Below are 72,089 nucleotides of genomic sequence, written 5' to 3'. Positions count from 1 at the left end.
ACATCTCTGCAAACCAGAGTTACAGGGGTCCAAAATTGGTAAAATCCCCCATAGGATTTCATTGCCTCCCTATTTCACTTTCCAAAATCTCACATCTTTTCAAAGGGCAATGGCTCAGCAGTACCAAATTTTCTAGCATTGTAGGGACTCTTAGGGGGGACATGACTGGTGAGTTTCGGGCCCCTAGGCCGAAGAGGTCATAGCCTAGGGTCACAAAAACCTGTTTATTTGGGCTATTTCAATGGTAGTGATGGTGGCGTACATAAATCTCAGCCATGGCCGTTAGCAACGTCTGAATCTCACGAAATGTCTCATGCAGGTAGAAGACATATTGTTAGACTTGGATTCCAAAGATGGGGTCCCTACATCTCTGCAAACCAGAGTTACAGGGGTCCAAAATTGGTAAAATCCCCCATAGGCTTTCATTGGGCCTCCTATTTACCGTTCCAAAATCTCACACCATTTCAAAGGGCAATGGCTCAGCAGTGGCAAAACTCACCAGTCATGATCCCCCTAAGGGTCCCTACAATGCTAGAAAATTTGGTACTGCTGAGCCATTGCCCTTTGAAAAGATGTGAGATTTTGGAAAGTGAAATAGGGAGGCAATGAAATCCTATGGGGGGTTTTACCAATTTTGGACCCCTGTAACTCTGTTTTGCAGAGATGTAGGGACCCCATCTTTGGAATCCAAGTCTAACAATATGTCTTCTACCTGCATGAGACATTTCGTGAGATTTAGACTTTGCTAACGGCCATTGCTGCGATTTATGTACGTCACCATCACTACCATTGAAATAGCCCAAATAAACAGGTTTTTGTGACCCTAGGCTATGACCTCTTTGGCCTAGGGGCCCGAAACTCACCAGTCATGTTCCCCCTAAGGGTCCCTACAATGCTAGAAAATTTGGTACTGCTGAGCCATTGCCCTTTGAAAAGATGTGAGATTTTGGAAAGTGAAATAGGGAGGCAATGAAATCCTATGGGGGATTTTACCAATTTTGGACCCCTGTAACTCTGTTTTGCAGAGATGTAGGGACCCCATCTTTGGAATCCAAGTCTAACAATATGTCTTCTACCTGCATGAGACATTTCGTGAGATTCAGACTTTGCTAACGGCCATGGCTGAGATTTATGTACGCCACCATCACTACCATTGAAATAGCCCAAATAAACAGGTTTTTGTGACCCTAGGCTATGACCTCTTCGGCCTAGGGGCCCGAAACTCACCAGTCATGTTCCCCCTAAGGGTCCCTACAATGCTAGAAAATTTGGTACTGCTGAGCCATTGCCCTTTGAAAAGATGTGAGATTTTGGAAAGTGAAATAGGGAGGCAATGAAATCCTATGGGGGATTTTACCAATTTTGGACCCCTGTAACTCTGGTTTGCAGAGATGTAGGGACCCCATCTTTGGAATCCAAGTCTAACAATATGTCTTCTACCTGCATGAGACATTTCGTGAGATTCAGACTTTGCTAACGGCCATTGCTGCGATTTATGTACGTCACCATCACTACCATATAAATAGCCCAAATAAACAGGTTTTTGTGACCCTAGGCTATGACCTCTTCGGCCTAGGGGCCCGAAACTCACCAGTCATGTTCCCCCTAAGGGTCCCTACAATGCTAGAAAATTTGGTACTGCTGAGCCATTGCCCTTTGAAAAGATGTGAGATTTTGGAAAGTGAAATAGGGAGGCAATGAAATCCTATGGGGGATTTTACCAATTTTGGACCCCTGTAACTCTGGTTTGCAGAGATGTAGGGACCCCATCTTTGGAATCCAAGTCTAACAATATGTCTTCTACCTGCATGAGACATTTCGTGAGATTCAGACTTTGCTAACGGCCATTGCTGCGATTTATGTACGTCACCATCACTACCATTGAAATAGCCCAAATAAACAGGTTTTTGTGACCCTAGGCTATGACCTCTTTGGCCTAGGGGCCCGAAACTCACCAGTCATGTTCCCCCTAAGGGTCCCTACAATGCTAGAAAATTTGCCACTGCTGAGTAATTGCCCTTTGAAAAGATGTGAGATTTTGGAACTGTAAATAGGAGGCCCAATGAAAGCCTATGGGGGATTTTACCAAATTTGGAGCCCTGTAACTCTGGTTTGCAGAGATGTGGGGAACCCATCTTTGGAGCCCAAGTCTAACAATATGTCTTCTACCTGCATGAGACATTTCGTGAGATTCAGACGTTGCTAACGGCCATTGCTGCGATTTATGTACGTCAGACTCGCCACCATTGAAATTACCCAAATAAACAGGTTTTGTGACCCTAGGCTATGACCTCTTCGGCCTAGGACTGCATTGAACGCGACCCACGCATTGTGCGCATTCTGGACAACACCAATTACTGGGTTTATACCCTTCTGGATCCACGGTACAAACACAATGTTCCAAAACTGCTTGAAGAAAGAGCCAGACAGGTCAAAATGGAAGAATACCAGCAGGCCCTTGTGGAGACTTTAGAGAGGAGATTGACATCCTCCCCCTCCTCTAGCCAGTTGTACGCCGACAGACTGACTTCCGCAAACCCAGGACGACCAGGAGGGCAGCAAACAACACAAGCCGCAGCTAGTGCCCAAAAGGGAATGGTATCGGCAGTGTCCTTGGAGTGGGAAAATTTTCTGACACCCATGCAGCAGCACACAGAACAGCAAGCGTGCAGATCCACCTCCAACACCGATCGCCTGGAGAAGATGGTCAAGGACTACATGTCAGATGGCGTAGCTGTGTTGAACAATCCATCTGCACCCTTCAACTATTGGGTATCGAAGCTAGACACCTGGCACAAACTGGCAATGTACGCAATAGAGGTGCTGGCTTGCCCGGCAGCCAGCGTTATGTCGGAACGCTGTTTCAGTGCTGCCGGAGGCATCGTCACAGATCGGCGGCGTATCCGCCTCTCCACAGAAAATGCAGACCGTCTGACTCAAATTAAAATGAATCAATCCTGGATTGGAAACGACTACGCAACACTCCCGGACCCCAACCAAGTAACATGAACAATGAACATCTGTGATGGGTTAGCGTTTCCGGTCCCTGTTTATTGAACCTCTCATCTGTATTACATTTATGACTGCATGGCGACAAAATGCAAATTGCTATCCGCACGCTTCTTGTCCTCATGCAAGGCCTGGGTTGTTGTGTCTCAAAGCGTGGCCTTCTCCTCCTGCGCCACCCTCCTCCTGTTCCATCACGTGTGCTGCTGCTGGGTTAGCGTTACCGGTCCCTTTTCCTGGAACCTCTTATATGTATTACATTTATGACTGCATGCCGACAAAAAGCATGTTACCTGTGCAAAGAAAACAGACATTTCCCGCATTTAAAAGACAGTTTTCCCTTTGAAACTTTAAAATCGATTTTCTCAAAAACTATAAGCTCTTTTTGCTAATTTTTTTTTCCTCTTGTACCCACTCCCAAGGTGCACATACCCTGTAAATTTGGGGTATGTAGCATGTAAGGAGGCTTTACAAAGCACAAAAGTTCGGGTCCCCATTGACTTCCATTATGTTCGGAGTTCGGGTCGAACACCCGAACATCGCGGCCATGTTCGGCCTGTTCGGCCCGAACCCAAACATCTAGATGTTCGCCCAACACTAGTGAACACATACTGCGAGACTGTATCATAATATTTTTAGAAGTACACACAATCCAATGTCTATTCTCCTAATATTCTACACCTCTGTGTGAGAAAACGCGGAAAAGCCGCCGCAAGTACTCAGAGAACAGGGCGGCAGATTCCGCGTCCGACGCGGCGGTTTGCACGCATAGGCCTACCCCTGTCAGTACTGCTGAATGCGGAGAACACGCCGCACGATCGGTCAGCGGTGCCGCGGATTCCGCATCCAAATCAGCAGAGGCATTAAAACACATGTCTGGTGTGGCTGGGACTGATAGTCCACACTGGTTTAGAAGGACGCATGCGCGCGCGGAGAGGCAGAGCATTTATGACAGCCAGAGGGGTGTCAGCTGACCAGGGCAGTCAGCTGACAATTCTTTCAGTTCTCATTGGTCCAGCACTTAGGGGAGGCGCAAGGTGTATATATACTGGGTGCTGGTCATTCCTCTGGTGTCTGGCGTTGCGATCACTACGTGGTAGCACTCAGACCCTGTCAGTATCTGTGTTATATTAGACCAGATTCCAAGGTGTTGATGACCACGGAACTCACACCTTAGTCTAGGAAATTCTGTTATCATCTGTATTATTATCTAGACCAGTTTCCAAGGTATTGATGATCACGGAGCTCACACCTCTAGGAATTGTTGATTATTTGTTATGACCTTCTGCTTTCCTGACCATTCTTCTGAACTCTGATTCTGTACTGTTGTCATTCTGTTACTCTGTTGCCAAACTCAGCTAGTCTTAGGATTCTGCATCTGTCTTCTGTCTCTGTACCTGATCTGTCAGTCTGTTGCCGACCTGGCCTGTCCGACCTCGAGAACTATTTCTCCTGTTGGGAAATAGTTCACAGTCCTGTCAGTGACACTTCACCTTTGGTGTCACTCACTCTCTGATCCTTCCTACTCTCAGCCTGGCTCCGCCCATTGGGGAGCCTCAGGCCTTGGAAGGAATCTGCTCTCAGGGCAGTATCTCCTACTGCCTCGCACCCACTGTAGGGTGCTCTCCTCTAAGTATTACTGTTGCACCAAACACTCATATTTCTCAGGTGTCCAGAGGTTAGAGATATATCTGATTATCGGTGATACTGCAGATCATCTATAATCGGGTATATATCTGCATTCTCGGTGATACTGCAGATCACCGGTAATCAGATCCTCTCTGTGTTACACCGATCGTCACACTCTGTTGTATAGTTCCCACAACCGTCTCTACCTCCCTGTTCCACCTCTCCCTTTCACGCCCAAATTATGGGAATGTCATGTCCATGCCGCTTTAGCCCATTATTTCTCTTAAGACTCCATGTTTGATCAATTCCAAACTGCTTTTCATTAAAACCTCCCCACAAAAATAGCTTTTAGCAAAGTAGCCTAAAACCAAGTGGGACGTTGGGGGTTAGCTCTGGGATTGCAGCGAGCACGCAGGACACAGGAAGTTATATGAAAGTCCAATTTATTAGGGACTCAGCCACAAACAAATGAACAAAACAGCGCTTTCTCCTCAGCAAACAGAACATCAAATGCACTTGGCTTACTTCAGCCTGTTGGCAGAGTCCATAGTCCATAGAAAATCCACTTTGTAAATCGTCTCTTTTGGTAAAGTCCAAACAATAGCAGTCCTGGTGTTAACCAAACATCCATCCAGCTAGCAGCTCACCTGCTGCATACTCTAGCACCACGCCCCCCTTCCCAGAGCACTCTTATCTCCTGACAAGGCTGCTTCCCAAAACCAGGAATGGACTGGTGGTGGAACAGGAAGGCCCACCCAATTCCTTCCCTCCTGTTCCAGAGCATCAGGACCCTGTAACCAACAAAACAATGGCAACCGATGGTCGCCAAAACTACCCTGAGCTCTTTCCCCAGTCCATACCTGTTTCCAAAAAGGACCCTTGCAGAAAATAAATGGAAACATACCTTCCATCCAGGACTTGTCCCTTGAGTCCTGTACATATCCCCCCCCCCCCTCTGCCTCAACCTCGGGGTGGTGGAGGCATTAGAGGAGCCCAAACAATGGACTCGGGAGAGGGCATCAGCATTTTGATGCTGTCTCCCAGGCCTGTGCTACACTATGTACTTAAATTCTTGCAGCGCAAGAAACCATCGTGTCACTTTGGCATTTGACCCCTTTTTCTGCTTCATCCATGTTAGAAAAGCATGATCAGACACCAGCCGGAATCTCCTACCCAGTAGATAGTAGCGAAGAGAATCCAAGGCCCACTTAATGGCCAAACATTCTCTCTCCACTACTTCATAATTCTTTTCAGCTGGGGTGAGTTTCCGGCTACGAAAAATCACTGGATGCTCCTCTCCATTGATAACCTGAGACAAAACAGCCCCTAGGCCTACATCTGAGGCATCCGTTTGTACTACAAATTCCCTGGAAAAATCAGGAGCCACCAATATAGGATGCTGACAAAGTGCTGACTTGAGTTCTCGGAAAGCCTTCTCAGCCTCTGAGTTCCACTTTATCATGACTGACTTTCAACCTTTTGTCAAGTCAGACAAAGGGGCTGCAAGTGAAGAAAAATTGGGTATAAACCTTCTGTAATATCCAACTATTCCTAGGAATGCACGCACTTGTTTTTTTGACAGTGGTCGGGGCCAATTTTGAATAGCTTCTATTTTTTTAAGCTGGGGTTTTACCAGGCCTTTTCCTACAACATAGCCCAGATACCGTGCCTAGAGATGAGCGTAATGACCTAATTACGATTTCGCGAAATTTCGCGTAATTAGTGTAATTACGATTATGGCCGTAAGTACATAATCGTAATGAAGAAGGATTTCGCGAAATTTCGCGTAAGCGTACTTTTCGCGTAATTTTCGCATTACAATGGGTATTTGTTCATGCCGTAATTTCGCATTAAACGCTACCGTAATTTCGCGTTAATCCGTAACGCTCCGTATAATATAAAAAAGCCGCCGACTTTAAGGGTTAATAGCAAAGCCCCCTTAAATGCTAAGAGCCTCAAATTTGGAGAATATATTAAGGAGATCAGGAGGAATAAGAGGAAATTTTTTTTTTTCAAAAAGACCTTATAGTTTTTGAGAAAATCGATGTTAAAGTTTCAAAGTAAAAATGTATACATTTAAAAACCCGCCGACTTTAACGGTTAATAGCAAAGCCTGCTTAAAGTTTAGGAACACCAAATTCCTAGGGTATATTAAGGGGATCAGTGGGAATAAGAGGAAAAAAAATTTCAAAAAGACCTTATAGTTTTTGAGAAAATCGATTTTTAAGTTTCAAGGGCAAAAATGTCTTTTAAATGCGGAAAATGTCAGGTTTTTTTGCACAGGTAACAATCTATATATATAATAGAGTAAGTGCCTCAACCTTCAAGCAAGAAGAAGAAGTAGCGCCCTGCCCCCAGGGCCGGTCCAAGCAAGAAGAAGGGGCTGGTCCAAGCAAGAAGAAGAAGTAGTGTCATATCAAACCAAGGGCAAAGAGGGATAATTTGCATATTCAGTAGCAGGGCATTGTGGGTAACCACAAATGTTCACTTATAGCTGAATTATTGCAGATTTGCTTCTGTTTTAAGAAGGAAAATTACACCAAGCTTTGCTTTTTTAGTAGGAGGGCTTTTTGGTCTCTTTTATCCTCCTATACATTCTTAGTAGCTTGGGTCACCCTGAGCTGCTTGGTTACTCTGTTGTACTGGTCCAAGCCCTATCTCATACAGGCTTATCAATCCCTGCTATGTACTGATGAGGATCAAATGTCTGAAATAGGCTGGCCCATTTGGGTTTGATATGACTGTGTAAAACTTAAAGCTATAGGCTTGCTTGACTTACCAAGAGTGAAAAGGAATAATTTGCATATATAGTAGTGGTGCATTGTGGGTAATCACAAATGTTCACTTATAGCTGAATTATGCAGACTTTCGTCTGTTTTAAAAAGACAAAGTACACCAAGCTTTGATTTTTTTAGTAGAAGGTCTTTTTGGTCCCTTTTATCCACCTATACATTCTGAGTGGTTTGGGTTACCCTGAGCTGCTTGGTTACTCTGTTGTACTGGTCCGAGCCCTATCTCATACAGCCATATCAATCCTTGCCATGTACAGATGAGGACCAAAAGTCTGAAACAGGCTGTCACATGTGGGTTTGATATGGCTGTGTAAAATTTAAAGCTATAGGCTTGCTATACACCAGTGGTTCTGGATGCTTGCTTGGCTTACTAAGGATGAAAATGAATTATTTGCATATTTAGTAGCAGTGCATTGTGGGTAACCACAAATGTTCACTTCTAGCTGAATTATTGCAGATTTCCTTTTGTTTTAGGAAAGCAAATTACACCAAGCTTTGCTTTTTTTAGTAGGAGGTCTTTTTGGTCCCTTTTATCCACCTATACATTCCGAGTGGTTTGGGTCACCCTGAGCTGCTTGGTTACTCTGTTGTACTGGTCCAAGCCCTATCTCATACAGTCTTATCGAAACTTGCCATGTACAGATGAGAACCAAAAGTCTGAAACAGGCTGCCACATGTGGGTTTGCTATGGCTGTGTAAAGTTTAAAGCTATAGGCTTGCTATACACCGGTGGTTCTGGATGCTTGCTTGGCTTACCAAAGGGGAAAAGGGGTGAATTGCATGTTTAGTAGCAGTGCATTGTAACCACAAATGTTCACTTATAGCTAAATTATTGCAGATTTCCTTCTGTTTTAAAAAGGCAAATTACACCAATACAGTGTGCGGCATTGCAGGAAGTGACGACAGTGTAACGCACGATGGAACACTGAAAAGGTGAGTCATCCCCGCCTGCTGCCTCCTACTAATAGTGGCGGCTGCTACTGTGCTTACGCAGGAGGGGGAGCGCACATGGAGGACCCAGGTGCGGGGGGGTCCCTGCTGAGCTTAAGCTGAAGGTAGAGCACACATGGGGACCCAGTTGAGGGGGGTCCAACCCCTCTCCCCGCCGCTGTGCCCAATACCCCCTTCCTGCCATCCACCCTCTTATGCGGCGTATGCTACGCCGCGGGTCGGCTAGTAGTGTATTATTTTCATAGATTCCCCCAAGTGGGAAGAGTTTTACTTACTTCGTTCTGAGTGTGGGAAATATAAAAAAAAAACGACGTGGGGTCCCCCCTCCCAGACCTCTTTAACCCCTTGTCCCCCATGCAGGCTGGGATAGCCAGAATGCGGAGCACCGGCCGCGTGGGGCTCCGCACCCTGACTATACCAGCCCGCATGGTCCATGGATTGGGGGGTCTCGGAAGGGGAGGGGCAGCCAAGCTTTCCCCTCCCCCTCCGAGCCCTTGTCCAATCCAAGGACAAGGGGCTCTTCTCCACCTCCGATGGGCGGTGGAGGTGGAGGCCGCGATTTCCTGGGTGGGGGGTTCATGGTGGAATCTAGGAGTCCCCTTTAAAAAGGGGTCCCCCAGATGCCCACCCCCCCTCCCAGGAGAAATGAGTATAGAGGTACTTGTACCCCTTACCCATTTCCTTTAAGAGTTAAAAGTAAATAAACACACAAACACATAGAAAAAGTATTTTAATTGAACAAAAAACATGCCCCTCCCCTTCCGAGACCCCCCAATCCATGGACCATGCGGGCTGGTATAGTCAGGGTGTGGAGCCCCACGCGGCCGGTGCTCCGCATTCTGGCTATCCCAGCCTGCATGGGGGACAAGGGGTTAAAGAGGTCTGGGAGGGGGGACCCCACGTCGTTTTTTTTTTTATATTTCCCACACTCAGAACGAAGTAAGTAAAACTCTTCCCACTTGGGGGAATCTATGAAAATAATACACTATTGTTACCTGTGCAAAAAAAACTGACATTTTCCACATTTAAAAGACATTTTTGCCCTTGAAACTTAAAAATCGATTTTCTCAAAAACTATAAGGTCTTTTTGAAAAAAAAATGTTCCCTCTTATTCCCACTGATCCCCTTAATATACCCTAGGAATTTGGTGTTCCTAAACTTTAAGCAGGCTTTGCTATTAACCGTTAAAGTCGGCGGGTTTTTAAATGTATACATTTTTACTTTGAAACTTTAACATCGATTTTCTCAAAAACTATAAGGTCTTTTTGAAAAAAAAAAATGTCCTCTTATTCCTCCTGATCTCCTTAATATATTCTCCAAATTTGAGGCTCTTAGCATTTAAGGGGGCTTTGCTATTAACCCTTAAAGTCGGCGGCTTTTTTATATTATACGGAGCGTTACGGTTTAATGCGAAATTACGGTAGCGTTTAATGCAAAATTACGGCATGAACGAAACGCGAAATTTCGCGTTGAAAATTACGCTTACGGTATTTTCAATTACGATTTTAATGGCAATTTCGCTACGCTAATTTTGCATCGTAATCGCAAATTTCGCATGCGTAATTATAGTAATGTGAAATTACGAAAATTTCGGCTCAACTCTAACCGTGCCTCTTCCATCCCAATTGCACATTTTTCAGGGTTCACAGTGAACCCACTAGAGATGTCGCGAACCACTTCCGCAGAAGGTTCGGTTCGCGGAAAAATTCGCGAACCGCAATAGACTTCAATGGGGAGGCGAACTTTGAAAAATAGAAAAAATTATGCTGGCCACAAAAGTGATGGAAAAGATGTTTCAAGGGGTCTAACACCTGGAGGGGGGCATGGCGGAGTGGGATACATGCCAAAAGTCCCGGTGAAAAATCTGGATATTACGCAAAGCAGCGTTTTAAGGGCAGAAATCACATTGAATGCTAAATTGCAGGCCTAACGTGCTTTCAAACATCTTGCATGTGTATGCATCAAACAGGGAGTGTAATTAGAGTACTGCTTCACACTGACACACCAAACTCACTGTGTAACGCACCGCAAACAGCTGTTTGTGTAGTGACGGCCATGCTGGACTACTGCGCAACATGGCGTGATTGCTCTTCCTCACTCAGTGATGTCAGGTAATGTGTGACTTCCTTCTCAACTTTCCATGGCATTGTTAAAAAGCTTACGTTTTGTTTTTAATTTACATTTTCTATTTGCTGTGTACTTGTTCAGTACCGCTACAATGAGAATCCTGTGGAGGCGGGCAAGTCTGCCATTGTGACCCCGGGTAATGGCCGGGGAATGAGAGGTTTGAATCCGGTGTGGAGCCTGAGCAACGGCTACCACTACACATCCAAGGAGGACAGCGGGCAGGCATGCACGCCCGCCCGCCCCGAGGTAGTGACCAAAAATAACAATGCAGGAGGAGGACTTTCGAGGCCCTGCTGTGTATTTGAAATGAATGTACTTTAAATCCTTTAACGAGAACCAGTTATGGCGGGCAAAGATGACACCACATTCCTTTCACGAGAATCATATGGAGGCGGGCAAGTCTGTCATTTGTGACCCCGGGTAATGGCCGGGGAATGAGGGATAGAATCCGGTGTGGAGCCTGAGAAACGGCTACCACTACACATCCAAGGAGGGCAGCAGGTAGGCATGCACGCCCGCCCCGAGGTAGTGACCAAAAATAACAATACAGGACTCAGGAGGACCTTTTGCGGCCCTAATTGAAATGAACTAACTTTAAATCCTTTAACGGGAATCCGTTATGGAGGGCAAGTCTGCCATTGTCACCGCGGGGAATGAAGGTTGGATTCTGGCCCGAAGTGGGAGCCTGCTGAGACCCATGCTGTAGCTGCCCTGACCGTGCTTTGCCGACCAGGCATCTGTGGTCAGATGGACCCTTGAGCCAGCGGAAGACAAACCAAGTCGAAAGCATTTGCCAAGAATGTTTTACGGAGGGCAAGTTTTTTTGGCCTTTTTTTAAATTTTTTGAAAATGATAGATGGTTGTATTTTTAAATTGTTTGAAAGTTTAGATGGTTGTATTTTTAAATTGTTTGAAAGTTTAGATGGTTGTATTTTTAAATTGTTTGAAAGTTTAGATGGTTGTATTTTTAAATTGTTTAAAAGTGTATCCATTCTTCCTCCCCCCAGCCACGAACGATACCATGGGAACGTGGAGCAGCAGAAGCCCCCTGTGAAGGCTGCCACGGTTGTTCTCCGCTGCTTGTCTTTTGAGGGGTGCTTCTTTTCCTCAGGTGTTCTTGCCATAGCTGTTTGTGCCTTCTCTCCAGGTGCCTTCGTAAAGCACTTGTCCCTACGTGACAGTTGGCCTTTCCACGGCTCAATTTTTGCTGGCAGAGACAACAGATGGCTTTGCTCCGATCTGAGACACACACGTGAAAAAATGTCCAAACCGCTGAGCCCCCCTGGGGTGATGGCGCTACGGTGGCATCAGCAGCAGCTGAGGTTGAAGGGCATGTGTGCTCCCTGGCCATAGCTGGCGATACATGGCACCGGACACTGCCCCCAGCTGTTTCTGAGGACGAGCTCCCTCTGCTTCTATCATGGAGTCGTCTCCTCCTACTCCTCTCTGACTCCTCCTCTGAACTGTCATCCTGGTCATCTCCTCTACCGGGAACATATGTGGTATCCGTATAATCGTCATCATAATCCTCCTGGCCAGCTGCGCTTTCCTCAGACACCTCCTCAAGTGCACCAACTTCAGGTGGTCCACCATCATCCCCATCCACACACGTTACGTCCATACTATCGCCACCTAACTCAGACGTATGAGGTGGTGTACCTGCGCCTTCTTGTTGTTGTTGCAGTAGTGGCTGGGAATCAGTGATTTCACCACCACCACCAAATAACTCCTGCGAAGTGTCAAATGCAGCGGATGTGGTGCTTGTTGTAGCGCTGGTGGCTGCGGGAGATGAGGTGTTCTGTGTTAAATACTCAATCACCTCCTCACGATTTTGGGAAGTGATGGCACGTGCCTTCTTCTGAGCACTGTATTTTGGGGCAGGTCCGCATGAAATCACAGCAACACCACCTCGCACAGCCACAGACCTGCCGGTGCCTGGTGGCCTTCCTCTGGGTCTGCCTCTACCTCTTCCTCTACCTGGTTTGTCCATTTTGTCCATCTCGGGGGTATGCTAGCTATATGCAGTGAGGTGGGTTCTCACTCAACACAACAGGTAGTTAGATGCAGTGAGGTGGCCAGGTGGGTTCACACTCAACACAACAGGTAGTTAGATGCAGTGAGCTGGGTTCACTCAACAGTAAAGGTACTTAAGATGCAGTGAGGTGGGTTCTCACTCAACACAACAGGTAGTTAGATGCAGTGAGGTGGCCAGGTGGGTTCACACTCAACACAACAGGTAGTTAGATGCAGTGAGCTGGGTTCACTCAACACAACGCTAGGTATATGCAGTGATGATGTGGGTTAAGTAAACACAACAGGTACTGGGTAGTTAGATGCAGTGAGCTGGGTTCACTGAACAGTATACAGTAAAGGTACTTAAGATGCAGTGAGGTGGGTTCTCACTCAACACAACAGGTAGTTAGACTTAGATGCAGTGAGCTGGGTTCACTCAACACAACGCTAGGTATATGCAGTGATGAGGTGGGTTAAGTAAACACAACAGGTACTGGGTAGTTAGATGCAGTGAGCTGGGTTCACTCAACACAAAGCTAGGTATTTGCAGTGATGAGGTGGGTTAAGTAAACACAACAGGTACTGGGTAGTTAGATGCAGTGAGCTGGGTTCACTCAACACAAAGCTAGGTATATGCAGTGATGAGGTGGGTTAAGTAAACACAACAGGTACTGGGGTATATGCAGTACTGGGTAGTACAATGTGCAGCTCCCTGTCACACACACAGGCAGTCAGTCACTGAATGTGCTGGGCTGCTGGCAGTGGCACACACACTATCAATTAGCAAGGCTGTGCATGCAACAAAAGTGTCAGAAAAAAAAATGTACAGGTTGAGCTCTGAAAAGAGCTGTTGCTGGGTGCTTTAAAAGCAATATTAATCAGTCAGGAACAAGCAAAGCAGCCTAGAACCTAACTAATCTGTCCCTAAGATAAAAAGTCTGCAGCAGCTGTCCCTTTCCTCTCTCTAGCAGGCACACGAGTGACTGTAATGGCCGCCGGAGGCTGCCTTATATAAGGGGGGGGTGGGGCTCCAGGGCTTACTGTAGCCTGAATGGCTACAATGTGCCTGCTGACTGTGATGCAGAGGGTCAAAGTTGACCCTCATAGTGCATTATGGGGCGAATCGAACTTCCGGAAAAGTTCGCCTGGCGCAGGCGAACGCGAACCCCCAATGTTCGCCTGGAACCGTTCGACGGCGAACCGTTCGGTACACCTCTAGAACCCACCTTCCCTTAGTGAGTCCAATACCGCCTGTACTTTTGGCAAGTGAGATTCCCAATCCCTGCTAAAAATGACGATGTCATCCAGATATACAGATGTATACCTCTGGTGGGGCCTAAGCAATTTGTCCATTGCCCTTTGGAAGGTGGCTGGAGCAGTTTGTAGCCCAAAAGGCATCCTACGGTAATGAAAATGGCCCTCAGGGGTAGAAAATGCAGTTTTCTCTTTGGCAGAATCTGCCGACGGTATCTGCCAATACCCTTTTGTGAGATCAAGGGTAGTGATAAAACGAGCGGGGCCTAGCCTCTCAATTAGTTAATCTACCCGAGGCATCGGATAGGCGTCAAACTTGGAGACTTCATTAAGTTTCCGGAAATCATTACAGAATCTCAGAGTACCGTTGGGTTTGGGTACCAACACGATTGGGCTTGACCACTCACTCTGGGATTCTATAATGATTCCTAATGCCAACATTTTTTTAATTTCCTCTGAGACTGCCTGTCTTCGTGCTTCGGGTATGCGATAGGGCCGCACACAGACTTTTACTCCAGGCTCTGTAATAATGTCATGCTTGATGACATTAGTGAGTCCAGGCAAATCTGAAAACAGATCTCTGTTCCTCTGTAATAGCTCTCTCACTTGCTGTGTCTGAGCTTTAGTCAGAGTGGTGGCTACCTGGATGCTGCTAGTGCTTCCCTGAGGCTCAAATCGTGCACCTGTCAAAGCAGCCACTGGCTCTCGATCTCTCCAGGGTTTCAACAGATTTATATGGTAAATCTGGTAGGGTCTTCTTTTACCCGGCTGGTGCACTTTATAATTAACCTCTCCAATTTTCTCAACAATTTCAAAGGGACCATGCCATCGAGCCAAAAACGTACTCTCCACTGTGGGGATAAGTACAGCGACTCTGTCTCCCACCTGAAATTGTCTTAATTTGGCCGATTGATTGTACACTCTGCGCTGGGCTTCTTGAGCATTCAGCAAATGTTCTTTGACTAATCGCAGGACCCCTGAAATCCTTTCCTGCATTTGTGCCACGTATTCCAACACACTTTTGTGAGGACTAGCCTCACTCTCCCAGGCCTCTTTTACTATATCCAACAAACCTCGAGGTCTGCGACCGTACACCAACTCAAACGGGGAAAATCCCGTAGATGCCTGTGGAACCTCTCGAACTGCAAACAGTAATGCAGGTAGTAACTGCTCCCAATTCTTACCATCTTTTTGAACCACTCGTTTCAGCATTTGCTTCAAAGTCTTATTGAAACGCTCCACAAGGCCATCCGTCTGTGGATGATAGACAGACGTACGCAACTGTTTAATCTGGAACAGCTTGCACACGTCTGCCATCACCCTTGACATGAAAGGTGTTCCCTGATCCGTGAGTATTTCCCTGGGAAAACCCGTCCTTGAGAACATCTGAAAAAGCTCTCGAGCAATTGCCTTAGACGTGGCCTTTCTCAAGGGAATAGCCTCGGGGTAACGGGTGGCATAATCAAGGATCACCAATATGTATTGATGACCCCGGGCAGATTTTATCAAAGGACCCACTAAATCCATAGCTATCCGTTCAAATGGCACCTCAATGATGGGCAGGGGCACCAAGGGGCTACGAAAATGTGGGGCCGGAGCGGTCAACTGGCAGGTAGGACAGGATGCACAATATGTTTTTACTTCAGACTTTATACCTGGCCAGTAAAAACGGTCCGTCACTCGGACCTCAGTTTTCTCAGCCCCCAGGTGGCCACCCAACACATCATTGTGTGCCATATCCAGCACCATACGCCTGTAAGGCTGAGGAACCAATAACTGCTCCGGGACTTCTTCTCAAACCTTTGTGATCCGATACAGCAGATCATTATTAAGAGCAAAATGGGGCCACCGTTCATTAGCACCAAGTTCCTGGGGTACACCATTAACAACAGAAATTTGCTCTCGAGCCTAAGCTAGAGTGGGATCCCTCATCTGTGCAGTGCCAAAGTCTCCCCGTGGCACCTCTAAACCAGGCTGTACAAGCTGAGAAAGGCTATCTTCATCTTCCTCCCCAATCATAACCTGCAAAGGAGAGGCATCCCCCCCCTCAGAGTGCACCTCGACTTCTGTACTGGGATGTCTCTCCTTCTCTGGATCACCAAGGATATTATCTACATTACTATGATCAAGCTTGTCACAAACATCCTCTGGCATTTCAATAACAACATCATTATTATTTTGTACATTTTTCACACTGTCATCAGCAAATAGAGTTGGGGAAAAAACATCGGACTGTCCCTGAAACACTGGGCGAGAAACAGTCTCCCACAGTTCCCAAAACAAAGGAAAATCCCGCCCCAAAATCACAGGATGCAGCAAATTGCTTACCACTTCAACCTCATGCTTGACGGTGCCATTGTCAGTGGTGAAAGTCACAGCCACCACTGGATAGGACCGAGTGTCCCCATGAATACACACCACATGGAGGACCTTGGCAGTACATCCCATTTCACCAAGTACACTGGCTCGTACCAGGGTCACCATACTTCCAGAGTCCAATAGTGCCCTGATTGGTACTTGGTTAACTGACACCATGCATTCAAACTGCCCCTGTCCAGGAATGGGGTGCACAGTGCACACTTGTTGAGCAAAGAAAGAAAGCTTCCGGAGTGCTCCACACTGCATAGGTTCCTCTTGCACTGGGCATTGGGCCCTAGTGTGTCCCCAAGCATGACACCTCCAACATGGTCCAACTTGGCGGGATGTAGACGGACTGGACGGCTTTTCCTGGGAGGGTATGAGTTGCGCATTCCTGGGGAAAGTGAGACTCCGTGAAAATGGCAGATTTTCCTTTGACCGAACAGCCACGAATTTCCCCCTGGTTGGGTTAAGGAGTTCCTCTGTAGCGGTGTACCTCTCAACCATCTCGACCATCTGTTCCGCTGTTTTTGGATCGCCATGACTCACCCATCGTTGTAGGTCAACAGGTAAGGAGCGCAGATACCGATCCACCACCACCCGCTCAACCATCTGTGGTCCCGTCAAGGCTTCAGGTTGTAACCACTTGGTCACTAGCTGAATCAAATCAAACATCTGTGACCTGGGAGGCAAGGTGGTCTGGTAGGTCCAACGGTGTACCCGCTGAGCACGGACAGCTGTGGTGACCCCTAGGCGTGTGAGGATTTCGGCTTTTAGCTTGTCATGGTTCACAGAATCAGCTGGAGCCAGATCATAATACGCCTTCTGGGGTTCTCCAGACAAGAAGGGGGCTATCAGGCCTGCCCACTTATCTTTCGGCCATCCTTCTCGCTCGGTGGTCCTCTCAAAAGTAGTAAGAAAAGCTTCCACATCATCAGTGGGGGTCATCTTCTGGAGGAAATGGCTGGCTCGAGTGGTTGCCTGGTTGCTATGGGCAACTGCAGCGGATTCCCTCCCTGAAGCAAGCTGCTGCACTGCCTCAGCTAGAACCTTTGCCTGTACAGTCGCAGATTCTTGCAACACCACCAGCTGAGCACCTGTGGAGCTTTGCTGAGCCGCTATTGCTGTCAGCTGCGCCTGCATGGCTTCCTGCTGAACTTTGGCGGCCTCTCTTAGGGCTGTCAGCTGGGCCTCTGTGGTCTGTTGCTGCACCACCATGCTTTGTTGTAACTGGACTGTAGCCTTGGCCATCTGATGCAACAGTTCCTCCATCTTTAAACAAGCACTGTCCCTTTAAATGTCAGTCTTCAAAATAAACGAAAACTTTTTCTGGCGTGCTGCTTGCCCGCATCCGAGCACCAGTTGTGACGTTGGGGGTTAGCTCTGGGATTGCAGCGAGCACGCAGGAGACAGGAAGTTATATGAAAGTCCAATTTATTAGGGACTCAGCCACAAACAAATGAACAAAACAGCGCTTTCTCCTCAGCAAACAGAACGTCAAATGCACTTGGCTTACTTCAGCCTGTTGGCAGAGTCCATAGTCCATAGAAAATCCACTTTGTAAATCGTCTCTTTTGGTAAAGTCCAAACAATAGCAGTCCTGGTGTTAACCAAACATCCATCCAGCTAGCAGCTCACCTGCTGCATACTCTAGCAGCACGCCCCCCTTCCCAGAGCACTCTTATCTCCTGACAAGGCTGCTTCCCAAAACCAGGAATGTACTGGGGGTGGAACAGGAAGGCCCACCCAATTCCTTCCCTCCTGTTCCAGAGCATCAGGACCCTGTAACCAACAAAACAATGGCAACCGATGGTCGCCAAAACTACCCTGAGCTCTTTCCCCAGTCCATACCTGTTTCCAAAAAGGACCCTTGCAGAAAATAAATGGAAACATACCTTCCATCCAGGACTTGTCCCTTGAGTCCTGTACACAAGCTACATAGGTGTCTTGATCTTTGTTTTGTAATACTGGCCCAGAAAGTATCAGATCCACAGGATCTTCGTTTAGTAATTCTGGCACAGAAAGTATCAGATCCAGATGTTCTTTACTACAGCCAGGCAGCAATATATAAAAAGACAATAAGCAATAGTACCTAGCATTTTCCTTTACTGCTTTCTTGTCCATTCTCTTTATATTTCTTTCTGGAGAAGGAATGTTATAGGCTGAATATTTTGATTGTCTGCTAATAAATCATCCTATAGTTACGGACTGTGTGTTTGTAGAGCGCAAGTCATTCAAGTCATTCAATCAGGTCATAGGTCATGGTCACAACAAAAAAAATCCACTTTTTTTTTTTTACAATGATCTTTTAAGAATCCATCTAGCTATCAAATAAAGAAATACTTTGGCTTTTCTTCCCAGGTATGCAGTGGGTTTAGACATGACCCTTAGGAGCACAGCAATTACACTGTAGCCATGAAAATCTCTCATCTGACTGTTGCTATATGCCTTGGATACAATGCTAGTCTTTTCTTTTGCAATGCAATTTAACTATCATAGAAAAACTAGCCAGTTCAGCCGGTGCAATATCCATTTTTTCCTGTGTTTGTTCCTTTCATACACCTCATACTATATAGATAAAGTGCAAAACCATCAATATCATTCATATCAGAGAAAAAATATTCCTAAGCTGTCTTGGGAGTAGAAAAGTCAGGCGTCTGACTTGGCAGCGTGAAGTGTCTGAAGTGAAAATCATCTTTTGTTGTGAATAAACAATTCTCTCTAGGTGAGCAGCTTGTGTACATTGCAAGGCTTTACCCAAACCTTATTCCGCCTTATCATTTTTTATGCACAAATGCAGCACTGGCCAGTCTGTGAACAGTTATAGGAAAACATGATTCAAGCCAAAGGCTCTAGAAATTAGCAGTTTTGGAGACATTTTTTAGCAATTTTTTCACAATTTTCACAACGCTTTTGCTTTTCGATACTTGTTAATTGCAGCCATTGCAAAAATGCTACATGCTGCGCTTTTGCGATTTAAAAAAAAAAGGTTCCTGTCTGGTGTGAAATAATCCATAGTATTTAATTGTCCAAGCGCTTTTCAAAACACTGGCGATCAGAAAAGCTCTTTAAAGCTGCAGAGACAGCCATACTATCCCGGGAAAAAAACCACATATATAAGTTGATAGATACTTGTTCTACTTACATAACATATGTATTGTACTGTCCACGTGTCGATTTTAGTGAATTTTATACAGTAAATAAAGAAAAAACTGTTCCTGGCATTTTTTCATTTTGACTTCTTTTGACTGAAGCCAATCCTGATGTCATTTCTTCCCTTCTTCTCCTTCTGCACTGTCATATTTGTTTTGTAAACGTGTGAGCACAGCATAGATCAGATTTCAGCAGCTGTATACTGAACCGCCCTCAGCCAGTCAGTAAGGAGAATGGATGTGGGAGGGCAGGTGACAAGCTTGATTCTCATCTGCAATGGATGCAATAGAGTGAGTCTGACTAGGTTAAATTGTATTACAGCAGAAACATTTCTGATTAGAGTGCTTGCAACGCAGGGTAAAGTTGAAGGCCGCATAATAAACACAGAGCAGTGGGTAACTGGAATTTGATTTTGTGGCTGACAATGCCGCTTTAATAGTCTTCTTGGTATGAAACAGCCCTGAGGGTGCATTCACACTGCATCAGTTGTGTTCAGAATAATGCTGCATTTCATCTCACTGCCCATATAATTCTATGGGCCTGTTTACATTTCTGCATTATTCTAACTCTGACATGCAAGTTTTTTATTAACCTCCTTAGCGGTAACCCCGTGTGACACGGGGTAAGCCGCCGGAGGGTGCCGCTCAGGCCCTGCTGGGCCGATTTACATATTTTTTTTTTCTGGACGCAGCTAGCACTTTGCTAGCTGCGCCAGCACACTGATTGCCGCCGGCCCGCGCCCGATCACCGCTATCCGTTGCGGCACGCGCCCCCCCCCTCCAGACCCCGTGCGCTGCCTGGCCAATTAGTGCCAGGCAGCGCCGAGGGGTGGATCGGACCTCCCAATGTTGTCCCGACGTCGCTGACGTCAGTGACATCATCCCGCCCCGGGGAAGCCCTCCAGGAAATCCCGTTCTTTGAATGGGATTTCCTGATCGGAGATTGCCGAAGGCGATCGAAGCGGGCGGGGGGATGCCGCTGAGCAGCGGCTATCATGTAGCGAGCCCTGGGCTCGCTACATGATTTAAAAAAATAAAAAAAAACTGCTGCGCTGCCCCCTGGCGGAATTTTTCATACCGCCAGGGGGGTTAATGTGTATGGTATAATACTCACAGAGTCCATTGCAGTTCACACATTACAGCCTGGGCTTGATTCACTAAGACAAATAGCATGCTTTATCAGAGTTAACATGTCTTACCAGAGTTAACACGCCTTTTCAGAGTTACTTATGCCTGCTAATTGGCAATGACGAGAGCTCCCCTCGTCCTGCTCTGAGCCCCTGCGGGTCCAATCACTTTAAGGGCTGGAACCCACTAGAGCAATTTTTTTGAGCGTTTAGGGTGAGGGATAAATCGCTAGCGATTTACCTAAATGCTCTGCCAATGTAAATGGATGGTGCAAATTCCACAGAAGCGATTGCGATTAGAAAAATTGCAAACGCAGGACATGCAGCATTTTGTTAGCGTTTGTGCTTCAATGTAAAGTATATAATCTCTGGCATAATCGCTCATCAAAACCGGCACGGAGCGATTTTGCTAGCGTGTTAAAGTTACTGTACACAGTAACAAAATTAAAGTTAATTGAAAGGGCCAATCAGACTTTAAAACGATAATCGCTACACAACCGCTTGCAAATTGATTACACTTTTTAAATCCGCTCCCTAAAACGCTCATACAAAACACTAGCGAATGGGATTAGCGATAGCGTTTTGTAGTGGGTTCCAGGTCTGAAGGACATTATCCCCACACTTTGATTGGTCCAATAGGCTGCCTGTCACTTGACAGGAAACTTGACAGGCAGCCTATTGGGACAATCAAAGTGCAGGGGCATGTTAACACTGATAAGGCATGTTAACTCTGATAAGGTGTGCTCATTCTGATAAGGCATGTTATTTATCTTAGTGAATCAAGTCCAATGTGCGTTATGTAATGTGCAGTGGGAATCGAGCCTAAATGGTAAAAAGGAGTGTCAGTATATATTAATCACTGCATCAGTCCCATGCCTGCATAGAGAGACCTAGCATTTCCTGCTCTGCTCAGCTAATTTTTCATGCAGTAAGATGATAGCCCCGTGAATTCCTGTATACTGAAGAATACACAGTGCAGTGCTTCCATGGTTGCAAACTTGGGAGTTTTGAGTATCTTTGCGGCTTAAAACATTCATACCTTGCTGCTAGAGAGCTGGTAATAATTCCTAATTTCATGCAAATTTTATGCAAATTGTGTAATGCTTGGAACTGGACCAATCAAAATTAGCAGGAAGTACATTTGATGGGCCCAGGTCCAAGCTTCATACAATTTGCATTAAACCATTTGTCGGCTCAGTTACCAGAGTTCAGGAGCTTTCCAAGGTGCTGAACACCTCCAGGCTAGCCACGCATCTGTTACTGTGGAAGGAGGAGCTGGGCAGATGCTTGACGCATGTTGAAACAGCTTCCTGTAGGTGGGCAAAATGGGAGAACAATGTGCTCGAATGTTGCTAAAGATTCGGCTTGCCAGTATACTCTACATTGTTAAACTTTTTTGTTCATGCAAGTCTTCTAACATGGCTACAATCTTCTTCCCGCTCGATAAAACCTATGTAACTTGAAACATGGTCACTCATTCTCTAAGGATAATAAACAGCTCAAAACACAGAGTGGATTTTTTTAAATGTTTACTGGTACATGGCAGTCTCAGAACATGTATGGACTCAGAAAAGCATAGACAATTAGCTGTTCGTTCAATGGCTCTCAGTGGGATTTATTTTTCATAAAGTTCTTAAAGAGAACCCGAGGTGGCATTTCATTATGTTAGTGGGGCTGGTTGTGCACACTAACACCAGCCTTGGTTGCCCCATCGTGTGCCTCAAAGACCCCCCTGCTCGCCGCTATACCCCCGCAGTGTTGGCGACACGCAGCGTGTTGCCAGCACAATGTTTACCTAAGCGCTGTCTGTCAGCGCCGCTCCCCCGCCTCCTCTGTATCGCCGCTACCCGCCCGATTGGAGGGAAGGGACGCGGGCGGGTAGCGGCGACGCGGAGGAGGCGGGGGAGCGGCGCTGACAGACAGCGCTTAGGTAAACATTGTGCTGGCGACACGCTGCGTGTCGCCAGCACTGCGGGGGCTATAGCGGCGAGCAGGGGGGTCTTTGAGGCACACGATGGGGCAACAGAGGCTGGTGTTAGTGTGCACAACCAGCCTCTGTGCCCCACTAACGTAATGAAATGCCACCTCGGGTTCTCTTTAAGTTTGTGATGCACTTTATTATTGACTTTGATAGCATCTTCATCTGTCTTAGTGCTGTACAAAGTGGGTATTTTACTAATTTACAGTCCCATGAATGCTGAACTTCACCTTTGTATTATGCACCCCATGTTATAAGTGGATATTAGACACGATTAAGAACAGTGCATTGCTCTTTCAAGCTTACAATCTAAAAGATAAAGGGGAAGTACAGGGTGAAGTAGTTAATAAGATGGAGGGCAAATGAGTATCTGGGTCACCTATTGTGGGAAGTAGCGATTTAATATGATGCATTTTTATATGATGCTATCACTGATCACACTTTGCTTGAAGATTTGCACCCATGTTAATTAGCAAACAGAGCACAGGTGTGAATATGATGATTGTGGTTACACAACAATTAATGTACTACCCTTTCAATAACTCCCACTGAGTTTTGACCTGATCTAAGCAAAGATTGCAAAGTTGTGTCACCCAATATTAAAATCCAGTTCAAGTTTGCTGGATCTGCTTTGTTCTCCACTGATTTCCAGCCTTAGTATTTAACATTAGAGTTGGGCCGAACCTCCGATTTTAGGTTCGCGAACCTGGTTCGCGAACTTCCGCGGAAGGTTCGGTTCGCGTTAAAGTTCGCGAACCGCAATAGACTTCAATGGGGATGCGAACTTTGAAAAAAAAAAATAATTATGCTGGCCACAAAAGTGATGGAAAAGATGTTTCAAGGGGTCTAACACCTGGAGGGGGGCATGGCGGAGTGGGATACATGCCAAAAGTCCCCGGGAAAAATCTGGATTTGACGCAAAGCAGCGTTTTAAGGGCAGAAATCACATTGAATGCTAAATGACAGGCCTAAAGTGCTTTCAAACATCTTGCATGTGTATACATCAATCAGGTAGTGTAATTAAGGTACTGCTTCACACTGACACACCAAACTCACCGTGTAACGCAGCGCAAACAGCTGTTTGTGTAGTGACGGCCATGCTGGACTGGTGCGCACCATGGCGAGAGTGCAGGTTTTGGTGGCTTTACAGCCCATATGGTCGCCTGGCTGATGTAGCTGAATGACAGAACAGTGACTGTCCAGCTGATCAAATTTGGTCTGACCACAATGAGGCAACGACCTTATTATCGTGGGTGTGCCCCCCGAGACACTCATCTAGGCGCCGGTCATTGCTTCATTGTGATACGCAAGCCCCTTCACCACGGCTCACTTAACTGCACAGGTATGCGCACTGATGCGGTGGGTTCACTAAACAGAACAGGTATACAGTGGCGGGTTCACAGAACAGGTATGCAGTGGCAGGTTCACTGAACACAACAGGTATGCAGTGGCGGGTTCACTGAACAGGTATACAGTGGCGGGTCCACTGAACAGAACAGGTATGCAGTGGCGGGTTCACTAAACAGAACAGGTATACAGTGGCGGGTTCACTAAACAGAACAGGTATACAGTGGTGGGTTCACTAAACAGAACAGGTATACAGTGGCGGGTTCACAGAACAGGTATGCAGTGGCAGGTTCACTGAACACAACAGGTATGCAGTGGCGGGTTCACTGAACAGGTATACAGTGGCGGGTCCACTGAACAGAACAGGTATGCAGTGGCGGGTTCACTAAACAGAACAGGTATACAGTGGCGGGTTCACTAAACAGAACAGGTATACAGTGGCGGGTTCACTGAACAGGTATGCAGTGGTGGGTTCACAGAACAGGTATGCAGTGGTGGGTTCACAGCACAGGTATGCAGTGGTGGGTTCACTGAACAGGTATACAGTGGCGGGTCCACTGAACAGAACAGGTATGCAGTGGCGGGTTCACTGAACAGGTATACAGTGGCGGGTCCACTGAACAGAACAGGTATGCAGTGGCGGGTTCACTGAACAGGTATGCAGTGGTGGGTTCACAGCACAGGTATGCAGTGGTGGGTTCAATGAACAGGTATACAGTGGCGGGTCCACTGAACAGAACAGGTATGCAGTGGCGGGTTCACTGAACAGGTATACAGTGGCGGGTCCACTGAACAGAACAGGTATGCAGTGGCGGGTTCACTGAACAGGTATGCAGTGGTGGGTTCACAGCACAGGTATGCAGTGGTGGGTTCAATGAACAGGTATACAGTGGCGGGTCCACTGAACAGAACAGGTATGCAGTGGCAGGTTCACTGAACAGGTATGCAGTGGTGGGTTCACAGCACAGGTATGCAGTGGTGGGTTCACAGCACAGGTATGCAGTGGTGGGTTCACAGCACAGGTATGCAGTGGTGGGTTCACAGCACAGGTATGCAGTGGTGGGTTCACAGCACAGGTATGCAGCCAGACAGGAACAAGTTAAGCCTAACTAATCTTTCCCTGAGAGACAGTCTGCAGCAGCTCGCCCTACTCTCACTAACGCAGGCAGCACACGAGTGACCGTAATGGCCGCCGCTGCCTGCCTTATATAAAGGGGGTGGGGCTCCAGGGGCTAGTGTAGCCTAATTGGCTACACTGGGCCTGCTGACTGTGATGTAGAGGGTCAAAGTTGACCCTCCATGTGCATTATGGGGCGAACCGAACTTCCGCAAAGGATCGCCTGCGGGACGCGAACGCGAACCACTGAAGTTCGCATGGAACCGTTCGCAGGCGAACCTTTCGGCCCAACTCTATTTAACGTCTAAAGTGTTTCAAGATTCGAGATAAAGAGGTTGACCTCTTAAGGTTCTCTAGAGCTGCAGGTAGGGGCGTTGCTAGGCTCCTTAGAGATCCGGGGCACTTTTGGCCACTCCAGTTGAAAAATGGGTGTGACCATACACTGGAATGGGGGTGTGGTCATGGGTGGAGCTAAATTTACATGAACTTAACAGCGGTCTAAGTAGGCCTGTCCAGCAAAATGTTGAATCAAGCCCCCTCTCCATTAATAAAAAATAAAAAATGCAGCATATCACATAAATAGGCAGTGTCACTTAAACATAACTAGGCAGAGTTACCTGGCTTCTGTGCTGGCTGGTCTGGCTTTCTTCTGGGTGAGCTGGTCTGCTGCCAGCCCCCCCCATAGCATTCCCTGACCTTCTGGTGGACCCCCTCCCATGCTCCCATGGACCTCCCTTTGAGGCACCACAACTCCCATCACGCTCCCATAGAAGAACCACAGTTCCCTGCATGCCCCCATAAAAGCATCACAGCACATAGCATGGCATCACAGCACCCAATATGCCCACATAGAGGCACCACAGCACACAGCATACCCCCCATTGTTGTGTGCTGGGGTACCATGCTGGGTGCTGTGGTGCCTCTATGTGGGCATATTGGGTGCTGTTGTGCCATGCTGGGTGCTGTGGTGCCTCTGTGGGGCATGCTGGGTACTGTGTGGTGCAGTGCTGGGTGCTGTGATGCCTCTACTCTGCGTGGCAGACATCCGGGGCACCCCAGAGCAGATAAGGAGCAGGTGCCACTGGTCTTTGGGGCTGCAGGTAAGAAAATTGTATTAGAAGTGGCATAGGCCCCAATCAAATTCACTTTTTCTCTTAAGTTTTCTCCTAGGTGATATTTTCACAACTTATCAATAACTTGCCTTTTAAAGAGACACTGAAGCAAAACAAATTATGATATAATGATTTGTATGTGTAGTACAGTCAAGAAATAAAACTTTAGGCGCAGAGACATAAGTCTAATATTGTTTCCAGTACAGGAAGAGTTAAGAAACTCCAGTTGCTATCTATGCAAAAAAGAACTTTCAAAGTCGCAGAGATCCCTGTCTTCTGTAGCTTGTTATTCTCAAGTGTATGTCACTGTATTTTCTTTTTCTCTGGCCTACTCTGTAAAACCATTTAGAATGCTGAGTAGTGTGTAAACTGCACATATTAGAGAATGGTGCAATGTTATAAAAAAAAAAAACACTATATAATTGAAAATAAAAATATGAGAATATTTTCTTTGCTACTAATATTCTAGTAAATATCCGTACGACACAAGCAATTAATTATATCATAATTTATTTATGTTTTTGCTTCAGTGTATCTTTAAGCCACCATAAATATTCAGAATAATTGACAGAACTTTTCACCTACATTTTTGTATTTTATTTTAATTGTAGAGTGCTGAAAAGTTATTTTAAACAGAAGATGAAGAATTATCTCCTCGAAGTAAACTGAGGATTCGGAGAAAAAGTGAATTGGATTGTGCCCATAGTCTCCTAGTATTAGGGCTTTAAATACTGTTTGCTATGATGTGTGAACATTTTTCAACCTTTCCCCTGATCATATCAAGAGGAAAGATGAAAGGTTGATGAATCCATTCCTGGTCGGTTGTTTAATATATCAACCCAAGGGTACTTTCACACTAAGCACATCCTGGAAAAAAAAAAAAAAAGATTACAATCCAAGGATGTTGAAAAGTCACACTGTGCATTGTAAGTGTGATGTGGTTTATACAGTGAAGCATGCAATACATAGAAGTATTCTTCACTAAACTGTAATTGCACACATCGTCCAGTAAATGCACAGCATGCTGTGTGTTATTCCAACGGAATCCACACCCCTCTGACCATATATTAGAAAGTACCTTTACAATATAAGTGCACTGCATTGTGATGTGATTATATTGTCCATTGTGATGCAACACAATAGATACAGTGTGAAAGTACCCTAAGGGCCCTTTTCCACTAGCGGTGATTGCAATGCCGAATCGCAAAATTGCAAACCGCTAGTGATTTTTAACATAGGAATCGCGGTAGGTCATTTCCACTACCGCGATTCGTTTTTGACTCAAACGCGATCGCGCCGTGGAGCGATTTTTGCCGCGATTTTGCTATGCAGTGCATACCAGGATACTGTTACCAAAAATGTGTTTATGGTGTACTCCAAAAAATGTGCAATGCGTTTCGTGGGTCACAGCCCACTTCCTCAGGCAGTAAAACTGGAGCATCTGGGGGGCATCAACAGACAAACTAAGAGTATATACAAAAGTTGCATGGTATAATAAATCACCGAAAGGTGACATTTCTCTGTCCAAGCAACCAAGAAATGGCTGATAGATGTTCTATGCAGCACCTTCCAGACGCAAAGTGACGCTGATGAAGCTTCAAGCCAATGCTGGGGTGAGCGTGTCATAGAAATGTGTTACTTTGTTTTAAGCCAGCTGTCCCCTGTTGTTCGCCTAGCAACAAGAACAGGGTAAAGCTGCTGTTTAACGTGCGTGTGTGAACCTAGCCAAAATCTGCTGGGCTTGGCTACAAAACTCAGGAATTAACATAGCTAAAGTAGATGTCACGGTTTCCTGCAGAGCACAACACAGCAAATACATGAAGCTTTTCAAAAGGAAAACTATGTGCATTTCTGCTAGCTGCAGGTAGTCTGTTTAGCACTTGTTTCATTTATTACTTACGCATAACAGGATATTGTAGCTGTACACATGAGACAGAGCACCTGCAGACAAGAGAATAGCAACCAATCAGTGGCAGATATTGAATCCGCACTGAAGAAAGTTACCTGTCACAGATCCAACACAGGTGAATGAAATCATAAACACAAATCAGATTGAATATCTGCTACCACGGGTAATAACAAAATGGCCAGTACTGATCCTCTATTGAATTATTCAAATGTGCTCCTAATGTTTTCTGCTGTACAGAACGGTAGCAGGAGGATTGGCAATGCACATTTCATACTAATATATATATTTATATATCCATATATATTTGTTCACTTAAAGTCGATCAGCTGAATACATTTCCCACAATCCCCCAAGGTACGCAGTTTTCCATATAATCAAACCTCCAATATTTTTCTATTTTAGCAAGGTACAATGTAATTGGGTACTGAATGGCAATTAAGCATACTTTCTATGGAAGAAAATGCAAGGGCAATAATTTTGAACCTTAGGTAGGTTTTTATGGGCTATTTTGCAATTCATAATGTAAAACATGTTGCATCAGGGGAGCCAAGGACTGCACTGTTTAACAAAAAGATATTCTTCCTGACCAAATGTTATGCTTTTTAGCTTTGTTCACTTTTTTTCCCCATTGAAAACAATATGGATTTCTTTTTCCTGATACAACAGTGCCCCCTGCAGGTCAGAGGCAGCTTGCTAGGCCTGAAACTGCAGCAAGAAAGATGGATTGTGCTGGAAAATGAGACATTTTCACTGATTTCAGAATGGAAGAATGGTGTTTGTGAATAGAAAGGTATCAGAAGAGGAAAATAATGATTTCATTATTTACTGTGTTTTATGAAATTGCTATGATATTATTAGGGGACTGACGCTTTATTGCATTTACTTAGTAGATAAGATTAAAAACCGCCAGAAACAATTGTGCTTAAAAAGTAAAATGAAATTGAACATACATATCCTGTAAACAGATTCTAGGTAAGGGTATATGGTGTAACAGCCAATGTGCAATGCAAATTTAACAAAGAGAGATTACAGATGTTTGTTTTTACGTTTAAAATAAGATACAAGCAAGGGCGTAGCAATAGTCATAGTGTCATGAGTCCAAAAGAATGTTGATGACAGCCATAGCAGCTGCTATGGGGCCTTGGAGTAGAGGGGGCCCAGGTGGTACTTGATGTATTCACCAACTTTCTTTTGGTCCTCCACCCTATGATTTTATCTAAGTGCCCATGGACTATAAGCAGTGTAGATCACATGAGAATGCAAATCTCCCATTTACCTCATATCCACAGGGTAGAGGTATGTTCCATTTTTCAACAATGCCTACATTTTTGTACCCATGAAAGTTTTGCTATGGGGCTCCATAATGTTTAGCTATGCCATTGGATGCAGGCCATAATATATCTGGGAGGAGTATCAAAAGGTTTATCAACAGTCAGGCAAGTATGCCTGAACTCAAATCTGAGGAACACACTTGACCACTTCAGTACCAGCGGTCTCTCCCTTCTTAAGAACCGGAGACAGCTGGTACCAGAAACCGCTGAATACTGACGAATTGAATACCCGCTGTACCACCATCCATGCCGAATAGCCGTCGCCTTAGGCCACCCACTCTGCCGTCTCTATGACGGCAGAGGTACGTGAGCCAGACAGGAACCGATTTCATTGGCTTCTGACCGTGTGATCAATGTAAGCCAAAGGGAGTTGCTTACATTGATGACATTGTCAGTAGCCAATAAAAGTGACTCCTGTCCGGCTCACAGAGCTCTTCTGACATAGAGGGTAAGTGAGCTGCGGCAGGAAGAAAGCGACGAGATCAGCGGGAGTGCCGAAAGCGGCAAGAACACGCGGCGGCGGTGATGTGAAATCTACGCCCTGACAGGTATAACAGCATCAACACAGGGTGTAGATTTCAATCACTGCTGTCCATAAGCGGTTAAAGAGAATCTGTACTCTAAAATTCTTACAATAAAAAGCATACCATTCTATTCATTATGTTCTCCTGGGCCCCTCTGTGCTGTTTCTGCCACTCCCTGCTGCAATCCTGGCTTGTAATTGCCAGTTTTAGGCAGTGTTTACAAACAAAAGACATGGTATGTGATAGGCTGAGAGTAGGTCAGTGTGTGACTCATACAAAGCTTGCAGGGGGCAGGAGAGGGTGTGCATAGCTTCTATCCAATCACAAGCAGAACAGCACATTCCAGCTTGAGTGCCTGAGCCCGACAGAGCCGACAGAGGAAAGAAGATTAGATCATATAACAGAGATAATACAGCCACTGTGCAACTAGGAAAGGCAGGGACGGATTTAGGGGGCGGGGGGGGGGGGCAAGCTGGTATCTTGCCCCAGGCGCAGTTTGTTGAATTCTTAAAAAGGCGGCAAAATGAAAGGCTGCAGTAATCCAGACCACATTAAAAACAGGTATAGGAACTTATAGGATAGAAGAAATAAGGCTGAACATTTTGTTACAGAGTCTCTTTAAAGTGTGATGAATATGAAGAATAAATAAACAAACAAAAATATTATTTGGCATGCTCACAATAAATGTACTGTACCTGTAACACCTTTTCCTGTGTGTGAAGCCTGGCACCCATTCATCCTGGGTGGGCATCTATCTTGATCTTACTTCTGCATGAAAAATGCAATCGCTTCAAAATCGCTCCAAAATCGCATTTGCACCAAAATTGCAGGAAATCTCAGTAGCAGAAAAATCTATTACCTCCTACTCGGCATAGGTCACTAAGGCTGAATTCTGAATTCTAATTCTGTATGTGCAATTATTATTTATTGGCGGGGAAATTATTTATATACATTTTAATCAATGCTGAATTTATTTTTTTTAAATGATTTTAAAATCAGTGTTTCATCCGACTCTAATTAGAGGTATAGGATGACAAGGATCGAGTGAGTCAATTTATGTAAATCAGATTAATCTAAAAAATGCAATTTCACAGGGGAAAAAAATCCTAGGTTTCAGACCTTCTGATTTCCTACTGTTTTATGTTAGGATCAGAATGCCTCCAGGCAACAATGTCAGCCATTAGTGCAGCTTCCATTCTTATGTCTGCTTTATACATATTATTACACCATACACAGCATACAGCCTGAAAGCATATGTTTAGCTTTGGTGTGGCTGAGATCAGTGTCAGCCTAGGATTTAGCTATATACTGTATCGCTCATCTCCAGTGTGCAACATGATTTCAGTAGTAGTTCATTTTAACCACCTCTCTCTGTATTAAATTCTCCTTGATGCCTAAAAATAATCTTCTAACCATAACCATACCCTTCTCAATTGCTGTCTAGTCCAAAACCATAACTCTAATCCACCCACTGTCATGGTCCCTGCAGTGCCCAATCAACCACTGTTCTGCTGATCATGTCAAAACGGCCAAACTGGATATACCATGTGCAACCACAGGCACCCAATTAGCCACACATATATCAAAGTTGACCACAGTGTCATGAGTCCAAAATAATGTTGATGACAGAATCTTCCAAGCTGAATAATAATATTTTCAACTTGCACGTGTCTGTCGCTGGACTTCAACACATTCAACAAAAGCTATAGGCAGGGAGTGGAAATAAATAAAAAGGAGCCAGCTGACAATCCATCATTTCATCCATAGCACTTTTCTTAACCATTTGGGGACCGGCCGCCTAATCCCCCCCTTAAAGGGGTTCTGTGGGGGTTCCTGAGGAGAAAAACTGCCACTTACCTGGGGCTTCTATCAGCCCCCTGCAGTGGTAATGTCCCATGCCGTCCTGCTCCCATCTGCCGTTCCCCGCAGCCGGCATTGGGCTATTATTCGTCTGTCACACAGATGAATAATGCGCGTTGCCGTGCCTCCGCTCGCGTCATCTGAGGCTTATTGCGCAGGCGCAGTACAACGGAGCCTTGTACTGCGCTTGTGCAGTAAGCTTCCGATGACACAGGCGGAAGCGAGCGGGTGCGCGGCCACTGTAGCGCAGCCGCAGTTCGATCCCATGCCGCTTAGACCGGGGCCGGCGGCGGAGAAAAGCAGATGGGAGGAGGACGGCGTGGGACATTACCGCTGCACGGGGCTGATAGAAGCCCAAGGTAAGGGTCTGTTTTTCTCCTCAGAAACCCCTAACAGAACCCCTTTAAAGGAATACTATCGATACCCAAGTGTTCTAAAATGACAGTGTGCAAATTATGTCTAAGTAGCTGTGTAAACATTTTCCTACTTTTCATGTTAAATATCAGAGGCAAACGCTGTAATTTATTGAGGGTAGGATTTAGCTATACTGGGACAAATCAATTGCAGAAGGGGTGTCTGCTTCAATGCACAGCCACAGTTGCATATCAGACTACAGAAAGCAAATATCAAACATATCAAACTCTGAAAGCAAAAGCAGTATGAAAAAGCTGTGAGAATTAGTTACATTTCCTCTTCTCTCTTCAGACACGTCAGTCAGAAATACAGGACACAGGATCTGCAGCTGTTGGGAGCTCTCTCTCTCTGTCACACACAGAGCTACACATAGAGTTAACTGATCAAGTGTGAGGGGAATTTCCCCTCTCCTCATGGCTCAGTCAGCCGTCAGTTTTGGCGTCAGTAAAGCTTGAAAGTATTTTGCTAACAGTAAACAAAGAAGTTGCTACTAAAATGTATACACCAGTACTTAGAAGCAAACAATTCCTGTGTCAATTGAAAAAAATATGTGAATCGATAGTATTCCTTTAAGGACCAGGCATTTTTGAATGGGAAAGGGGGCGGGTGGTCACGTTTGGGGGGGTCAGGCAGCTGGATTCCCTCTGTGGCGTGCTGGGCATGGTGTTTTGCCTGAAGCCAGATGTCCCCCCTGTACACAGCAGCCTTCATTCACCTTCCAGGCTCCAGCAATGAGCCACAGTGTAACCCTCTGCTCCTACTGCAGCTCAGTTCCGGGTCGCGGCTTGATGACGTCATCAAGCCGGGACCCGGCGCTGACGTCAGAGGGAGCAGAGTTACCAGCCAGAGCGGTGGGGAGCGCAGATCATCACGGGAACGGCAGGGAGGTTAGTGGAACCTTTTCTTTCCCCCCTACCGCAGCAGCTGTTACTGGTGATCACTACGATCCGCCGGCAACCGTAATGATCACGTGATCAGCAGCCATATGCGATGGTTGCTGATCACTGAGGGGAGATGCCAGCTGTCATATGACAGCCTAATCTCCCCTCTCGGGTGTGCACGATCGCGTCAGGGAGCGGTAACGGCAGGTGGCGTAGATCCTATGCCACATCAAGCTAGAACAGCCACAAGTGCGGCGTAGGATCTCATTAGGCGGTCCGGAAAAGGTTAAAATGTCTATTGGCAAACATCTCTGCAATATGCACATATATGTTTATTCATCTATTTCATGTGTAATTAGACACTAAACCAGGGCTGTCCAACGCCTCAAGGGCCATTACTATGCAATGTTTAGTGTGGACTGAAAAATAGAGAAATGTGTTCTCCTTCATGAACCACACCTTTCCTGATCCAGTCCCATCAATTCATTTGAGCTTTTCCAGAAATGTGTGAAGACCTTGGAGCTCGAGGACTGGTGTTGGGCAGAACTACACTAAACTTTTCTAAAACTCTACTTGTTGCTTTTCATTGTTTCTGAATCATGAGGTAAAGTAAAGATAACAAACTACTGAACAGTTAGAGCAAACAGAGCAATGGGAGCCGCCGCTTTCCTCTCTTCACAGCGGCTTTGCAGATCACGCGATTTGAGGTCTTCTAGCAGGCAGGCGAGCCGAAGGAGACCCACCGAGCCTGTCCTGTTGCAGGAATCAGCCGCCGCTGGTATAAGTAAGGTAATCAATATAGTGAGGGCCGGGGAGGAAGGGGGTTGCTGGATGTCTACCTACATGGGAGCAACAATACTTCCTATACTGGGTGCAACTATACTAGCTACCTATACAGGGGCTACTATACTACCTATACTGGGGGCAACTATACTAACAACCTATACTGGGGGCAACTATACTAGCTACTTATACTGGGGCAACTATACTACCTATACTGGGGGCAGCTATACTGGAGCAACTATAGACTTTCATTTTACCTCTCACACCCGACGCTGCTTTTTCGATGCGTTGTGGTACAACGCACCTGGGAGCATTTTAATGTCGGGAATTGGCATTTCCCCGTCGGGTTAATTAATTACTACCGTGGCTACTCAGCGTCGCACCACAGATTCCCGACGACACGCCACAACGCGTGCAGAAGCCGTTCTCCTGCACGTGTTGTAATGTGAAAGACGCCTTACTTTTAACAGGGGGAGGGGCTATTACACCCTGCTGCAGGGGCTTCTCACTACCAACCTATCAACATTGTAACCTTTTCCTCCTAACAGCAGAGCAGGATCATGGCAGGTGCTTGAGGCCTACTGAGTGTCAAGGGGTCCACCTGCCACCTTCTTTGACCTCTCTCAACTTCAGTTTACCAAAAGGTCCACAAGGGGACTCAAATCTACTACCCTAGCCCCATTAAAGAGAGCCTGAAGTGTAAAAAATAGCTATTTTACCTTGCAGTCCTCTTCAGCAATAATGGCATAGCTGAAATGCTGCATTCCTGCTGCACAACAAGGTGATAATCACCCCGAAATCCCCAGGGCAAGATTTGGGGCTCCTTCCGGGTAGAGGCAGAGCTTTGTTCAGTAGCTCTGCCTATACCTGCGTCAATCTTTGACGATCTCTGCCTCCTCCCGCCCCTCTCAGTCTTCTTTCAGTGAGAGGGGCGGGGGAGAGGCGGAGATCCACAGAGATTTAGGCGACTGGAGGCAGATCTACAGCACAAAGCTCTGCCTCCCCGGGCAGCAAAATCCATGACCTGGAAAGTTGTGGCTTTTTGCCCCGGGACTTTGGGGGGTTAAAACTTTGCTGTGCCACAGGGGTGATGCGTTTCAGCTCTGGCATTATTAATGCTGAAGAGGACTTCAATGTAAAAAGAGCAATTTTTTATATGCTTCAGACTTAAACCATCTCTGTCGACAGGTTTGCTTTAGATGATCCGTGATATCACTCCTGGAGAACAGAGTATTATCAGCAAAAGAGAAACTCTGCTTTGATAGAATACTGCTACCAACATATGTGCTCCACAAGACACACTTTTTTCCAGCTTTTCAGTATTGGCTATTAGTCCCTGCAATGTGTAAAGCTGAACCAAAAAAGTATTTTTTCTCAGTCACAGTGGAGGTTTTCTGTGCAACTTCAGGCTCCATAGAAAACATCACATAGGCCCAGTGCACACCAAAAACCTCTAGCAGATCTGCCAAACGCTAGAGGTTTTTGAAGCAGATTTCAGAGCGATTATAGGCATGTTTTCTAAACATGTCTAGCGTTTTCTGGAGCGTTTTTGTGTAGCAGATGTCAGATATTGTTACAGTAAAAGCTGTTACTGAACAGCTACTGTAACAAAAACGCCTGGAACACCGACTGATCTAGCGTTTTTCAGAGCAGTTTTGCACTTTCCTATACTTTAACATTGAGGCAGAAACGCCTCACAAATCTAAAAAATGCTGCAGCCCCCGAGTTTGCGTTTGTGGAAAAAACTACCTGCTCTGGTGTGTACCATACCATTCACTTTCATTAGCCAAGCGGTTTTCCCCCTGCAAGCGTTTTAAAAAACACTCCAGAACCTCTCTGGTGTGCACCAGCCCATAGATCGAAAATGCCACATAGGTAGAGGAGGCATCAGAATACCTCTGCAGCATCTCATTAAAGAAACATTTCAGCTGGAGCTCTGCACAATCAATATCTATTTACGTAAGATTACTAGAAGTCCATTTTCATGGTCAGAAATTATTTAACTGCTATTTTTGTTTCATAGTAAGTGTAATCTGTTTTGAGAAATCCCCCAGTCTTTTCATTCAGTGCAGTCACAAGTTCTACTGCAACATAGTACAGCAGTTTTACTGAAGAAGCTAATGTATATTCTCCTGTAGGAGACATTGGGGTTCATTCACAAAATATTTCCCGGGAATTATCTCACCTTGTCTGCTTTTGACTTGATCTATAAAAAGCTTTTTAAAGTGAACCCGAGTAGAAAGTGATATGGAAGCTGCCATATTTATTTTCTTTTAAACAATACTAGTTTCCTGGCAACCCTGATCTATTTGGCTGCTGTAGTGTCTGAATTATACCAGAAACGAGTATGCAGCTAATTTTGTCAGATCGGACAATAATGTCAGAAACACCCGATCTGCTGCATGCTTGTTCAGGGTCTATGGATGAAAGTATTACAGACAAAGGATCAGTAAGACAGCCAGGCAACTAGTATTGCTTAAAGGGAAATAAATATGGCAGCATCCATATACCTGTCACCTCTCACTTTAGGCAGCTATCCCAAAAAAAGTAATAAAAAGAAAGTGAGGAAAGTAACATCAAAGTATTTTTCTAAGTTCAGTAATTTATCTACAATAGCCTGAAATACGTTATGGGCCTGACTTAGTTTTACCGCAGCGATTATCAATGGTCAACAATACCGGTAACCATTTCGGGCTATCAATAAAGAGTTTTAAGCCCCAGGCAATGTCTGTATTGGTCACCAGTAAAAAGCAGGAAATGCTGTAACCTCCAAAAATTAACTAATTACATGTGTACATTTGTACAATTTTCAAGGCCGAACATATCCACGTCATTCACTCATTCCACACTAGCAATTCTGTTGCTCAGCTAGTCAATGGGCACAATAACTGGCTGTAGTCTTCCTGACATAGTAGGCAGCGGGAGAGGTAGGCAGGGATGCTCAATCGGATTCAGCGGAAATGCAATTTCCGCATTTCTGATCGTAAATTACATTTCCGCATCGGAATTTGGTAATACAAGTGCGGTAGGCGGATTTTTGTGGAAATCGCAGACATTTCTGCCAAATTTAACATCGATTTTCTCAAAAACTACAAGGTCTTTTTTTTTTAAAATGTTTTCTTCTTGTTCCCACTCTTCTGCTTAACATACCCTGAAAATTGTTTCTAGCGCCTACGAGGGCCTTGCTATTAACCACTAAAGTCAGCAGCCATTGACTGTAATGTAAAATGCAGAAAATCTGCATTACCAATATGCGGTATGCTACCGACTAATAGAAGTTAATAGCAAAGCCACCACATGCTAGAAACACTAAATTTTCAGGGTATGTTAAGCAGAAGAGTGGGAACAAGAAGAAAGAAACATTTCAAAACGTTTTTGAGAAAATCGATGTTAAAGTTGGGCGAAATCGGTAGCGGAAAGCGGAATCGGTAGCAGAAATCAGCAATGGCGGAAAGCGGATTTTCTGCGGAGTCGGAAATTGGCAATTCCGACCATTAGGGCCTGTGTGTGGCCCCCGCTTACCTAGTGCATGTGAGAATAACATTCCCACTCGCAAAACCTTAATAAGGACAGAAAAAACATTGGAGGCCTTTAAGCAATGCATATACTCCAAGCAACACACGAAAAATGGAAGAAGAGTATATATCTTTTTCTATAAAAATATCAAAATGTATTGTTTCATACAAGACATACAAACATAAATCCATAAAACAGGGCCCAAGTTGATTGACCATATCACCAACTCACTCACACATACACCCATGCAATCACACCTGACCGCCGCAATAGTATTACAGTCGGGGTATATCCAACAAGCAATTGTTCATATACATATTAGCTGTGGAGAAAAAAGTTCCTCAAATTGGTTGCAGATTATGTTATAGACACCAGTATATGTTCTCTGGTTACAACAAATCAGTTCCAATTGGACAATTCACAACAACTCCATCAGAGCGCAGAAGGCAGTTGGTCACATATAGAGCAAAAGTGTCCAGCTAAGCAAAGCTGCAGTTAATCCAGACTCCGATATCATAGCAAGTTTGTGCAGATTCAGCAATGCTCATCCCAAAGGTAAGCCGCAAAAGTTCCAGCACAAGGTGCATGTGCAGATGTAAATAAGCGAGGTTCTTTAGTCAATTGACATTTACAATGTGGATTGATGTTTTGTGAAAAGTTTTCACTTGCCTTTTTGTTACCAGCATGATGTTAGTGAATTGTAGCCAAAGTCCATTTTAAATCAGAAAAAAAAAATAACTCTAGGGGGAGCAGCCTCTGCAATCACTGGGGAGCCCAGGACTGGTAGAGGGCCAACTACTTAAAGCCAATGTAACCCGTCAGCTAAAAAAGAAACCAGATACTTACCTAAGGAGAGGGAAGGCTCTTGGTCCTAATGAGCCTTCCCTCTTCTTTCCCGGTGCCCTCGGTGCTGCTCTATCCCTTCTGCCAGTGAAGGTGCTTTCAGAAAGTCTTCAGGAGCCCGAGCCGAGTCCTCCCGAAGACGGTCCGCTCCAAACTGCGCACGCGTTAGCACCCTCTATTGTGCAATCGCGCATGTGCAGTATGGAGCCGCCTGTCTTCAGGAGGACTCGGCTACTGAAGACCTCCGAAGTCCCCCACAGCGGGGGATTTGAACGGGGGAGCCAGCGCAGCACAGAGGGCACCGGCAGAGGAGAGGGAAGACTCATTAGGAGCCTTCCCTCTCCTTAGGTGAGTATCTGGTTTCTTTTTTTAGCTGACGGGTTACATTGGCTTTAAGGTACGTACACACGTACACAGATGAAAGTCTGCTAAAACAGCCAATAGCAACTGTTCCGGCTGACAATTGCTTACCTTTCTAATGTGTGTACAGCATATGGACAATGTTGGTTAAGGATTCAATGTGCTGGCTCCTTAACCACTTGCCAACCGCCTACTACCTATGCGCGTCGGCAAAGTGGCACGTCCCGGAACCGCCTAACGCCCATCAGCGTCGGGTCCTGGGACACTGAAAAGCCGGGGATCGCATCTGACGGCATTAAGCTCCGCCCACCAGTGACGTCAACCCGCTGGCTGTTTAGAAACACCGGCGGGTTGTTAACCCTCGATCTGCTGCATGTAAAGCGTATAATACGATTTGTAATGTATACAAGGCATATTATACAGGCTGCCTCCTGCCCTGGTGGTCCCAGTGATTGAGGGACCACCAGGGGAGGTTGCAGCCCCCCTAGTACGCACCCAAGCACACTGATCATGCCCCCTCTGCCCCCTGATCACCCACAGCACCCCTCAGACCCCCCCCCCCCCGATCACCTCCCCCCCAGACCACTGTTTGCACCCAATCACCCCCCTAATTTATCAATCACTCTCTGTCACTATCTGTCAACACTATTTTTTATATGAGGTCCTTAACTGCCCCCTGGGGTCTCCTGATCCCCCCCCCCACACACACCCTCTGATCCTCCCCAGACCCCCGCCCCCACCCCGTGCACTGTATACATCTATCCTCCCCTGTAATCACCCACTGATCACCTGTCAATCACCCATCAATCACCCCCTGTCACCACCTGTCACTGCCACCCATCAGATGAGACCCTAACCTGCCCCTTGTGGGCACCTGATCACCCACCCACACCCTTAGATTGCCGACAGACCCACCCTCAAATCACCTCCGAAAGTGCATTGTTTACATCTGCTCTCCTATCTAATCACCCACTGATCACCCATCAATCACCTATTAATCACCCCATCACCACCTGTCACTGCTACCCATCAGATCAGACCCTAATCTGCCCCTTGCGGGCACCCAATCACTTGCCCACACCCTCAGATAGCCCCCCAGACCCCCTCTGATCAACTCGCCAGTGCATTGCTTGCATATATTCTCCCCTGTAATCACCTACTGATCACCTATCAATCACCCCGTCACCCCCTGTCACCACCTGTCACTGCTACCCATCAGATCAGACCCTAATCTGCCCCTAGCGGGCACCCAATCACCCGCCCACACCCTCAGATAGACCCCCAGACCCCCTCTGATCAACTCGCCAGTGCATTGCTTGCATATATTCTCCCCTGTAATCACCTACTGATCACCTCTCAATCACCCTGTCTAATTTGTCCCGTGTGGGCTCCTGATCACTCGGCCAAACCCTCAGATCCCCCTCAGACCCCCTTCCGATCACCTCCCCAGTGCATTGATTGCATCTATTCTACCCTCTAATCACCCCCTGAGACACCCATCAATCACCTCCTGTCACCACCTGTCACCCCCTAGCATTCCTATCCATCAGATCAGGCCCCAATCTGCCCCCTGCGGGCTTCTGATCACCCGGCCAAACCCTCACCCTCCCCACCGCAGTGACAGAATTTTTTTTTTCTGATCACTGCTGGTATGACTTAATTGTGGCTGAGACCAACCATTATGCCACACAATACGCAACCGCCAATCCAAGAAGCTACTATGCCCAGCCTTTTCGGTGGAAGCCACTCCAAGTTTACAAATGTAACATTTTTTGGGGCCTACTCCTTAACATGGGTCTAGTCAAAAAGAATGTTTTGCGGTCTTATTGGTCTACGCACCCAATACATCACATGCCCATGTTCTCTGCTGCCATGTCCAGGTCACGATTTGAGAACATTCTGCGCTTCCTGCACTTCAGTGCCAATACAACCTGTCATCGAAGAGGCCACCCTGCTTATGACCGGTTCCACAAAATTCGGTCCCTTATAGACCACCTGTCATCAAAATTTGCAGATGCTTATACCCCTGAACAGTCATTTTGAGGAATTTGGTTTCCAGACTACTCCTCACTGTTTTGGGCCCCTAAAATGCCAGGGCAGTATAAGAACCCCACAAGTGACCCCATTTTAGAAAGAAGACACCACAAGGTATTCCGTTAGGTGTATGATGAGTTCATAGAAGATTTTATTTTTTGTCAAAAGTTAGCGGAAATTGATTTTTATTGGTTTTTTTTTTGTCATTTTCCACTAACTTGTGACAAAAAATAAAATCTTCTATTAACTCACCATACACCTAATGGAATACCTTGGGGTGTCTTCTTTCTAAAATGGGGTCACTTGTGGGGTTCCTATACTGCCCTGGCATTTTAGGGGCCCTAAACCGTGAGGAGTAGTCTAGAAACCAAATGCCTCAAAATGACCTGTGAATAGGACGTTGGGCCCCTTAGCGCACCTAGGCTGCAAAAAAGTGTCACACATGTGGTATCGCCGTACTCAGGAGAAGTAGTATAATGTGTTTTGGGGTGTATTTTTACACATACCCATGCTGGGTGGGAGAAATATCTCTGTAAATGGACAATTGTGTGTAAAAAAAATCAAAAAATTGTCATTCACAGAGATATTTCTCCCACCCAGCATGGGTATGTGTAAAAATACGTTAGAGATGCAAGAAAGGGATGGGAAACAGTGTGTTAAGGATTAGTATTATTCAAATCATCTATAGAAGTGATTACCACCAGCACAGCCAGCACAGGACCAATAGAGAGCTAATTCTGTGATAGAGGGTGGACCCCTCGGGCCCCTCTGCCCCAAGGACCCCGATGCAGTCGCTACCTCTGCACCCCCTATTGCTACAACACTAAATATTACTCTGGGTCCTGCACGACTCTGCAGTGGTGTTAGGGCAAAGAGTGTGCATGTGCGTGTGTCGGGGGGGGGGGGGGGGGGGGTGCGGATCGGGTATGGCGGGGAGGAGCTTGGATCAAAGGGGTCCGCATGACAATTTTTCAGGGGGCCACATAGGTTTTTGTTACGCCCTTGTATGTTGTTTATAACTTTACATACATTGAAAGAATAGAGTATTTCCATAAATGCCCTAAATGTCAGCAATTTTGGTCACTGCAACAGAGATCTATCTGTATGTTGCTTGCAATCATTTGTCAAACAGAGATCAATAAAATGCAATAAGAAAGCAGGTGTTTAAGGATATGAAAAGACTGCTCGGCCCCTAGATAATAAAACTATGTTTAAACAGTTATAATGAAATCTTTCATTTTGGGCTGTCAGTGATCACCGCTATTAGGAATAAACACTGACGGAAGCTCCCTTCATCACTGGAAATGAGAAAGGTAGCTCTGCATTTTCACACTGAATACAAAATATAAACGGAGGCTGAATCTCACTTGCATTTCATGGAACAAAATTAATAGTCCTGTACAGCGGCATCTATCTCCTTATTGAGAACTGAGGCAAAGAATCCACATCCTGTTTTGGTAGCAAATAATGGCAAATCACATAGCTGCATTTTACACACGCTGAATTTCTGCAAGGATGCTGGAAAAAGATAAAGATGCCTTCAGATAAAGTAAACAACATCTCATTCTCACATTTGCTTTTGCATTCCCAAACCTGGTAACTTTAGGCAAGGTTCACATTAGCATTAAAGCAAATGTGTGGAAATCTGTACATTGCAAGTTTGCAGTATGTTTGCTGGCAGCTGTCACTGGCTATACAGTAAGACCAGCTAACGCAGCAATCCAGCCACAGCTTGCCTCAACTGCACGTCCCCTAAGATCAGTGTTTGTATGCCATATATCTATATACACCACAACAGTATAAGGGCTGGATATTAGGGATGCTCATTAGGATTCAGCCGAACTGAAATTTCCGATCAGAAACCAGAAATCGGAATCTCGCAGAAATCCGATTTATCGTAATATCAGTCATTTTAGCCCAATCACGGAACTCAGAAGCATTGGACCAATCAAAGAATGCAGAATTTTTCAGGGAAATTTTAATGTTAGAGCAATCACAAGATTTATTACCATTTTTCCAATCTCTGTTTTTTTTTATTTTATTTTTGCATTCTCTAATGCAAAAAAATGACTATTAAAACACTCCTCCAAAATTGGAAATCAGAAAAATGGAAAATCAGAAAGATAGAAAATTAGAAATATGAAAATGGTAATTCTGATCAATTCTGTGCTCGATTTCTCATAGTACTAGTAGTGAATGGAAAAAGATAAGAAAAACGATTGGAAGATAAGAGAATCGAGCGCAGAATCAAGCTGAAAAAACGGTTAGCAGCCTGCTTATTTCAGGTCTGATTCAGATACAAATGATACCAGAAATATCAGCAAGACTACTAATCAACTGGTATTATTAAAACATATAAATATGGCACAGGGGTGTTGCTACAGGGGAGCAGCCCAATGACTGCAGGGGGCCCAGAGGTGTGGGACCCCCAACTACTACTTCACTCCCTACATCCTTCAGATCAGGTGTTTCTATGGCTACACTTGTTATGGGTGAGACGATCCTGATGGCCACACTTGTTTTATGACCCCTGCAAGATAGGTCCCCAGACTGTGAAGGCCACAAGGTGTAGGCAAATAAAAGTGTGTGGCCCTATCAAAGGAGGGGTGCTTCATGATTTATAGTTATGCCCCCCATATGCCAGCGTCCATCTGCCTCTCACCAGGTTTCCTTTAAGTATCTAGCAACCTACAAAGAAAGGCTAGTTTCACTGAAATATATTTTAGAAAGGATGATGCTCACACAAATGTTTTTTGATTTCAAAGGATTGCAGAGCAAAAAGTTGTTATTTCCCACATCCCTAAGTTTCCAAATATAGAATCCCCCTTAGAACAGGCTGCAATGCATAGCAACTTGCTAAGCAAACTAGCAAAACTGTCCATATTTATAATTCATCAACAAACACATGCAATTTGTGCCACAATAACAGCTTCATTCTTAGAATAAATCACTGAGAAATTTCAGCGCATTCATAATGTACCAATAACAGGCCACACAATATCTAACTTAATTAAACATACACAGCAGGACCATGTTTCTCCAAGATGTCACTGTGATTAGCATATTCTTCTGTATCATACATCATAAAATTAGACGCATTTAGCTTTCCATTATGACACCACTGAATGGCGTGCCACATGCTCCTTGGGATTTAATATTTATAACATGATATGACTTTGTGATAGTGTCCATACATACTGATAATTGCTACGTACATACAACAGGAATCTTAAAGTAAACCCCCAGACTAAAAATATACTCAGCAGCACTGAAAAGGCTTGGTGTTTCTTTAACTGTTTCACAGCATCATAACTTTGTTTTTCTTACCCAAGCCTCATTTTTAGCTGCATAGAAGCTAAGTTCCGCCCCATCAAAGAAATCTGCCTGGGCATTTTTCCCCTGATGCTGTGCAAAGCATGATGGGATTGTTGTTCTAGTTCTGCTGTATTGGCCAATTTTTTTTTATTTTGAATTTGAGATTTGAAGCCTAGTGCACCCAGCTGGGAGGGGTGATCAGGACACAGGACAGTTGGAACAGTGTCTCATGCTCCCTCTCACCTCCTTTCAACCAAAAAGATGGCTGCCCCAATGAAATCACAAACATTTGCCTGTTCTTTTAAAACAGGGTGGGTAAGAGATTATACTACCTATATATTTTAATTAACATAACTAATGTAACTTAAAGGGGCACTATGGCGAAAAATTGTAAAATGTAAAATATGTTGAACGGGTTTTTCACCCAATAGACGCATCTTGGACTAGTCCATCATCTCATGGGGGATTCTTAGTAATTCATTAATTTCAAAGGTACTCCATGGAAAAAGAAGATTCCAAAAGCTGGCTGTCAGATATGTCAGATTTTTACACGTCCATGCAAAAAGGGCGTCGGGAAAAAAGGGCGCGGGGTGTAAACGATAAGTGGCAATAACTTTTATAAAAAATAATGTCTTGTATTTCGTTTACAATAATGTTTTACAAATTAAAAAACATTAAATAATGTGTATGAGTTCACAAATTGTGAAAACGATAATCACTATTTTGAAAGTGAAACTTATAAAAACATTTGTTAAAAAATGATAATATGTATAACTAGCCGACCCGCGGCGTAGCATACGCCGCATAAGAGGTTGGAGGGCAGGAAGGGGGTATTGGGCACAGCGGCGGGGAGGGGGGTTGGACCCCCACTCAACTGGGTCCCCCATGTGTGCTCTACCTCCAGCTTAAGCTCAGCAGGAACCCCCCCTTACCTGGGTCCCCCATGTGCACTCCCCCTCCAGCTTAAGCTCAGCAGGACCCCCCCCCCCTCACCTGGGTCCCCCATGTGCGCTCCACCTCCTGCTTAAGCACAGTAGCAGCCGCCACTATTAGTAAGAGGCAGCGGGGCGGGGATGACTCACCTCTTCCGTGTTCCATCGTGCGTTCCACTGTCGTCACTTCCTGCAATGCCGCACACTGTATTGGTGTAATTCGCCTTTTTAAAACAGAAGAAAATCTGCAATAATTCAGCTATAAGGGAACATTTGTGGTTACCCACAACGCACTGCTACTAAATATGAAAATGACCCCTTTTAGCTCTTGGTATGCCAATCAAACATCCAGAGCTGCTGGTGTATAGCAAGCATATAGCTTTACATTTTACACAGTCATATCTAACCCACATGTAGACAGCCTGTTTCAGACTTTTGATCTTCATCTGTACATGGCAAAGATTGATACGGCTGTTTGAGATATTGGACCAGTACAACAGAGTAACCAAGCAGCTCAGGGTGACCCAAACCACTTGGAATGTATAGGGGGATAAAAAGGACCAAAAAGACCTCCTACTGAAAAAAGCAAAGCTTGGTGTAATTTGCCTTCCTAAAACAGAAGGAAATCTGCAATAATTCAGCTATAAGTGAACATTTGTGGTTACCCACAATGCACTGCTACTAAATATTAGTGTTGTCAGGATCATGAACGATTCGGATCTTTGATCCGAATCTATTTTGTGAGTCGCATCATCCGAATCATCAAAATGAGTGATTCGGATCACAAAGGGAGCGGGGCCAGGAGAGACACACCCCCCTCTCAGTGGGCAGCGGGGTCCTGGAAGCAGAGCAGAGATGGATCGCTCTGTTGAAGGGGAGGCAGCCTTGCAGGGACAGGTAGATGAGAGAGAGGGGACATCGGTGCCACTGCCAGATATGTGTAGAGCACACATACTGGCTGAAATGTGCTGCTCATTATAGGCTGTCTGTTCCAGTTGTGCATAGTGAACACATTGAAAACTTTTGGCACAGCTCAGTAACGTTACAGGCAGCGTGCTGGGCTAAGACAGGGCAGGTACTGTGATTGCAGGGCAATATGATCCTCCTGCACTCGGCACTAAACAGCTGCACTTCACTTCTGGGAATGCTTTGGGGAATGGGAGTTGGGAGTATACAGATGAACATATAGGTGAAATATATATTAAGCATATGGTTGCAGCATGTGGGTATTGTGTGCAAACAAACATTTCTGCTCTCTGCTCGTCTCTCCTCCCTTCTCTGTCTACTCCCTGCCCTCTGTCCATCTTCTCCCCTTCTCTGTGTGTCCACCCCCCTCCCCTTCTCCTGTTCTGCTAGTCATTTCACCCTCGAATGCTTCCCTTGTAAAATGATCCAAGATTCGGATCTTTTCAATGATCCGATTCAAATCATCTGGATCATTGAAAAGATCCGAACTTTGCATCTCTACTAAATATACAAATAATTCCTTTTCACCCTTAGTAAGCCAAGCAAGCATCCAGAACCACTGGTGTATAGCAAGCCTATAGCTTTAAATTTTACACAGCCATATCAAACCCACATGTGGCAGCCTGTTTCAGTCTTTTGGTCCTCATCTGTACATGGCAAGGAGTGATATGGCTGTATGAGATAGGGCTTGGACCAGTACAACAGAGTAACCAAGCAGCTCAGGGTTTCCCAAACCACTCGGAATGTATAGGTGGATAAAAGGGACCAAAAAGAACTTCTACTCAAAAAATCAAAGCTTGGTGTAATTTGCCTTCTTAAATACGCAATAATTCAGCTATAAGTGAACATTTGTGATTACCCACAACGCACCACTACTAAATATGCAAATTATTCCTTTTCACCCTAGGTAAGTCAAGCAAGCCTATAGCTTTAAGTTTTACACTGTCATATCAAACCCACATATGACAGCCTATTTCAGACATTTGGTCCTCATCAGTACATAGCAGGGATTGATATGGCTGTATGAGATAGGGCTTGGACCAGTACAACAGAGTAACCAAGCAGCTCAGGGTGACCCAAACTACTATGTACAAATGTATAGGAGGATAAAAGAGACCAAAAAGCCCTCCTACTAAAAAAACAAAGCTTGGTGTAATTGTCCTTCTTAAAACAGAAGAAAATATGCAATAATTCAGCTATAAGTGAACACTTGTGGTTACTCACAATGCACTGCTACTGAATATGCAAATTATCCCTCTTTGCCCTTGGTTTGATATGACACTACTTCTTCTTCTTGCTTGGACCAGCCCCTTCTTCTTGCTTGGACCGGCCCTGGGGGCAGGGCGCTACGTCTTCTTCTTGCTTGAAGGTTGAGGCACTTACTCTATTATATATATAGATAATTGTAATTGTATAATATTGTGTATAACCTTCATTTATCGTTTCTTCATGTAATAAAATCTGAAAATATTGTTTGTAACAATAAAAAATAACTGTAGTGAAACATTACTAAATATTACTAACATTTTACTACAACTAATCCTAACCCTACTCTCACACAAAACCCTCCCTGTACCTATCCCTAACCCCTAGACCCCCCTGGAGGTGCCTAACACTAACCACCCCCCTGGTGGTGCCTAACCCTAACCAACCTCCTCGTGGTGCCTAACCCTAATCGCTTTATTGTGTGGATAATAAAGTTTTACAAATAGTGACTGTAAAAAAATATTACGATTTACTTACTGATTGCTTTATTATGTGAATAATAATGCTTTACAAACAGTAAGTCATAAAATTTGAAATATCGTTTTAGTTACATACGATAGATATGTTTAATATATTTGTAAACGGGATTTGTCACAGGCGCAGTTATAAAACATTTATAATCACCAGGCGCAGTTATAAAACGTTAATAATCTCCAGCGCCCTTCCTTCCTGTTCGGCGACCCGTTAAACGATATTTATTATGGGAGTGAATGGCGGCGCCCTTTTTGTCCACTAGCTGGCGGCGCCCTTTTTTCCTGCTTCCGACATTTACTACGTACTGTAAGTGACATTACCATAGGAAAAGTGTAATTTATAGTGCATTTTCTTCTGGAACAAATGTTGTTGTTTTTTTTATACATATGCATACATATGTATTTTACATCTCACAAATTTATGTGATAACGTAGTGGTCCTTTAACCTTTCAGTGAGCCACAGAACATACAGATTCCAGCCGCTCTCTTTTTAGATGTATGGTTTCTTAGAACATTCAAGGACAATGTATATATATATATATATATATATATATATATATATATATATATATATATATATATATATATATATATCTGCAATCAGCAGCTCTTTAAAACATCTGCATGGGTTATCTTTCCAGTTATCTCTCCAGAATGTGGGCATTACCTTTTGCTCTGTAGTTAACCATTACAGCTCCGATAAATCATATATAAATTTTATGTAAGCTATACCAGAGGCATTTATGCCCTTCTTGTCTCTGTCTGCAGAGTAGCCCATTCATTTTAGTGCTTTAAATATCATATATTGTTCCAATTTATTTGTGTTTAGCAGAAAATTGGATGATTTGCTAGGTTATGTAGACATCTCTCAAAGATGCGTGCTTCCTTTCATGGATAGAGAGAACAGACTGGTGTTATGTATACTGCTGGCTGTGATCAGAGCAGCCATCACTATCCATGTCTCAGTTGCAGAGATATAATGAGTTACTGTAAGGACAGTGCTATCAAGTGAAAGCAGCCACAATCATTGCAGTCAGTGTATGAGCAACACACTGAAAATGGGATGGGCAGGCAATGATGATCAAAGCCAAGCTTGCGAATCAATGCTATTTTATAAGCATGGACAAGAAGTGGGAAAGGTTCCACAACTCTTTCAGTACTGCATATTTAATAGTTACTCAGTTCAGCAGTGCACCATTCCAGAAAACAAGATCAATTAAATATGAATGTGTGTATATATATATCTACCAGGGCCATGCAGAGGATCCTCAAGAGGGGGGTGCTCAAATTTTAAAAAGGGTTACCAATCAGGGATAAGCAGAAACTACGCCAGTGCGAATTTACGCATCGTAGTTTGCATCTACGCATCGTAGTTCGTAGGTGAAGTTGCAGAACTACGCTTACGAATTTACGCGTAGCGAAGTACCGCTACGCGTAGCTTACGCTTACTATGCGTAGTTAACATGTGTATTGCGTAGTGAACTACGTATGCATTACTCGCGTCTATTTTTCCGTGTACGATTGTATGCTTACAAATTTACGCATTGGAAAAGGGAATGTACGCATAGAAGAGTTCCCGGGACAAGTATCTAAAGAGGAATTAATGCGTAAAATTTTCTGCATACAGGCATAAGCATCCGCATACACTACTCTTCGCACTGCGCGTAATTGCGTATTTTAACGCATATTCTACAAAATGCATAGGAAGTGAATATTTGATTTCGAAGCCGTAGTTTGGCGAAGCGTAATTGCGTAAAACTACGCGTACTTCCAGTGTAGCGAAGTTGGCTGACCACGACCATCCCTGGTACCAATCAATTGATGTATATAGTTCCCCGCAAAAGGCTGTCTTTTTTTTTACAGGTGAAACACGAAAAATTTGAATATTGTGGTAAAAGTCAATTTATTTCAGTAATTCATCTTAAAGGGGAAACTAACATATGAAATAAGAACCATTTGTAGGTGTTTTGGATTTATTGACTGATTAGAGTCTGACACTGAGCCCAGAATATTTAACATTTTCACAATATTCCAATGGTCTGAGATTTTGATTTTGTGGTTCTCATAAGCTGTAAGCTATAACCATCAACATTAAAACAAATAAAGGCTTGAAATATCTGGCTTTGCATGTAAGGAGTCTATTTTATATATTAGTTTCACCTCTTAAGTTGAATTACTAAAATAAATTGACTTTTGCACATTATTCAAATTTTTGAGTTTCAACTGTGTAGCAGCATTAAGAAGCTTTTTTGCTCCACCACTTTACATCAACAGTAATAGGTGCTCACTATTAGAGTGGGCATAGTGGAGCCTGATGAAGGCCCAGACTCACCTATATGACTAGGACCTTTGTCCCTCTTCCAGGCGGTATTTAAGGCAAAGAGGAAGTGGTTGCCAATATACACTTGCTAAGTGCTAAGCATCAGTAGGTGCAAAGTTGCAGCAAGTGCTAAGATGCTACAGTCCAGTTTGTCCTAAGTTGCAGTGGGTGCCGAGGAGGTGCCAAACTGTCAAGTTGCAGTGGGTACAACTAGTTTGTGATAAGTTGTAATGGATGCTAGGAAGTGTTGGGTGTTATTTTGCAGTGGATGCTAGACTGGGTACTGGGTGCTAGATGTGGAAGGAAATGGTTCAATGTAATGTGGGTGTTGGGTATGGGGATGTCATTCTGGGTGCAGGGGGAGGGAGAGGTTCCTGTGGGTGCTTGGAAGAGGTCCCTGTGGGTGCTGGGAACAGTAAAAGTGCTGCTAGGGGAGGAAGAGGTCAGTGTGGGTGCTGGGGGAGGGAAAGGTCCATGTGGGTGCTAGGGGATGGAGAGGTCAGTGTGCCTGTCAGGAAAGGTCCTTGTGCATGCTGCGGGTGGACTGATGGAGGAGGGAGAGGTCAAATTGCAGGTGAGGGGAGGGAGAGGTCACTGTGGGTGCTGAGGAGGGAGGCCATCAGGGTCTTACCTGCTCTCACACTTAGCTAGAGAAGGTCTCTTGTCGGGGGCTGCCTCTCAACAAGTGTCCTGGTTGGAGGCGGAGTTACCCACAGGTAGTGGGTGGGGCTCACCACGGTAGGGGCAGGGCTAATTTTGCGTTGCCAAAGGGGCCTTTTTCATTCCAATAAAAGGGGGGGGGGCCTTGTAAAACTGGTTATTGTAGAGGAGGTATACATGGTTTATATGAGTATATAGCTTCAGGCACACCTTAGTTTGAACACAGATACTCTGTTATACTGACCTGCATTGTGTAACCTATCCTTATTATCTGCTCTGACAGCAACCTTGACCTTGGCCTTGACTGACTTCTGTCCCTGATTGTAACAAAGCAATTAGCTGGCTGAGTATCACACTTTTACTGCTGGAAGTATTTATGGTTTAATCCCCATATTGAAGTGATCAGATAAGTACCTCAACTGGCTAATGTGTGTAGGGGATCTTCTGAGACTCCTTACATATTTACTCAGTGTGGAACAGTGGAGTCAATAAAAACACAGGTTTTGCTAATATTTTATTATCTGTACCAGATCTGTTGCCCTTTCCCCCACCCCATCACAGGGGAGCTAGGGGGCCCAATCCTGTACATAATGCAGAGTGGCAGCAGAGCGGAGTGTTATACATTACCTGCCCCCAGTGGCTATATAGGTCATATAGCTTTACCTCTTCTCCAGTTTACAAGTGTCGTGCAGCCAGCCAGTCATCAAACAGCTTCCATTTCATGTCATGTGACAAAGACAGAAGCTACATGATGATTGACTGGCAGGGTGGCGCTTGCAAATTGTAGTTGAAGTAAATAGGACCTATATTGTTGCCACGATTAGGTAATGTATAATGCTCTGCTGCTGCTCTGAATTAATGACTTACAGAACCTCCTCCCAGTTCTCGCTCCTTGGGGGAGGAGCTCAGGAGGTGACAGTCCTGTTTATAGTTAATGCAGAGCAGGCAGCGCTAGCAGAATGGTATACATACCTGATCCCATCACAACAGATATCCTCTACTTCCTGTTCAGTTTGCAAATGCCATTCAGCCGGCCAATAACCATGCGGCTTCAGTCCCTGGCTCCACGTCACTTGCAAAGTGAACAAGAAGTGGAGGAGATCTATCGCAGGTATGCATGATGCTCCATGACTGCAAGCACTGCCTGCTCTCCATTAATTAAGAACCTTTGGGCCCTACCAACTGTAGTTACGTCCCTGGTAGGGGCTATTGTCCAGTCCAGAATCAGATTCAAGATACTGTGTCTGGCCTACAAATCTGGCCACAAAACCTGCCCAACCTACATTTCCAATCTTACCCAGAGGTACACACCTAGCCGCTCACTCCACTCCAATGAACTTTGCCTGACTGCCCCCCGCATCACCCAATCCCATGCACGCCTCCAGGACTTCTCAAGAGCTGCTCCAACAATATTGAACTCCCTACCTCCCCCTATTAGGATTTCCCCCTCTTTCAACATCTTCAAGAAGGCCCTCAAAACTCACCTTTTCACTATGGCTTACCCCCCCAACACACACACACACACACACACACACACACACACACACACACACACACACACACACACGCTAGTGCTCTAAACCCACAGCTGAACTCTTGTCCCCTACCTTTTGTGTCTCCACCTCTCCCTCTAGATTGTAAACCTTCAGGCAGAGTCCTCCTTATGTCTCCTACTTGTTCACGCACCTCCATTACCGTACACTCATCCTATGGATCTGAGTGAACTTGACTTGCCTTATCTCCATGCTCCCATCCCGTGACTGACTAAGCATTACCTTGTACTCATACTGTGCTGCGTGGTCTTGTTTTTCAACATTCTTGTTGATGGTATGTCACTTTTGAAAACAAAAAATCAACATAACAGCCCTACATTTTTTACCTGTTATACATGTCACTGCCTCCACTGCTTCTGTAATTCTATAGCTGCAGGACTTTTTCTTTTATATGTTCTATCAATAAAAGATAATATGCCCTTTGCTACATCTGCCCTCTCTGCTTGGAGCTGCAACAATAGTACTTTCAACTGTTCTGTAATACCTTGCCCACTGTTTTGGTGTACCTGCTACTGGGAATGGGGAAAAGCATTCTCACTATTACTATTCTCTGCGTCCATGCAAAAAGGGTGCATGGTGTAAATATTAAGTGGTAATAGCGTTTATAAAAATATTGTGTTGCATTTCGTTTACAATAATGTTTTACAAATTAAAAAACATTTAATAATGTTTATGAAATCGCAAATTGTGAAAACGATAATCTTTCCTGTTTTAAAAGTGAAACTTATAATTACGTTTGTTAAAAAACGATAATATATGCATAATCATTATAATTGTATAATGTTGTGTATAACCTTCATTTATCATTTCTTCATGTAATAAAATCTGAAAATATTGTTTATAACGATGAAAAAAATATATAAGTACGTTCGCAATAACTGTTGTAAAACATTAGTAAATATTACTAACATTTTACTACAACTAAACCTAACCCTACTCTCACACAGAACCCTCCCTCTACCTATCCCTAACCCTTAGACCCCCTTGGTGGTGCCTAACCCTAAGATCCACCTGGTGTTGCCTATCCCTAAGACCCCCTGGTGGTACCTAACCCTAAACCCCCCCTAGTGGTGCCTAACCCTAAATCCCCCCTGGTGGTGCCTAACCCTAACCCCCCCCCCCCCCCCTTAGTGATTGCTTTATTGTGTGAATAATAATGTTTTACAAACAGTAAGGGATAACATTTTGAATATCGATTTAGTTAAATACGATAGATATGTTTAGTATTCTTGTAAACGTTATTCGTCACGGGTACATTTTGTAAAATTAAATCATCACAAGCACAGTTTGAAAACGTCAATATTCTCCGGGCACCCTTTTTTCCTGTTCAGCGCCCATCAATGTGAGTGAATGGCGGCACCCTTTTTGTCCACCAATTTTCCTGCTTCCCTATTCTCCCCCACCCTTTCAGTTAAAGTCTCACTAACATTCAATTTAGACAGGATAATGCTCACATTTTTTATGATTTCAGAAGCAGGGCAAAAAATATTAACTCCTGTCGATTACTGTTTTGTCAGCTACTTAAAGCGGTTTAAAACTCTGACAAAATTTTCAACAAAAATGTGTTTTTCTACTTTTTATAACCCATACAATTATCATATTTGCTTTTGTGCACAAGTATTAATATTAATTTAGATATTATAACTTCCCAAAGTTCAGTTAATTTACTTTGAAAGCTGCTGGTGCATTTTATTTATAACTGTTGTCATTCTGTTTTAAATGCAGCCATCAGTGATTTCTGATCTGTTTTTCACTTCAGCACTCATCAGCTGAAGTCCTGCACAGCCAGAAAATGTTTACATAAATGTATCAAGTAAAGAATGTGTACACAAGATAAGATTATAAGCAGTTCGGATGGGAGTTCTCCCTGCAGAAGAAAGAGTCCGTCCTGTGATGTAACCCTTTGATTGCTGTTTTACTAAAAAAAACATTGTGTTAGTATATTATATGCTGTAAATAATCTTTTAGAGCAAAGAAGAAATTCTGGGTTATATTCCGCTTTAAAAATCCTTTGAAGGAGGTTCACCCCTTTTAAGCTCAGTCATCAGCTTAAGCTACGTCCCTGTTTATAGACGTACCCAGGCCATGAGGTCAGCTGGCATGGCCAATCAAATAGAGGAAGAGAAGCTGTTGCATGTAGGCTAAACAGTTCAGAATGTGTGGGCATATGTATCCTCACATAAATGTGCTTCCCAAAATATGTTGGTGAACCAGAATGTCCCCTGTTAATTTGTTCAGGTTTATCATTTAGTGTCACAATTTCAATTTTAGGTGATTGAAGAAGTTAGAAAACTGGAACTTGTTGGAGAAAGGCGCACATTGTTATTATATAGAGAGGTGCATTGGAGCAGGGTTTTAGACACTGTAGAGCAGGGATTGTGATCTAACACCATTTACTTAATGTTATTTCTGGGGTGAGGGTTACATTTTGGTGGAATGACAGCTTCTGTTCTCTGCACCCCCATTCTTCAATTTCATCTCCCCATTATCCCATTTGTTTTGTCTATATTCATATGGGAACTTAAGCGGTATCTTCATTCCATGGAATGAAGTCTGTGGTCTTTTGTGAGACTGGGAGCTGACTAAGTTGTTTTGCATAACCCTTATTGTTTTTGTATTCATTTTTGAGTAACTGGTCCTGTCCATTTGACAAGATCATCATCTTAGCCTTCCTCTCCCTGTCCTTTTTTATCTATCACATACACCCTGCTACTTTTTGAGAGGAGTAACAGACAGTCCAGGATGGGCAGGTATGTCCTTTCTTGATGACTGTTCTTGGAATTTTAGAGGGGATGCTGAAGAGCCTGATCATTCCATAGTCTTATTTACTGTACTGCAGATTGAAAATTGCAAACTGTAACGTGCACATGCACAAATGACAAGGAGACCATTTCTGAGAGTCTGGAAATTGCATAGCATCAACACTCTATCCAGAGGAATTACTTATTAAGACTGCAGCATTTCCTTTTAAAACACAGCTATCTAGCACTCTTGAGTCTTTGAAATGGTAATCACCCTACAGCAATCTTATTCTCCGCTTTTACATTTTTCTCCTCATTTTCTATATTTTAAGACCAGCACAAAGTATTGGCAAGTGGCAATACTAACAACAAGCCTTAGAAAACAGTGCTATAATAGTTTGTATGCAGTCTCACTGCTCCATGTAAAGTTGAACTTGTAAAAAAAAATAACTTTGAAAAAATGTATGAAAAATGTTTTAACAATTTGCTGTTTTACATTATTTTCTTTGATTGTTTTACATATTTTATTCTCATTGCTTTTTTTTTTAAGTCATTGTGAATCTGCGAACAGACTTCATTTATTTTAATGCCAAGAATGAGTCTACTGAACTCACAAATGAATGTGAATCTCAGAACAATAAAAAAATGTTGTTGTTTTTTTTCTTTTTTACAATTGATTTAATCATTCTGTGTTTTGTATTTTGTGCATGGAAGTGAATGTGGCACTTCGGTAACATTTATCTGCTGCATGGCAGTTATTCATACATTTATACAATGGAGTTTTCCGTTGGGGCTGGTAGCTTGAGAAATCAACACGGCGCCTTTGCTAAGAAATGCCAGTAATGTGAAATACTGTGTATATTTAATCTAGTTAAACATCCTGCCATTGAATAAATATGACTGTAGAATACGTGTGAAGTTGTCATCACCTTAATAAAGTATAATGGCATTTAATGTATGATAAACATTTATGATGCCAGGGCCATGTAGCATGCCGCTAGACTTTCAAGCAATGTAAGCAATGTTAATACATAAAATACGAAAATAGAATGTGGGGATTACTGGGGGGACTGTCAAAAATGTAAGAGGCAGTTCTGGTGATATGTAATGTTTGAAAATGTATTTATTGTGATACTCTAATTGTGCAAAGTGCTGCTAGTAACTGTAACGATTGTGGAACTTTCCCCGTGATCAGCACACAACGCGTGCGCTGACACGGCGGAAATCCTCCACAAGCGTATAATTGCAGGAACCCAGCAAAAGGTGCTACGCACCTGTAGAGTGAAATTCCTGTCGGCAGATGGCGCTGGGGAGTGCAGAGGAACCAATCCTCTGTACCTCCACAAGTGCCAGACAGGAATTGTACGAAGCGCAGAACGCAATCGCAAGAGAGGAGACCGCGAATGAGATTGAGCAAAGGGATAGGCTGCACGTGTGTGCGCCAATCCAGTTGCCACTCCGCGACCGCGCACACACAACAGCAGACATGAAATAGGAACGCGATCGCGAGAGGCGCGATCGCCAGACGTGACACAAGGCAGATCAGAATAGAATACGAGGGTAGCAAAGGCACAGCAAATAATACAATAAGGAGATACGGAAAACAATAAACGCTAGCCAACCGCGAACACCGCACTCATTCGCAACAGTGCACGCGGTTATGCGCGGTCTCCACGTGATAAGCACAATAGAGACAAGCACGCCTAACTAACCATCGACAGACAAACATGAAACAGAGGACGCGAGCACTTGCTTAACGGTTACCTCACCGAGCCTGCAGCAAGCGTAGCGTACAAGACAGACACACGAAAAACAGGAACTAGGCAGAAAGGATCCACCGCTCTTCCGCCAGAGCAAGTGTGATCCAAGCAGGAACACAGATCAGAAAGATCCACAGCCGCTAACGCTAGCGGCTAGTGCGATCTAAACAAGACAGAGCGATTCGCTATCAACCGCCGCTGGTGACAGCGCAATCGCGACAGACAAGACAGAACAGAAGGATCCCCAGCGCTAGCAAAAAGTAGCTAGCGCGATCCCAGAAGACAGAACAGAAGAGATAGCTGGTAGCAACCGCTGCACCAGCTATACTCCAAGAACAGAGATCAGAACCATTTCCTGTCAACCACCATAGGGACAGAACAATGGCAAAAAGGCAAGACAAGACAGAACAGGCAATACAGATAATACAACCTGACTGGGCTAGAAGGGGAGCCTAAAGCAACCCCCAGGAATTAACTATACTAGATAGCAATGGCTGACACTCCAGCAGTGTCCATCAGGAACTGAGCATGGAAGGGAAATGTCCAGCAAAGCATTCTGGGAAACATAAAGCTCTTATAGTGCCAGTCATCAAAGAAGGCAGGTAGGGGATTTGCATAACGAATGTATGCAAATTCCCCAGCAAGAGAACAGACCAGAAACTTGCAATGGAAAGACAGGTCTCTGTTCCAGAGACCTGCAGCCCACAGACTAGAGGAATGGACAAACAGCTGTCTGCCTGTGCAGCCAGCTGAGCGGATCATCACAGTACCCCCCCTTCTAGGGATGGATTCCAGACATCCCTCAAAACTGGTATCATCACAAAACTCTAACTGAAGACTCATGAAGGTCGGGACAGCCCGACAAGGCCCAATTCCAGAGTCAGTCCATCCGAAACCGACCTCATCGGAAGCAGAAGCCACCGAAACATGCCCATCAGCACTACAAGTCTCAGCGTAACACCCATCAGGACTGTGGACACCAGAGAAGAAGCCATCGACACCCTCCAGACAATACCCACCACCTTCCAAGGAGCGTCCAAGAATACCAAACCTGCCGCAATACCTGTTCGAAGTGTCCCTTACAACACCAAAGCCATTGCTGATCGTATTCAGGGCACCAAGCAAAACCTTTCCCGGAATCTCCCAGAACGCCTTGAAGCTCCGCAGAGATCCCAAGAAGCCAGAGCGCTCACCAGGCTCACATGGAGAACCACCAAGAACCCCTATGGAACCTATGATCATTCCAGACTCAAAATTAGCAGGACACCCATCAAGATCAGGACTTTCAGGGACCACTTCTGGGCATGCAAGCAGGCAGGCTATATCAGAACATGTCTCCACTGAGGAAGCATCTGAGTACGCTGGTAACCTAGGCACACTTGGGCTTTCTGGGTCACAGAGCACATCGGGGTACACTAGTACAGGAGAAACCTCAGGACATGTCGGGGAACTGCCAACCTCAGAGTCAGACACGACAAGACCAAAACCAGTACCGGGCAGAAAATCATCATGAGTAAAGATCACAGGTACTGGTCTTTCAAAAGAAGACTCGGACTCAAATTCAGAATTTTCTGTAACTGTAATATCATCATTGACTACACATGAATGAAGCTCCACAAGAGCTGCAAAAGTAGTCAGCAAGGCAGCAATGCCTACTGAAGTGGGCAACACCTCAGAAGGACCTGGGGGGCAGGAGACATCTCCTACAAGTTCTGCACCCTTTGGGAGGAACTCGGAGACCTTTAGCTCATCAAACAAGACCTCAGGAACATCATTTTTCAAGTTGTCTAAGAAGGTTTCTGTACTATCCATGTTACAGGGCAAAACTGGAACTTTATTTTGAGAACAGGGCAGATGTCCCAGGGAAGGTTCCACCATAAACTGAGACTGAATTTCATCATCATGAGTGGAGCGTACAGGAATATTCACTGGACCACACACTGACTCCCTAACTTTAATCTCGCTGCACCCAGAACTCTGCGTAGTAGTCAAACTAGCTTGCAATTCCAAAACTGCAGAAAGACAGGTAAAAATAGCAGCAATACCTAGACGAGCCTCTAGGGGCAGGGCAGGAGACATTGTACAAGGCAATATTGACTCATCCAGAGTACTGGGTGGAGAGTCAATACTTTCTTCAGAATCAGACTCGCAAATGTCAATGCAAGTGGACATCATGCCTTCATTCATGGTACAGGGCAGGTTCAGAGAAAGCTTCTCTGGACAAGGCAAAGAAGCTTCAGCATCAGATTCACAAAACCGAAGCGCTGTCTCACTCTTAGATTCGGCTAACAATGTCGAATCCGAGGAGTCAGAACGCAAAATTTGCGGATCCAAGATCGCTTTAGGTTGCGAAACTGACGCTTCCATATCGCAAACCTCCGCGATCTGCGGAGCAGACTGCAAGGCATCTAGGACAGAAACACTGGAGCAACTGTCATCAGGCAACAGGCCTGCACAGGTGCGAACAGAATAAGACATAGATTCATTTGCAAAAGAAATGGCGACATCAACAGGATAAACTTTATTAGGCATAAAAATTTTACTTTTGACGCTGCATAGTCGAGAAATTTTCCCCATAGCAGGGTCACAGACAGAAGATCTCAAAGATCTGTTTCTAACTGACAAAGGATCCCGCACATCCTTGAGGAAACCGGCAGACTCATGCCGATCACAATCTGCAGGAACATCCGAGAAACAGGCATCAGATCGCACAGATTCAAACTGCACACTGTCAGGAGAGAATCCTTCAGGATTCGCACAGGAACCAACCACAGCGGCACACTCATTCATTTCAGATTGCACAAAGTCAAGACTCTCATGCTTTACCCCAGAAAGGCAGGAACAATCATCCGACAACGATGTCTCTTTATTGGAATCAATTGGTTGGTGTGTGTGCAACTCATCCAAAATCGTTTGCCATACATAGATCACCAGATCCACATCATCCTTGTCACATTCATCGGAATCAATCAGAAGGTACATAGAATCGAGACAAGCATTCAAGACATCTTCGCTTTTTGCGATGTAAAAATCGCAAAAGGCTTTCCAATCAAAATCGAATTCTTCCAGCAAGGCCCCAATATCCCAGGAAGCAAATGGGGGTTCAAACAGGCCAGTATCCAAATAATCTCCATAGGGGTGGAGTTCAGGAACAAGAACAGATTTTTTAACTGCTTTAATGTAGTGTGCGATCCTACCTATAGCAGGATCCACATAAGCTTTGGATTGGGGCAAAAAACCTGGAAACTGATCAGCAGATGCATTATAAACATCATTATCATACTGCATGGTTTTGCCCATTTCAGACTTGACAGAAATAACCTCTTTATTTGTGGTTGCTAGGGGCAACGGATCTTTCCGCTGGGAAGCCTTCCTAGATCTTTTACGTTTAGACTTAGAGGCTTTGGATGGCTGCTTTGTGGATGAAAGAGTAGATGGAACAGCTGATTGAGCTGCTGACAACAACTCATTAAGGGGGTATGGTAATTGAGGTAATCTCAGCCAATTGTGAATTAAAAAGGCCAAGAATTCCAGGGGTCTTTGACTCAGGGTGGTATGATTTAACACATCATAACCCCACATTGACATTTCGCCCCCCAACAGAATGTAGACCATTTGGGGGGCCCAGGTAGACACTGGGGTGCATTGGAATTCAGGGTTCGCTAACAGTTTCGTACACTCAGACAAAAATTCGTCTGCTGATTCAGGTTCAAGTTTTTTAAATCTCTTAAAGGTACAAGAGCCATATTCGACAAAATCGTACAAATCGGAAATTCCGTCTACACTGGGGTTTTGGGTTGGGCTGGACATTCTGTAACGATTGTGGAACTTTCCCCGTGATCAGCACACAACGCGTGCGCTGACACGGCGGAAATCCTCCACAAGCGTATAATTGCAGGAACCCAGCAAAAGGTGCTACGCACCTGTAGAGTGAAATTCCTGTCGGCAGATGGCGCTGGGGAGTGCAGAGGAACCAATCCTCTGTACCTCCACAAGTGCCAGACAGGAATTGTACGAAGCGCAGAACGCAATCGCAAGAGTGGAGACCGCGAATGAGATTGAGCAAAGGGATAGGCTGCACGTGTGTGCGCCAATCCAGTCGCCACTCCGCGACCGCGCACACACAACAGCAGACATGAAATAGGAACGCGATCGCGAGAGGCGCGATCGCCAGACGTGACACAAGGCAGATCAGAATAGAATACGAGGGTAGCAAAGGCACAGCAAATAATACAATAAGGAGATACGGAAAACAATAAACGCTAGCCAACCGCGAACACCGCACTCATTCGCAACAGTGCACGCGGTTATGCGCGGTCTCCACGTGATAAGCACAATAGAGACAAGCACGCCTAACTAACCATCGACAGACAAACATGAAACAGAGGACGCGAGCACTTGCTTAACGGTTACCTCACCGAGCCTGCAGCAAGCGTAGCGTACAAGACAGACACACGAAAAACAGGAACTAGGCAGAAAGGATCCACCGCTCTTCCGCCAGAGCAAGTGTGATCCAAGCAGGAACACAGATCAGAAAGATCCACAGCCGCTAACGCTAGCGGCTAGTGCGATCTAAACAAGACAGAGCGATTCGCTATCAACCGCCGCTGGTGACAGCGCAATCGCGACAGACAAGACAGAACAGAAGGATCCCCAGCGCTAGCAAAAAGTAGCTAGCGCGATCCCAGAAGACAGAACAGAAGAGATAGCTGGTAGCAACCGCTGCACCAGCTATACTCCAAGAACAGAGATCAGAACCATTTCCTGTCAACCACCATAGGGACAGAACAATGGCAAAAAGGCAAGACAAGACAGAACAGGCAATACAGATAATACAACCTGACTGGGCTAGAAGGGGAGCCTAAAGCAACCCCCAGGAATTAACTATACTAGATAGCAATGGCTGACACTCCAGCAGTGTCCATCAGGAACTGAGCATGGAAGGGAAATGTCCAGCAAAGCATTCTGGGAAACATAAAGCTCTTATAGTGCCAGTCATCAAAGAAGGCAGGTAGGGGATTTGCATAACGAATGTATGCAAATTCCCCAGCAAGAGAACAGACCAGAAACTTGCAATGGAAAGACAGGTCTCTGTTCCAGAGACCTGCAGCCCACAGACTAGAGGAATGGACAAACAGCTGTCTGCCTGTGCAGCCAGCTGAGCGGATCATCACAGTAACACTTCTAAATAGTGGCAAACAGGGAGGCCCCCCGAAGCATGTTTTTCCCCCGATTCAGTTTGTCCTTCAGGCAAAGTTTTGCATGCAGTATTAGGCATTACGGCAGAGTCTACCACTAGAAAGAGGGTTAACCAATTACTTAATACATGCTTTCTGCTCCATAGACTCTACAAGTGCTATTTATGTGCTTGTTTGCAGTGCTGCTCATCCGGATTCCGGATATCCGAATTACCCAGATAAACCAAACTTTTTCCACTATCCAACTCGGATTCTGATTCCGGATACCTAAGCCAAATCCGGAATGCTGTATCTGGATTGGCAGTGGTATTCGGATAGGAATTTGGATATCCGGTTGGATATCCGGATCCGGGTACTGTAACTATGGAGAATGACGTCCATGATGTCACTGAGCCAATCAGAGGGCTCCCAGCAGAAGCCCTATCAACCAATCACATAAGGGAACCCTGGCCAGCCCCTCCTGACCTTATTGAGCCAATCAGAGGGCTCCCAGCCTAAGCCATAGCACCCAATCACAGAAGGGAACCCTGGCCAGCCCCCCTGTATATTAAGGAGTGGTGCCATGATGGGAAATCTTGTCCTTGCTTGTGTAACTGCTCACTGAGAGACATGCTCCAGTGCTGCTGGCCTAGCAAGTGCTGTATACAGTGATAAACCTAAAGCTGCTCAGTGACACATTTACTATCACTACACTATTGTTCTATTGTTTATTAGGTAGCTAGCTTGATTTCATTCAGTGACAGTCAGAGTGTGTGCTGCAGGCCTGCTGCAGCAGCTGCTATGTGTCTGTGTGTGTGCCATGCACAGACCAGGCCAGCTGCTGGCCTGCTATTAGCCTTAGCTACAGTATAGGTTAGGGAATAGGATTACTGTGTTATTGTGTAGTTAGTACTGCAGTCAGTGCTAGTTAGTTGTTAGAGTAGTACTACTGTGTTAGCTTACTACAGAACTACTGTACTGAGCAGTGCTAGTGTGACAGTTAGTGTGCACTAGTGTCTTCTCCTCTGCTGTCTGACTGTCACTCCATGCTGATTTGCTTTAAAGTCCAACCCCTGATTTTAATAAAGCACAAATACCACACATCATGTGGCTGAAGCAAGCTGAAGCACAAGAACCCCCTCTGCCACTCCTGCCAACACTGAGGCCTGTTCAGGCAGCCAGTCCTCAGTGGCCTCCTCTGCTCCCTCCATCGCTTCCCGTGCGAGGAAAAACCGCCGCCAGACCCTGTTGGGCAAGTCTTTCCCTGTTGTTGGCAAGAGGTGGACATGAAGTGGCTGGGAATCACTGTGCCTGCCTTACCACACTTTACCACCACCACCACAACCTCCTGGCTCCTCCTGGTTAACTATTACTAACTAAGCTGCCTAGTTCACAATTTTTTACAGCCGTGGTACAAACAACACTATGTGCCATGTACACGTGCCACGTGGCATTTGGCACGTGGCACATGGCATGTGGCACTTGGCACGTGGCACGTGGCCCTTGGCACATGGCATGGCAAGTGCCACGTGCCAAATGCCACGTGCCAAATGCCACGTCCAGCATGCTCCTGGCAGATGTTACACCTGCTGCTGCTGCATGCTGCCTGTGCTGCTCCCACCGCCAGGGTGCCACAGGCCACTGATACCACCTATATTTAACCCACATTTTTTTTTGGGGGGGGGGGGATATTAAGTCCCCACATAATCAATTAGTGTTTCCCTTTAAAAAAAAAACATGATGCTACATGCCTCATTTACCCTAAAAAACTTTTTAAAAGCAATTTAAAGAGACTCCGTAACAAAAATTGCATCCTGTTTTTTATCATCCTACAAGTTCAAAAAGATATTCTAATGTGTTCTGGCTTACTGCAGCACTTTATACTATCACTGTCTCTGTAATAAATCAATGTATCTTTCCCCTGTCAGACTTGTCGGCCTGTGTCTGGAAGGCTGCCAAGTTCTTCAGTGTTGTGGTTCTGCTATGAACTCCCCCTTCCAGGCCCCTCTATGCACACTGCATGTGTGTTATTTAGGATTAGAGCAGCTTCTCTCTTCTCTCTTATCTTTTACAAGCTGGATAAATCGTCCTCTGAGCTGGCTGGGCTTTCACATACTGAAGAATTACAGACAAGGGCAAAGCTGTTTGCAGGAAGAAACAAGCAGCCTGAAACTTCAGTGCATGAGAACAGGGGGAAAGAAACACACAAATGATCTCTTGAGATTTAAAAGGAAGGCTGTGTACAGCCTGCTTGTGTATGGATGTATTTTCTATGTGTGGACATACTGTACATCAACCTACTTCCTGTTTTGGTGGCCATTTTGTTTGTTTATAAACAAACTTTTAAAAACTGTTTTTAACCACTTTTAATGCGGCGAGGAGCGGCGAAATTGTGTCAGAGGGTAATAGGAGATGTCCCCTAACACACTGGTATGTTTACTTTTGTGCGATTTTAACAATACAGATTCTCTTTAAAGGCCATTTCTGGTTTTCTATCCAGGCATCCGAATCTGCCTGGATATCCCGGATACTGGGTCCGGATAACTGATTCTATTCGGATATCAAAAAGTTTTGAATTCGGATATCCGATCCGGATCTGGATATCTGGGTATCCGGATCTGAATCAATTCGGATTTTAAAAAGAGGTATCCGAGCACCCCTGCTTATTTGTTGTGGTGGTCATGTTTATGAAAACTTGTGCAGAAGCATGTGATCAGTTTAATTGTTTGCTTAAAGCACATCTAAACCAGCATATAAAATTGATAAAACACATACAGTGGTATGTATATTTACCTATGGACACCTCTGGAAAGGTGTTTGTTTCACTTGGGTTCCCCCATTACCCACCACTCCCTGCAGCAGGCTTGTCCAACTGGTATATAGGTGACTGTGTCCATGAGCTCCTGTGCACTGGGCATGTGTAAGCTCACACGCCACACATAACTAGTGTTTAGGAATTAGTGTATCTAAACTGGGCATGTGCAAGTGAGCAGGGTAAGTGGGAACATAATGCTCTCACTTGCAAAGCAGGTGGTTTTGGCTCACAACGATCAGCGGCGAGCACCGAAACTAGGCCCTACTATAGCAGTGATGCTATAGTGCACGGGGCGGAATCTCCTGACCCCGAATTACTTCTCCCTCCGAGTTGTTACGACTCGGAGGTGGAATAATATTTAACTCCTTCCCGACCGCCTAATGCCGACAGGCGTCTGGAAGGTGGCAATCCCAGGACCACCTAACAACGAAAGGCGTCAAGTCCTGGGGCGCGGTTTTACAGGCGATTGCATGCACCGATGCATGCTCATCCCTGCTTAAATGTCGGAGCTCTGCTCTGTCATCAGTCTATCAGCGGCAGTCCCCACTAGCAGACTGTTAGATGGCGAAACTGCTGTCTATTTACATTGTACAGCGCTGCGATCTACTGCAGCACTGTACTGGGGCAGCCGTGTCACTCGGCCAAGTGACACGGGGGGATTCACTTGTGTGCTAAGTTGTATGGCTCTGCAGCGAGCTAATAAAGCTGCAGAGCCCTAAATTGTAAAAACAAGTCACTAGGGGGATGTAAGCTTATGGTCCTGAAGTGGTTAAACCCTGTCAGGAATTTGAGCAGCAGCCGTGTGAGCTGTCATACGCAGCTCACCAGCGGCATATTAATACGTACGCGCCAATAGGCCAAAGTGATCTGCCACTGCCAGGAAGATCGCTGGCTTAGTGGCCGAGGGGGTCAGGGCTGCAGTACACATGCTGAATTTTTGCACAGGTGGTCATTATCTGCCGCCTTGGCCGAGTTTTATCTAGCATGTGTCCTGGGTTTTATATACAATAGCATCCCTTCTCTTAGATATTTGCTTTGAAATGTGCAGCAGCGGATGGATTAATGGGTTAATAATGATCTACCTATCATCTTCACACCCTTGTTTTAACATAAAGGTTAACACAAATTCTACAAGAAGTTAATGAGGTATTTTTTATGAAGCATTATCTGCCACGAGCCATGCTTTTTACCATATTTTCTTTGCAATGTTCACACCTTTTCTGTGCCTGACATATTATTGACAAATTCTACATTTTCTCTTGACAAACTGTAAAGTGGTTTTTAATGGAATTTTGGCATTATTTTCCATCCTACACAACATAAATAAAGAACTATAAAAATGTCAAATTTTTTATCTAAAAACATGTATGCAGACTTTTTATACTGCTTTAAAATGGTAGATGGGATCAAAAGTGAAGGGGATACAAGGGAAAATAGATTTTGGGGGCTAACTGACTCTGGCTGGAATTTAACCAATATACATACAGTTATACTTGAAGAGGAAAAGACATATCAATACCCAAAGGTAAATGAAGCTAGTGTTTTACCTTGGCTCGCCTGTTATCACCAGACAGGGCCGGCGCTACCATAGAGGCAAAGGAGGCAGCTGCCCTAGGGCCCCAGAGCTTGTAGAGACCCCCAGTGGCTACAAGAGGAAAAAAAATTCAAATCGGCCTTATAGTTTTTGAGATAATCGATTTTAAAGTTTCAAAGGAAAAAAAATACACATTTAAAAACCAGCCGACTTTAATGGTTAATAGCAAATCCACCTTAAATTCTAGAAACCCTAAATTTGCAGGCTATGTTGAGGAGATCTTTGGGAATAAGAGGAATTTTTTTTTTTCAAAAAGACCTTATAGTTTTTGAGAAAATCGATTTTAAAGTTTCGAAGGAAAAAAGTATACTTTTAAATGCGGTAAATGTCACTTTTAGTACCTAACGGTAGTGTAATTTTACATGTATCAAAAGAAAGAGCAATACATTTCCTGACAGGGTTTCCAGGGGTCCAGCGCTTTGGCCAGGGATCGCTATACAGCCGCATTATGGCTGTATGAAGATCCCTGGCATTTTTTTCCTATTTCCCCCCAAAAAAAATGTATGTTTAGAGTGTGGGAATTTTTTTTTTTAATTATGTGGGGTCCCCCCTCCTGAAACTTTTTAACCCCTTGTCCCACATGCAGGCTGGGGTAGCCAGAATGTGGAGCTCCGACCGATTGGGGCTTCAAACCCTGACTATACTAGCTGCAAAAAAGGTCCCTTAATGCCAATTTTTGCTCCGGGGTATCTGTTGGGGGGGCCCCCCAGGTTTATTTTGCCCTGGGGCCCCATTGTTGCTTAAACCGGCCCTGTCACCAGATGTTGCTAGGGAAAAAAATATAACTTTACTTCCTGTTTTGGCATGGAAGTGGTGATATGGTGAATTGGTGAGTAGACTTTTATTCCTTTCAATATCACTGGATGTCCAACAAAATTACAAAATTACACCAGCTATCTAGCAGTTACCAGTCACCACTTGGGATCATGGGGAGAGGTGTATTTCTGTATCCATTAGACAGTTTAAGACTTTCTAGGACCTCTTAGTTTCTCTTTACCTAAGATGGAAAAATAATATCCACAGTGATAACACAGAGAAGTAGAAGTAGAGTATCATATATAAATGTTTAAAAGCTGACCTTCTATATGCTTCAGGTTTGTTAGTTTTTTCCATTGTCCTTCCTGCAAGACTGCCTTGGCAATCATTTGTCCTCACTAAGGCTTCCTGGACATATTATCACAGATGTGTGGGAGATATTGCTTACAAATCTCCTGTAGGTGGCCTGTTGCAGAGAACAGGGATGGTGGTGAGTGTGCAGTGCCAACAACAACAACATTCACAGTACCAGTCACAGGAAGTGCCAGTCACATCTGCTTTGTCTTTCTCTGTCTCCTGACAATGGCTTCATCATGATGACACTGATTCAGTATGATGAGATCTGCCTACCATTGATGTAAATATACCAGCAGAACTAGATGGGCAGATGATAATCTAGGCTAGCATTATCATGGGGTATGGTCAGCAAGAAAACAATGCCAAAAAAGGTACAACAGTTTGCACAGTTAATGGTGCAAAGTTTATTAGAAGAACTAAATCCATTATAACTTTACAAGTGCCCTACACAATTTAGGCCCAGCTGGCTACAATAGAGATGGATGTCAAACCATTAATTAGCGGGCATGAAAAAAGGGCGCCATGAAAAAAGGGCCCTGGTTATTAACAAATTTGGCGCCAGGTATTAACAAAATTTGCTAATGAGAATCATCGTTGTCAAGCTTTATTAACGATAATTACTGTTGCAAAAATAAATAAGAAATAATAACCAATAAATATTAGCATTGAATGTCATAACATTTTTCTTCAATACTGCTTAACCCTACCCCCACACAGAACCCTCCCCTGGTGGTGCCTAAAACTAACCACTCCCCTAGTGGGGCCTAACACTAACCACCTCCCCGGTGGTGCCTAACCCTAACAACCCCTTGCCGGTGGTGCGTAACCCTAACCACCCCCCTGGTGGTGCCTAACTCTAACCACCCCCCTGGTGTTGCCTAAAACTAACTGCCGCCAAGGTGGTGCCTAACCCTAACCACTCCCCTTGGTGTTGCCTAACACTAACCACTCCCTCTGCAGAAACACCCTTTTAGATATACAGTATTAATGATAATACCTTTGAAAACGTAAAATCTGTACTTATTAACGAAATAATATGACAAAAACTATACCGTTATAAACTTATAAAATGATAACTACCTCAAAAACTGTAATGTTATAATCTTATCAACGAAATTTTTCATGGTGCCCTTTTTTCATGCATATTAACGATAATTGCATTAAAGTCTATGAATCAGATGGTTGATCGGCTGCAAAATTGCTAGATGTATGGCTACCTTAAGACTTTACAGTCAAAGCAATTTCAGAGCAGAAATTCATATAATCGTATCACTGATTATTTGTGCTTGTTTGTAACTGGTTCTCTTTAAAACCTATTCCATTTTCTTTATTAACCCTTATATGTACCTTATATGTAATCCATATTCCCCCCCCCCCCCTACATACTTACAGAGATATCCAAGTTTGGGTGTGATGTTATCTCACCCTCCGAGTGGACAATATTTCTCTTTCTCACACTACCCCCAACTCTTCAATATGCAGTAAAAGTGAGTTTAGTTGGTGCATGTGTGCCAATCCATGTCAAAGTGGCTGTAATAGACCCCTAAAATAATATGGCAGCCCTCGTCCAGAATATGACAGAGCCATAGCCAGAAGCCCAAATGTCATTGCATCACAGAAGATTTGAGGGGATCCTGTAAACGTTCGGGGAATGGGGGGGGTATAGGGGTAAGGGAGGTTAGGGAATGGGAGGGCCTCTTTAATGTTATGAATAGGGTAGGAAGGGAAGTTGTAAAATAAAAAAAAGAAAGAGATTTCTGTGGTTAGGCTTTTAACCATCTTATTTTTTTCATGCAATTGTTTTGCAAAGTGATGAATATCAAGCTGATTCTACTGAGTCCTCTGCAGGGAGTAAACATTATAATTTAGTTTGAATTCTGTATTGTGTAAAGCTTCATTTAGTGTTCTCCTGAAGGTCTTAAATATTTGTTTCACGTACTTCCAATGTCTGTTTTATTGTTGCAAGGTAAAGTAGCATCTTATGGTGCTAAGGCGGATGCTCAGCCTTGTTGTAATGGGACTCGTATTTTCAATGTGCCATTTTTATTCTGACATAACCATTTGTATGTTTGCGATTGTTCTGGGTATAGGTCTATAAGTATGGGAGTGGGTCAAAACTAATGCTTTGCTCTATTGGAGACATTATATAATACCAGAATGAACAGTACACATTTTATAAGCACAAACTACAATGTTACTTTCATATGGTATATAGTTATGCCAAACGGAGAGAAGTGTACCTGGCACCAATATGCCGCAGGTCTGACCAACCAGAATGGGGTAAATGGAGCGTGCTCTTCAACCAGATACTGTTAATGCAAGGAGAAAAGGACAGCAAGGTACTGCTACTTTAAAAGCCCTTTAATCCAGTTGGGTATACACAGTGGTACAAGACAGTGGAGGTGACAGATGCCTGACAGCTGTTTTGCAGGTTAGAACCTGCTTCTTCAGAGTACATGTTTTGCCTCTGAAGAAGCAGGTTCAAGCCTGCAAAACTGCTGTCAGGCACCTGTCACCTCCACTGTCTTTTACCACTGTGTATACCCAACTAAGGGCTTTTAAAGGAGCTGTGCCTTGCTGTCCTTTTCCCATCGCATGAACGATATATGGTTATGCATATGATTCAGTGTACTAAGGCATGCTACATTTCTATGACACATCCACTCCGCTGTTGTGTTAAATAAGAAACAATATAAGTAGTTTTTGGAATATGGTTTGCTGCACCATAACACAGTTTCTTTGAAATCAAACATGTAACCTGCTGTGGGTATGTGTGTATAATGTGTATAATAGATATTTATTAGGCCAATATAATCTGGAGCCCAGGGACTAAAGGGGCCAGCCTCTCTACCCCCTCCCCCTATCTTAATAGTACAGTGGCACAGTGGAGCGCACATACTTACTCCAGTGCTGGGTCGTCTTCTCATTCCTGTAGCCGCTCATATGCAGTAACAGTTACCGATGCATGCCACGTGGCATCCACAGCATACAGATGGATGCTGCTGCAGGCTGACTGGCTGCAGTGAAGAGAAGGAGATTAGCCAGTGCTGGAGTAGGTATTTGTGCTCCACTGTGCTGCTTTACTATTCAGATAGGAATTAGCCTCTTGGCATCCACTCCCTCTGAGCGCAATTGCAGGGTCTATAGTTACACCCTCCGGTGATTCACCAAACTCCAAAGTATCTGCAAAGTATCTGATATCATGTGATAGAGGATTGCAACCCCCGGTCCATATTTAAACTTAGTAGGGGTTTATGGAAAGTACATAAATTTGTTGTTGTATAGTTGCAGTCTCACGCTTATGAAGAACTCTTATTTTAAAGGGACCCTGAACAGACAATAAAAATGTAACCTAAAATTACCTGGGGAGTCCTCCAGCCCCCATTGGCTCGCGAGGTCCCTCCGCATGCTCTGGGTGCCCTCCATTCTCCCCCTGGCTAGGTTTTCGTAGAACACTCACATGTTTGAGCTGGGCATGCGGATGGCTTTCGCACGTGAAGTTGCACATGTCTCCTTTCTTCTATCAAAGTCGTGCACTATGGGAGCCACCAGTGGGAGAACAGAGGGGACCCAGAAGACCCCAAGAGACTTCACAGGCTACAGGAAGGGGGGGGGGGGGGACTGCAGGAAGCCCCAGGTAAGTTCATATTCCATTTTTATTGTCTGTTCAGGGTCCCTTTAAATAGACCCAGGATGTCCTGGATTTATTTTTCCCCTGCTTTCAAAACCCTCACTATGATCTGATATCACACATGTGTAGCTGGTAAATCTTCCTATCCACTAACAAAACAAATTAAACAAAGTAATTCATTTAGTCCTGATTTATTCATTCAATTATGATATCCAAACTTGACATTTCTGGAGAAGCCTTGCTTAATCAGACAGCTAGTATGTTCATTTACGTTACCATTTAACATTTTCACCCTTTTTAATACCTTATGCTTTTATTTAAGAATTTAGAAGTAAATATTTCAACCCGTTCCGAATAATAATGTGTTAAATATTTCTACTTGACGGTGTTAACTAGATTCTTGGTACCTTTCTGTTTTGCGCTAATGAAAATTAATGTTAAAGCACATTAATTATCCATAACTTCAGTAAACACAAGCAGACATCTTGTAACCATCGAAAACGTGTCTTTTTATTGCGTTCATGGTCCAGTAGGCCTGTCCTAGACATCTGTCTTGCATGACCTAATATTGTGACATAGCCTGTCAATGGTCTTCGCTCCCCTACCATTGTTTGAGTGTCTGGAACTTGAACAGAATAATCTATTACTCTCTGTTGAGATCTTGACAGATTTATTCGATTTTATAATGCTGTAAGGTCTAAGTCAGATGAAATTTTGTGAGATGTATTTTGCCTAAAATACAATTGTACTTTTGCTTCTGTTATGTTTCTGAACATGAATGCAAGTCATGAAATGTTTGGCATTTTGTGTGACGTAAGCTAAGCTTTTAAAACAGAACATTTTTACGAAAGATTTTTAGATAAAGCTTTAATAAGTGAGTATTAAATAAGTAATACAAAGTAAATATTTGGGATTCGAACCAAGAACCCAGCACTGCAAGGCAAGAGTGCTAAACACAACGCTTATGTGCCACCAGGCACTTGCAGGCACACTCAGGCAGCACACAGCAATTTTACCAGTATTGATGCCAGGAAAGTAGCATGTCACCAACAGTTCATGCATCAGGCCCATTGTTGTCATTTAGTTGTAGTTGCTCTACACCAATAACTCTAGACCCTTTGGCCTGTGTGTTGCCTAGGTGTAGTATTTGATTTGGCTCCCTCATTCAAACCTGCCATTGTCTTACTAACGATCTCTGGTTATTTCCACCAAAAAACACTTCCTGCATTCTATCCTTTCTTAAGAGAGATGCAACAGCACGTCGGCAATCCTCTGTGGGAACCAACCCCTTGTACCAACAAGGTGAAGATCTGCCTTGTTTGGAGATAATGGTCTGCACCACATCCAAGTATAA

The sequence above is a fragment of the Hyperolius riggenbachi genome, chromosome 1, assembly GCF_040937935.1.
Source record: "Hyperolius riggenbachi isolate aHypRig1 chromosome 1, aHypRig1.pri, whole genome shotgun sequence".
Lineage (NCBI taxonomy): Eukaryota > Metazoa > Chordata > Amphibia > Anura > Hyperoliidae > Hyperolius > Hyperolius riggenbachi.
This window is presented reverse-complemented; position numbering follows the sequence as displayed.